Below are 72,089 nucleotides of genomic sequence, written 5' to 3'. Positions count from 1 at the left end.
CCTTCTCCCCGTGACCTTTGATGCCCTGACTGCTCAAGAACCAATCAACCTCCACTGTAAATACAGCCAATGACCTGTACCTGCCCTAACCTCCATATTGGCATCTCATTCCATATCCTCGCTACTCACTGCATGAAGAAATGGACCCTCAAGTCCATTTAAAGTCTTTCCCTTTTTGCATTAAACCTATGCCATCGAATTTTTGGTTCTCTTTCGCTGAGAAAAAGACTCTGCACATTCAGCATATCTATCCCCCTCATGACTTTATACAGCTCTATAGGGTCACCCCTCACTTCCGTAAGCTTTAAGAGATAAAGTCGTAGTCTGCCCACCTTCTCCCCATATCTCAGGCCCTGGAGTCCTGACAACATCCTTCTAAATCTTTTTAGCACCGGGTTTCATTCAAGGGGATCCATAAAAGGCTTAAAATTTAAACATTAACCATGCTGAGAAAGTCCAGATTTTTCTCTCAACTCTTGTGACCTGCATAACTTTAGCCTGAGCGTTTTGTTTAAAAATGCTCTTAATGGCCACTTGATTAGCCACACCTATATGTTCACCTGTGTGTTAATGCAGAAGTCTAATCAGTCAATCATGTGGCAGCAACTCAGTGTATAAAAGCATGCAGACATGGTCAAGAGGTTCAGTTGTTATTCAGGACAAATATCAGAATGGGGAAGAAACGTGATCTAAGTGACTTTGACTGAGAAGTGATTGTTGGTGCTAGGCGGGCTGGTTTGAGCATTTCAGAAATTAATGATCTCCCGTGAATTTCGCTCACAATAGTCTCTAGAGTTTACAGAGATTGGTGCAAAAAAAAATCCCCTAAAGAAACATCCAGCGTGCTGCGGTCTGGGCAAAGACACCTTGTTAACGAGAGATGTCAGAGGAGAACGGCCAGATTGGTTCAAGTTGACAGGAACTCAAATGCTCATGTGTTACAACAGCAGAAGAGCATCTCTGAAAGCACATCACGTCGAACCTTGAAGTGGACGGGCTACAGCAGCAGAAGACCACAAATATACTCTCAGTAGCCAATTTATTAGGTACTGGATGTCCAGGAGGTACCGAATACAATGTATTTATTCTTTCATTGCAATTAAGAAGCAGAATTTCGAGTACATGCTTGCTTGTCGCAGTTTGGCATCAATTTGACTTTTAAACAAAAGAATGTGAAAACGTTCTTTAGCAGGGCTTTGCCACTGGGTGGTGCAGTCTGTCCACTGGTTATTTCCTGCGGTTAAGGCAGAGACTTGCTTCAGAGATTGCTTGCTGGCCCCTGGCCGTTAATTGGCAGCGAAAGCAAAATTAAGGGGAAACAGAGGACTGACACCCATTTCGGTGAGATAAAGCTCCTTCATCCACTAACTTCACCCAGCTCGAAGCAGTTCACATGCTGAAGGTTTCTAAATATGGGAACACTGCGTAATTGGACTCTTTGTTATGGGAGATGGTTTACTCAGATTAAATTAATTAAATTAAATGTGAAACTTGCCCGTTTAATCATGGAGTAGTACAGCATGGTAAACGCTCTTTAGCCTACCTCATCTGTACTGACCAGAATGCCATGCCCATCTAAACTCAAACCATTTCTCCACATTTGACCCATAACCCTCTAAACTTTTCCTATCCGTGTACCTGTCTAAATTTGTTATTGTAGCTGCGTTAGCCATTTCCTTCAGCTGGTCATTTCACATTTCTAAATTCCATGCAAGAATGGTGCTGGAATGTGTGGCACACACTTGCAGGCTGCCCCAAGGATACCATCGGGTATGTTGGTTATTAAAGCAAGCAAAGCATTTTACTGTAAGTTTGATGCATGCTTGAATCTTGAATCTTCGTTTGGAATGTGGAGTTGCTGGAGGAATTTAGTGTCGATATAGGGAAATCGGCTTGACATTTTCCAGTCAAACGAGAAAGGGAAGACAGCCAGTATAAAGAGGTGAGGGGGATGGGTCGAGCAAGAGCTGGCAAGTGATACAAGCGTCCCAAATTGCCTCATACTCAATAAAATACTCTCCGAGAATCAAGCCGCACATGCAGGAAATCTGAAGTAATAATAAGCACTCAGCAGGTCAGGCGGCATCTGTGGAGAGAGCGTGAGAGAAATAGACGTTTCAGGTCATGAAACCTTTGTTTATTCCTAACCTTTATTTAGAAATACAGCATGATAACAGGTTCTTCTGACCCAATGAGCCCAAGCCACCCAATTACACACATACGACCGATTAACCTACTAACTTGGACATCTTTGGAATGTGGGTGGAAACTCAAGAACTCGGAGAATACCCGTGCAAACTCCTTACAGACAGTGGCGTGAATTGAAACTGGCTCACTGGCTTTGCAATAGCTTTATGTTAACTGCTGTGCTACCATGCCACCTTTTATATAAGTGAGATTAGCTGAAGTAACTTCTCTGTCCAGTATAGACTAAATGGGTTCTGTGTTGTCCTTTGGTTCCATGTTTCTGAAATTATTGCCATTTGGAATTATTGGAGGCTGGTGTATTGGTGTATTGTGGTCATTTGTATCAATGGCACAGTTGACATGGCAGTCACAAGTGCCTGACAAATCCAGGGGCCAGGACTCTGTTCTAAACTCTGGTGCTGTCTGTGTGGAGTTTGCATGTTCTCTCTTGTTGGTTTCGTTCGAATGCTCAAGTTTTCTCCCACATTGCAAAGGTAAATGGGTTACTGCGTTATCTGGCTGTTGAGAGAATCAACTGGTGTGGGAATTGGATATTTTAAGGGGTACATGGGGAGGATTAGGGAATGGCACAGTAGTAGGGCTCAATTCCTCTGTTGTCTGTAAGGAGTTTGTACAATTTCACATGACCCAATGGGTTTCCTTTGAGTGCTCCAGTTTCCTCCCATGTTCCAAAGGTATGGGTTATGGTTAGTAAGTTGTGGGCATGTTAGGTTGGGACTGGTGGCAGGGGCTGCCCCCAGCACATCCTCATTCTATCTTGGTCGCATACCACGCAGTTCATTGTACGCTTCAATATTTTTATGTACATTTGACAAATAAAACTAAGCTTTATCTTCATCTTCCTATAGGGAGTATTTGCTGTGGCTTTTCAGGGGTTCTTTAGGTAGCCTATCTTCCAAAGCTGTACATAGATAGAAGGATTATTCCATTACCCTCTGCTTTGAGGTCTGGGGTGATGTTGCTCCCATTCTGGGGTTGGAAAGGGGTGATAAGGTCCATGAAGTTCCCTCTCTTCCACAGACACTCATTAACAGGGCACAAGAGATTCTGCAGATGCTGGAACTCTTGAGCAACACGCACAAAATGCTGGAGGAACTCAGTCGGTCAGGCAGCATTTATCGAGAGGAATAAATAGTTGACATTTTTGCTAATTTCCATCCATAGATGTTGCTTGACCTTCAGCCTTTTGTGTGCATTGCTCTGGAGTTTCAGCAGCTGTGCATTTTCTTGTGTTTGTTCTCACATTTAGTGATAGTTTCTTGAATTCTCCAGATGCTTGCACTCATTACCAAGCTTTCAATTCCCCAGAAATCTGGTGAAGTGGGATTCACCTGTTTTGCTGTCTTGTCTCATGGGAGGTATGAAAGACCCGAGGTAGTGTCTGAAAGATTTTAAATTCGTGGGATTGCCTTGCCGTAGATATAATTTAAAAAAGCAAAATGACTTCTGTAAAAAATGGGAATAAAAGTATAATTTCATGTGATCAGTCATATTTTGTGAATGCTCTTTTTATGTCTGAAATTGTGATAAATTTCTCTAGCATTACATCTTTGCACACTCAATCAAATTGAGTGAATGGTGGTGATAAATCCTGACTGTTTTATTTTTCAATGTGTCTACAAATGTCTTAAATGGAGGGGTTAAACCACTCGTGCGGCCTAACAAAAGAGAGAGGAGGAGAAATTTCTTTAGCCAGAGGACGGTTAATCTGTGGAATTCTTAGCCACAGACAGCGGTGGAGGCTAAGCCATTGGGCATATTTAAAGTGGAAGTTGATACGTTCTTATCTAGCAAGGGCATCAAAAATTACAGAGAGGAGGCAAGAGCATGGGGTTGAGAGGGAAAATAAATCAGCCATGATGGAATGGTAGAACAGACAATGTGCCAAATGGCCTAATTCTGCTCTTATTTCTTATGGTTTTATGGCCTTAACAAGGGCAAAAATACATTCAATAAAGGGAACACAAGCAGTAGGAACAGTGACAGACCATTCAGACTTTGAGTCTGCTCTTACATTCCACAAGATCTTGCCTCAGTTCTACCCTCCTGCCAGTTTCCCCAAACCCTTCATTTTTTAAAGTCTATCTTCCTCCCCAGGCTCGATGGCAGAGTATAGGGTTAGCGCCACTGTGGAGGAACAGAGGGATCTTGAAGTCCACATCCACAGAACTCTCAAAGCTGCCACACGAGTTGACTGGGTGGTTAGGAAACCACCAGGAAGGGAACCAGGTTGGCCTTCATTTATTGGTGAATTGAGTTCAAGAGCCACAAGATGATGTTCCGGTTCTGAAGGACTTTTGATTCCCTGTCCCTGGGTGGTTAGTATAAGAAATGAACTGCCAGAGAATTGATTGAAACTGGTCCAATAAGAACACTTGAAAGACACAAGGGATTCTGTCCATCTTGGACACATTGAGCAACACATAAACACACACATACAATGTTGGAGGAACTTAGCAGGTCAGGCAGCATCTATGGAGGGAACTGAATGGTTGACATTTTGGGCCAAGGCCCTTCATCAGGATGCCTGAAATATCAGCTTTTTACTTATCTTCTTGATGCTATCTGACCTGCTAATTTCTTCCAGAATTTTGCGTGTGTTGCTCAACGCTTAAATGACATTCGGATATATACCGTACATGGTTCAGAAGGGTATGGACCAAAGTTGGTAAATGGGATAAGCTTAGATGACCATTTTGGACAATTTCTATGTTGTATAGTTCCAATGAGCTGCAACCCTTTAGGAGATGTTTTATTTTCTCTCCTTTATTCTGGATGACCCATTTATTCTAAAAATCTACCCTTAGTTACAGACTATCCTTCAAAGGGAAACATCATTCAAGCTCTATCCATCTAGTCACTTGGAATGTTTTGTTGCAATAATTTTATCTCTCATTCCGCTCAAGCAGAAGAACCAATGACATTTGACACCTAGCTAAATACTGACAATTGCTACGATTGACACAGACTTGAAATGGAAGGACTTCCCCAGAACAGAGATGAGGTGGAATTTCTTGAACTGGAGGGTGGTGAATTTATGGAATTCATTGTCACAGATAACCGTGGAGGCCAAGTCATTGGGTATATTTAAAGCGGAGGTTGATAGGTTCTCGATTATTAAGGGCGTCAAGGGTTAGGAGAAGTAAGGAGAATGGGGTTGAGAGGGAAGTTCAAAGTTCGAAGTAAGTTTATCATCAAAGTACATATATATCACCATATACAACCTTGAGATTCATTTTCTTGTGGGCATACTCAATAAATTTAAAGAAAAATAACCATAACTGAAAAATGAAAGACCTCCCAACTTGAGCATTCAATCAGAGTGCAGAAGACAACAAGCTGAAAATACAAAAAGAAAGAAATAATAATAATAAATAAATAAGCAATATATATTGAGAATATGAGATAAGGAGTCCTTGAAAATGAATCTGTTGATTGTGGGAACATTTCAATGATTGGGCAAGTGAAAAGGAGTGAAGTTAACCCCTTTAATTCAAGAGCTTGATGGTTCAGGGGTAGTGACTGCTGCTGAACCTGGTGGTGCGAGTCCTGAGGCTCGTTTACCTTTTTCCTGATGGTGACAATGAGAAGTCATGTCCTGGGTTGTGGGGGTTCCTTATGACAATGCTGCTTTCCTGCACAGCATTTCATGTACATGTGCTCATTGGTTGGGAGGGCTTTAACCATAATGGGCTAGGCCTTATCCACTACTTTTTGTATGATTTACCGTTCAAGGACGTTGGTGTTTCTATACTAGACTGTGATGCAGCCAGTCAATATACACTGCACTACAGATCTAAAGAAGTTTCTCAAAGTTTTAGATATCATTCCAAATTTCCATAACCTCCTAAGGAAATAAAGGCACTGCCGTGCTTTCTTCGTAATTGCACTTAAGTCCTTATATTCCAGGACATGTCCTCCAAGGAATTTAAAGTCGCTAACCCAGTCCACCTCTGATCCTGTCATGAATTCAGTCATGAAAAATACCAAATATTGAAAGGCTTAAACAGAGGACACATGGAGGGGATGTTTCCATTCGTGGGGGAGCCTTGGACCAGATGGCACAGCCTCAGAATACAAGGATGACTTTTCAGAATAGAGATGAGGAGGAATTTATTCAGCCAGAGGGTGGTGAATCGATGGAATTCATTGCCACAGACAGCTGTAGAGAACTTGTTTTTGGGTATATTTCACAAGGAGGTTGATAGGATTTTGATTAATAGGTGTGTCAAAGGTTATGGGGGAAATAAGTAGAATGAGGCTGAGAGGGAAATTAAATCAATCATGAAAAGAACCAAGTATTGAGATGGCTAGATAGAGTGGATGTTTCCGATAGTTGGAGAGTCTAGATTCAAAGACACAGGCTCAGAGTTGAAGAATATCCAGTTAGAACAAAGACAAAGAGTAATTTCTTTAGCTAGAGAGTGGTGAATCTGTGGAATTCATTGCTGCCGACAGCTGTGGAGGCCAAGTCACTGGGTATATTTGAAGCAGGGGTGGATAGGTGCTTGATTAGTAAGGACAGCAAAGGATATGGAGAGAAGGGAAGAGAATGGGGTTGAGAGGAAAATAAATCAGCCATGATTAAAAAGCAGAGCAGACTTGATGGGCTGAATGGCCTGATTCTTCTCCTATGTCTTATGTTCTTATGGTCTTATAAATGTAATTAACAGCGCATAAAGTATACTGTTAACTATCAAAACTACAACAAACTGATGGACCATTGTATTTAAATCCCTCAACAAATGGGATCGCCTCTGAAATAAAAATCTTTTGTCCGAACTTTTTATTTTCTACCTCGATCACATTCAACAGCCGCTCAGGCATTGTTGGACAAGGCATCAAAGGCAATTTCATTATGGCAAGGCTGTTTCATCATGATGTGCTCTTACATTAATAAATCTCTGCAGCTTAAGACATGGGCAGGAAGTGAAACAAAGCCTTTCATTACTTAGCAATGTTTTGTCATGTTAAATGATATTTTCCCTGAGCTCTCCAGATGGTCAAATATCGAAATATTTTGTTTCAACATATGGCTATACCATTCAACAGTATTATGGTTAAACCTGTACCCAGCTCAGGACCCGCCTGTTCCCTGAACCCTTGGGATACTCTGAAAATCTCTCACTCTCTGTCAGACCCATGGATCATAAGAGCATAAGACATTAGGCCATTTGGCCCCTTGAGTCTGCGCCACTATTCCATCATGACTGATTTATCATCCCTCTCAACCTCGTTTTCCTGTCTTCTCCCTGTAACCTTTGTCACCCAGATGAATCAAGAACCTATCGACCTCTGCTTTAAATATACCCAATGACTTGACCTCCACGGCAGTCTGTGGCAATGAATTCCACAGATCCACCACCCTCTGGCTATAGAAATTGCTCCTTGTCTCTGTTCAAAAGGGATGTCCTTGTAGTCTGAGGCTGTGCTCTTTGGTCCTAGGCTCCTCGCTGCACTCACTCTCTCTAGACCAATACTCAGCAGGTTTCAATGAGATTCCCCCTCATTCTTCTAAACTACAGTGAGTACATCCAGAGCCATCAAGTGCTCCTCATACATTAACCCTTTCATTCCTGGACAATTCTTGTGAACCTCCTCTGGACCTTCTCCAATGCCAGAACATCCTTTCTTATTTAACGGGCCCAAATCTGCTCACCATACTCCAAGTGCAGTCTGACCAATGTCTTATAAAGCCTCAGCATTACATGACATTCTCCAGCTTTGAACATATTCAATGGCTCTCCACCCACTGCTCACTGGGATAGAGAGGTGAAACACTTTGCAACTTCCCGAGAGAAGAATATCGTCCCCTTCTTCATCAACCATTCCGTGAGTTGGTGGGTCACCATTTGGAATATTGTGTTCAAAATCGGTCACCCTACCGTAGGAAAAATGCCATTTAAAATGAAAACAATGAAAAGGAGATTTATGAGGATATTGCCAGGACCCGAGTGATTGAGTTATGGCTATAGGATGAGCAGGGTGGGACGTCTTTATTTGGAGTGTATGAGAATGAGAGGTGTATATAAAATCATGGGTGGCATTGGTGGATGCACACAGCCAGGGCTGAGGGCATGGGCATGAGGTAAGGGGAGATTTATTAGGAACCTGAGGGGCACCTTGTGTTTCTTTCTCTTGAAAGTGACAAGATGGTAATTCTGAAGCCACTCGGAATCAGAATCAGATTTGTTATCGCTGACGTACGATGCAAAATTATTACTATTTTTGCATCTGCACTACAGTGCAAAGGCAATTACCGAAAATAAACCGTGCAAAAAAGAAGAGGCAGCGAGGTAGTATTCAAGGGTTCATGAACCTTCCAGAAATCTGACGGTGGAGGGGAAGATCAGCTTCTGAATCATTGAGTGTGGGACTGCAGGCTCCTGTACCTCCCCGCTGATGCTGGTAAAGCAAAAAGGGCATATCCCGGATGGTGAGAGCCCTTCCAGAGGCACCGCCTTTTGAAGGTGCCCTCTGTGTTGGGGAGGGTGTGCCCGTGATGAGGAAAACCCGAAATAAAAGCTTGTCCAATACGCTCAGAGGCCACCTTTTTAGGAGCACCTGTACACCTGCTCATTAATGCAAATATATAATCAGCCAGTTATGTGGCAACAACTCAATGCAGACATGGTCAAGAAGTTCCGTTGCGGTTCAGACAAAACTTCAGAATGGGGAGGAAGTGTGTTCTAAGTGACTTTGACTGTGGAATGATTGTTAGCACCAGATGAGGTGGATTGAAGGCTTCAGAAACTGCCGTTCTCCTGGGATTTTCATGCACAACAGTTTCAAGAGTTTATGGAGCAGGGTGCGAGAAGCAAAAGACATCTAGTGAGTGGCATTTCTGTGGGTGAAAAGTGAGAGGAGGTGACAGGAAAGTGACAGTAACTGAAATAACCATGCATTAAAACAGCGGTGCACAGAAGAGTATCTCTGAACATTTTGCATTCAGAGACGCTCTTCTGCATATCACTCTTCCACGTTCATGGTCTTCTACAGCAGCAGAAGATCATGAACATTTACTCTGTGGCCACTTTACAGGAGCTACCTACTAAAGGGTCCACAGAATGTATGTTCATGCATTTTATCCCTGTTCCCTATCCACTGGATTACATTTCTCTTCAGTAAGGGCTCTTGTTTTGACGCACATCTTTCTATCTGCTGTGCACTCCAGTGAAAATTAAACATGGTCATTAATATACACTCTAAATGGACCCTCTTCACTCCACGCTTTAACTCCACTTATATCCTCTCACTGCCTTATCTCTAAATCAACCGTTATTCTCATTCTAATCCTAATAGCCTTGTGTTTAAATTGATTTACACTGTGTGTTTGAATTGATTTCCACTGCATTACTAAATTAGCTTGCACTAGGTGTTTGTAGCTAGCAAATGCTGATGCACCAAGAATCTGCAAAATCTCCTCACTGTATATTTGTTGGAAGCCTAAACTGCATCTCATGAACATAAGAATAGACTGAAGGATTTGATAAAATGGCTTGCCGTGCTGACACCACTCCCTGGAGGGAGGCTATTTATGGGATTGGTTTGTCTGATGTGTTTTCCCAGTTCTTCACTCTACCCCCTCTGCTGAAGAGCAGGCTCATTCATTATGCATGCAGGAGCAGAAAACATCGGAAGTCTGATCACTGGAAGAGTGTGATCTTTGTATGAACCAAGAAACACCACATGATCTCTGGAAACCAGTCTGGCTCCATATCCCGCTGTATGTCAGCGTTTAAGATATTGGAGGATGTTGTACCTGTCCTCGAGTCTTCATCACCATTTTTCTAGTCTTTCCAAATTTAATCCTGGGTGCCAACATCCTGGGCCTAACACATTGATGCCATCATGAGGAAGATACACCAGCGGCTATACTTCATTAGGAGTTTGCGGAGATTTGGATTGTTACCAAAGACCTTTGCAAATTTCTATAGATGGATCATGCCAACTAGCTCTTGAGTCTTCAGCCTCAGCCTCTCACCATCTACCCAGTTCATCCCTCACGTAATCTGTGAGGTCACCTCTCATCCTGCCTTCGGTAAGGTGTCGCTTTTCTCAATCTCGCGAGATCAACCTCCCCATCCCAGGAACCTGTGTGGCGAATCTTTTCTACACTACACCCAAGGCTTCCAAACAACAAATTCTAAATCTGCTGACCTCGAGGTGTGCCCCTGCAAATCTCTGTGCTGTTGCTCGCTGTTATAACTGTAATTGGTTTATTATTGTCACATGTACTGAGATACAGTGAAAAATTACATTTGCCTACAATTCTATCACGTCAACCTCCTTCGCTCCAAATAGAAAAGCCCTAGCTCATCCAACATATCCTCATAAGACATGTTATCTAATCTAGGCACCACTCTGATAAACCTCCTCTGCATCCTCTCTAAAGGTTCCACATCCTTCCTATCATGAGGCAACCAAAATGAACAGAGATATTCTGAGTGTAGTCTAGTCAGACTTTCAAAGAGCTGCGATATTAACTCGTGTGTTGTGAAATCAAAGCCCCAACTAATAAAAGCCAACACACCATACTTCTTCTTAAACACCTTACAGACTTGGATAGCAATGTGGAGGATCTATGGATGTGGACGCAGCTCAGTGCATGATGCAAACTAGTCTCTCTTCCGTGGACTCTGTCTACACTTCCTGCTGCCTCCAGATCGTAAGTCCTCGCAGACGTGTGATGTCCTGTTACTACCTTAGAAACGTCAGATAGTTCCCTGTTAATGACATTGTCTATCTCCCTTTCAAAAACACTGTGTACTATTGTGAGTGTGTCCAGCAATCTTTAAGATATAGAAGACACAGTATGTTGGAATCTATTTTACTGGTCTTTAATATGAGAATGTAATCACTAGGAAAGGAGATAAAATCATCTGGATTTATAGAGTTCAGTCTTCTGCAGTGTACCTCCATGTTCCTGATGCATGGATTCTACAGAGGTATATAAAATACTATTTTACAAAAAAGATTTAAAGTTGATTCATGTCTTTTTATTAATGCAATGAATGGATATAACACTATTTTGTTTTTAATTTTGTAAAATGAGTGACAAATGTAGGCTTAAAGCAGCTTTCCTCTGGCCTTGTAGATTATCATTTTCAAAATTCAAAGTTCAACATTTAAGGTAAATTTATTATCAAAGTCAGTATATACCATATACTACCCTGAGATTCGTTTTGTTGTGGGCATTCACAGGAGATACAAAGAAAAACAACAGAATCAATGAAAAACTACACACAGTCAAACAACCAGTGTGCAAGTACAAAAAAAATAACATTGATAACATAAGTTCTAGAATCATTAAAAATGAGATTATTGGTTGTGGAAACAGTTCAGTGTTAAGGTGAGTGAAGTTATCCATGTTTGTTCAGGAGCTGACAGTTGAGGGGTTATCATTGCACTAGAGCAAAGTCTTTTCCATCCAAAATAAAAGAATTACAATCCAAATATTTAGCAGGATATCGCTCTTTCTTGTACCAGCTGTTTAAAGGGGGCAATAGACAATACCTGAATTACTATGTTAGATTCTAAATGTCTTTTTATTAATGGGAGGCACTAGAGAAGAATCAAAATAGATTTCCAGGAATGATAGAAGGAAAACCTACTGCGGTGGGGTGGCATAGTCATATATGGTTAGTGTAATGTTATTACATCATCAGCAACTCAGGTTCAGTTCTGTTGTTGCCTGTGAGGAGTCTGTGCATTCTCCCCACGACCACGTGGAGATCTATCATGTCTCTTTTCTCCCCTGAGAGGTGCACCTTCTTCATGATTGTATCAATCTGTTGGGTTTAGGATAGGTCTTCTCAGGTGTTGATGCCCAGGAACTCGAACCTGCTCACCCATTCGACTGCTGACCCAGAATGAGGACTGGTCTAGTCTCTCCCAACTTCTCCTTTCTGAAAACCACTTTCAGTTCCTTAGTCTTGCTGACATTGAGTGCAAGGTTGCTGCTGTGGCGCCACTCAGCCAGCAGATCAATCTCTCTCCTGTGTGCCTCCTCTTCACCTTCTGAGATTCTGCCAAAACACTGGCAAATTTATTGATGCCTTCTGAGCTGTAACTAGCTACATAGTCAGGAATCTAGAGGGAGCAGAGCAGGGGGTTAAGCATGCATCCTTGAGATGTACCTGTGCTGATTTTCAGTGGTTGTGTGGTGGCTTCAGTGTCTTTATAACATCATCAATCATAGACAACGGAATGAATTTCTGATGCAGAGAGCACTACATAATACATTTGGAGCTACGGGCTGGGTTGAGATCTTGGCAGTATGCAAGATGATGAGCTAAGTATTAAATATTTCTCAGCTATGATAAAAGTTCAGAGATAAAATATGAAAGGAATGACTGAGTTAAATAATGTGAGCTACCAAAAATAATTGGCGTGACAGAGCAGAGGAGAAATCTGCAAAATAATATACATAGGTGCAGAAGGAGTTATTTTATTTCTTGCTAGGCTGCGGTTTCTCCAATTGCTTTGTGAACAGTGCCTATAACTGGTTTCTGGCTCTCTGGAGAACCTGTGTTATTGCAGGAAAACCAGAAGATTGCGTGGTTAGTATTGAAGAGGCCGGTTTTAATCTTACACTCTTTGCTTCATGTTGAAACTCTTCAAACAAACAGATTTACACTTCTTGACAAAGCGGGCTGACATTAAATAGACGGTATGTTCCTGGCGAGGCAACATCTTTGAGCCGGGCTCATTTGATGATATTTCTCAAGCCACAGAAGTATAGATTGAACTGGATTATTCTTCATAGCCACTTCCTTTCTGAAAGTCACGGTGTTCTATTTTCACGTTAAACATAGCTTGTCAGTGTTATTTGTTTTTCTTCCATTTAAGTCGGTTTATTGATTTATTATTGTTCTATGTACACAGGTACAGAGAGAAAAAGTGCTTTAAAACAAGAGATTCTGCAGGTGCTGGAAATCCAGAGTGTGGAGGGTCTCAGCAGGTCAGACAGCAACTATTTGAACTGAATAAAAAGTTGACATTTCAGGGTGAGACACTTCAACAGGACTCAAAATAAAAACTTTGTTTTGCATATTATCCATACAGGTCATTTCTTTACATCTGTACATTGAGGAAGTACAAAGCAAATTAACGACAGAGTGCAGAATAAAGTTTTGCACTTTCAGAGAGAGTGCATTGCAGAAAGGCAGTAAGGTGCAAGGCCATAATGAAGTAGACTGTGAGGTCTAAAGTCTATCTTACAGAAGAAGGGGACTATTTAGTAGTCTTATAACAGCAGTATAGAAGCTATTCTTGAGCCTGGTGGTATGTGCTTTCAGGCTTTTGTATCTTCTGCCCAGTGGGAGAGGAGAGATGAGTGAATGTCTGGGGTGGGTGGGGTCTCTGACACCGAGTTCTTATCTGTGACCCCAAGTAGCCACTTGCATATGCAGCAGTCACACCCCAGTACATCCATTTTCAGACAGGCCAAACCAGGTGAAGTTTGTTGGTGGCCTCACACCGCGGTGAGATAGGGCCATGCCTGTCCTAACATGTGAAGTCAGCTCTGGCAGATTGGGTGGATGAGATCTGCTGTGAGATCCAACGGCCAGGAAGGTGGCACTGTAACACTCCAGGCAGAGTGAAGGGCACGACAAGGCACAGGAGGCGTCACAGCCATCCACTGCAACCAAGGGAGACCCCAGTTTGTGACACGTGTTCGTACCACTGGACCTGGACTTCTGAGGTTGGGAGAATGGAACTGCCCCAGTGCAATGGCTTTTCCTCTTTAAGAAATTCTCCCACACAGGCCTCCTGTCACCATCGGACATAATGGACAACCACCACAACAGTGGTGAACAGAAAAGCATCTCTGAACGCACAATATGTCGAACCTTGAAGTGGATAGGCTACAGCAGCAGAAGACCATGAACGTACACTCAGTGGCCACTTCGTTAGGTGCAGGAGTTACCTACTAAGTGTCCACTGGGTGTATTTCACCATATACGGCCTTGAGATTCATTTTCTTGCAGGCATTTAAAAGAAAATTTTAAAAATACAATAGATTTTATGAAAACTGTACATAAACACAAACTGTAAACCAATGTGCAAAAGAAGAGAGATTGTGCAAAATAAATAAAAAAAATATTGTGAACATGAGTTGTAGAATCCTTGAACGTGAGTCTGTAGGTTGTGGAATCAGTTCTGAGTTAAGATGAGTGAAGTTATCCATGCCAGTTCAGGAGAAGGGCAATAACTGTTCCTGAAACTGTGGGTGTGGGACCTAAGGCTCCTGTAGCTCCTGCCCAATGGTAATAGACTCCTGACTAATAATACTGTACAGACAACATTCTTCCTTAATTGCAGAAGATAATTTTCCCACAGAGATGAAGCAAGAGGAAACCAGACTCCTGGCTAGTGATAAATATCAGCCTCCATCTTCAGCAAGTGTAATGTTTCTCCCAAAAACTGTTTTTCTAAGAAAATATGAGTTAAGAACAGAGAGTTGATAACTAAAGGACATTCATATAAGCCATCAACAAAAGAACAGGCGGATTTAGGTATTGCTTCATGCAATGGATTGATAGATTGAAAAGTTTAACCGTGGAAAGTCCAGTAGGTATAAAGGTGGAAGTAGAATCCATAATATCATTCAGAAAGGAAGTGGGGTGCCTTGACACACACGTAGACACTTTCCACTGATCTCAGGGGTAAACCGCCTTTTGTTTTACTTGGTGTTCCTGTGGTATTGTGCTGTTCGACAAAAGGCAGGTTTGATTGGGTAATTACTACATGGCCCCCGACCATCCTTCTGCATCTATGACTTCCATCAAGTGCAATGCAAAGTAACAAACTAAACAGCCCTTTATCACCCTGATAAAAGAGCAAAAATAGCCAGGAATTATTCCCTGGAAGTTACGAGCTCATGGTTTACTAACTAAACAAATGCAGGGAAGCAGATGGTTGTGGAAAAGTATGTTGATTATGTGTTTTCTACTGATGAGATGCAAATTGCTCAATGGAAATTTTAAAGCACTTCCTTGATCAGATTGTTCTTTAAAGTGAATACTCAGACCACGTGAAGCTCAGAAATTAGGTTTATATCCTGTTCTGTTACATTGCATGACAGATAGTATTTAACCCAAGTTTTTTGATGGTGCAAAAAGAAATCTGAATACACTATCTATTTATTTATATATCTATCTATCTATTTAACTGCCTGTAGTGCCTTGTAGAAGTATTTAGCCCCCAACCCTTTTTTCACATAAATGAGCATTACAAGAGGGATTTTGATCAATGTAACTGAGAATTCTTACTTGTGATTCCCATGCTCCTTTTTGCACAGTAGGGCTCCACAGAAAGCACGAAAAACTAAAAATTCAAAAACTGAAATGTCAGCAGTTCAAAAGTATTCATCTCCCTTTGTTCAGTACTTAGTTGAACCAACTCTCACAGCTATTACAGCCAGTAGTCTTTTTGGATAAGTCTCTATTAGCTTTGTGATGGAGCAAGATTTGTCCATTCCTCCTTGCAAAATTTCTCAAGCTGTGCCAGGTTAGTTGGGAAGTGGCGATGGACAGCAATCTTGAGGTCTTGCCAGAGATGTTTGATTGGTTAAGGTCAGGACTCCAACTGGGCCACTCAAAGACATCAATGTTCTTCATTTGAAGCCACTCCATGGTTGGTCTGGCGGCATGCTTTGGATCGATGCCCTGCTGAAAGACAAACTTGCTCTGCAGTTTAAGCTTTGTGATGGAGGCTAGCAGGTTTTCATCTAGGATCTCTGTTTTTAGCAGCATTCATCTTCCCACCAGTCTTGATTAGATTTCCAGTCCCTGTTGTTGAAAAGCAACTGATGGCATGACGCTACCTCCACTATAGCTTACAGTAGGGATGGTGTTACCTGGCTGACGTGCTGTATTAGATTTATCCCACATATTCCACGTACTGTTGAGGCCAAGAAGTTCCACTTTATTCTCATTTGACCGCAAGACGTTCTTCCACATCTTTACAGTATCTTCTAAATGATGCTTTGCAAAGTCTTTATGGGCGAGAATATACTTAATTTTTAAGCCAGGGCTTCTTCTTCGCCTGTTCTCCATAAATACCCTTTTTGTACAAGGCCTTAGAGATTGTGGAGCCATGAACTGCATCTCCAGTTGGAGCCACTGACTTCTGCAGCTGACTCAGTGACTGTTTGCATCACAGTAACCTCTTTTATTGTGTCTTTCTTGACTGACAACTGAGTTTATAGGGCCAACCTGACCTAGGCAATATGGCTACGGTTTCATATTTTTTCCGCTTTGTCATGTTGGATTGTACTGAGGTATGTTCAGTGCTTCTGAGATGGTCTTGTACCCTTCTCCTGATTATGCTTCTCTGTTATCATTATTCTGACTTCTCTTGATAAAAGAATAATACATGCCTCATTAAATGAGGGTGGCAATTTACCATAGTTAAGCGAGTCAGATAGTACTGAGAGTAACTGAGGAGAAAGGAGTGAAGAGAATGATTTATAAAATTCTACGGGGAACCCATCAGGTCCAGGAGATTTGCCTGAAGACAGTGCAGAAATTGCAAAAGATATTTCTTCTAATGATAAAGGCTCATTAAGTTTTGCTTTAAAATCAGATGAAAGCAGAGGAATATTCAGAGTATTTAAAAAAAGATCAACAGAAATATTCTCATTCAGAGATTCAGAGGAATAAAGCCGAGAGTAAAAATTTTTAAATACATCATTGATTTCTGAGTGATTCGATGTAATATCCCCGTTCTCCTTCCGGATCTTTGTGATATGTTGTTTAGCTTTAGAATGCCTCAACTGATTAACTAGAAATTTACCAGATTTGTCACCGTGAATATAAAAGCGACTCTTACTTTCAAGAAGTTGACGTTCAACAGGTTGAGTAGAGAGAAGGTCAAATTTAGTTTGAAGATTTTGACTTCTCTTGAATGCTCTTTGTCTTCATTTTGGATTGGTTTGTGGAAAATGTACCATACTGTTGGATCTTAAGGGAGAGGGGGTATTTACAGTATTCTTATGAATTCATTGAAAATAGGTGATCCTCCAGTTTTCTACATCAACAAATAGGGTGTGTTGGTAAGGTAATACAGTATATTGCGCCTGAGGAAAGTTAGTGTTGTAATTATAAAGGGGATGAATAGTTTTTCAGCCTCACAATTTTTGGTTTTCAATTTTTAGTAAATTGTTGACAGGTTTTGGAATTTTTCTTTTGATTTGACATGATGCACATTGTTTTGTAGATTAGTTCAGAAATCCCATTTCAATATATATTAAATTTAGAAAATGAGACAGTAAAATGTGAAAGTAGTTGAGGGGCTGAATACTTTTTCAAGGCACTGTATCTCTGTATCTATCCACCTATCTATCTGCCTGTCATTCATGGAAAAGTGCGAAGTGATGGTAGGAGTTTTAGAAGTTTGGAGGATCGAAGGGACCTTGGGGTCCAAGTCCTCTGACCCCTGAAAGCTACCACTCAAGTTCATAAGATCATAATACACAGGAGCAGAATGATATTATTCAGCCCATTGAGTCTTCCCAACATTCAGTCATGGCTGATTTATTTTCCATACTATCCTTTGACCTTAATAGTCCCATACTTACAGATACTGATTGCAACGTATTGAATGCAAGTATCCGCAAGTATGTGACCGTTAAGACCAAAGGATAGTATGGATAGATTTGATAACCAATCACAAAGCTTCTCTAGTCAGCGATTTATTTTCCCTCTCAACCTAGTTGACAGGGTTGTTAAGAAGGGAAATGGTGTGTTAACCTTCATTAGTTGGAGGACTGAGTTCAAGAACTGTGAGGTAATCTTGAGCTCTATAAACCTCTGGTTAGACCACATTTGGAGTATTGTGTTCGGTTCTGACCGCCTCATTGTAGGAAGAATTTGGAAACATTAGAGAGGGTATAGGGGAAATTTATCAGGGCACTGCCTGGATTAGAGGACAAGCCTTATGAGGAAAGGTTGATTGAGACAGGGTTTTTCTCTTTGGATTGCAGGAGGGTGAGAGGTGACTTTATAGAACCATATAGGACAATAAGAGGCATAGATGGAGTGGCCAGCCAGCAACTTTTTCCCAGAGCGGCAATGGCTAATACGAGAGGATGTACTGTTATTTGATTGGAGGAACGTTTAGGGGAGATGACAGGGAGAGGTTATTTCCACAGAGTGGTATGTGTCTGGAATGCACTGCTGGGCGTGGTGGTAGAGACTGATACTTTAGGGATATTTAAGAGATTCTTAGATAGGCATGTGGATGAAAGAAAAATGGAGGGTTATGGGGTATGTAGGAGGGAACAGTTAGATTGATTGTGGAGCAGTTTAAAAAGTTGGCCCTACATCGTGGGCCAAAGGATCCATACTGTGTTGTACTGTTCAATATTCTACATATCTATCTATCTACCATCATGAACGACCCTCGCCATCGGGACATGTCTTCTTTTTGTTATTACCATTGGAGAGCTGGTACAAGACGCACACTCAATATTTTAGAAACAGCTTCTGCCCCTCCACCATAAGATTTCTGAACAGTCCGTGAACCCACAAACACAGCCTTGCTATTCCTATTTCGACGATCTGTCTGCTCATGAGAATGTTATTTTTTCGTTGCTACAGTTGCCCAGAGAAGTGCAGACTGTTTGCTAGGTCAACCTCATGCAGTTTCGACCTCTGCTCACTAGGTGGCTCTATAGGACAAGCCTGACCCAATGGATGTCTTTATAAACATGGACCTTGCACTCATTGGCAGTCTGTGGGTGATGCCCTGGTTTATGTTTACTGGGGAGGCATCTCACTGCTCCACTTCTAAGTGGACTGTGTATACAGCATCATGTGACCAAACTGCATAAAGAAATGTTCGGGAGCATTAAAAAATTTTCTTTGGCTTGTTACTGTTTCCTGTTAACTTACCAAGCATATTAGAGTATCCTTCAGGGCGTCGTATGTGTGTGTCTCTTGCAGAAATGCATGTGTGATGCATCCACTGCGTCCTGTTTGTGTTCTGCAGGGTTTTCCAGACTGTTGGGTTGGTAGATCTTTGCCTTAACCTTGATCATTCCCATCTTTTATCTCAATATTCACACAACCACAGGCCAGAGTGTCCTTACATCCCGGTCTCTCCCCTTTTCATTGTTTCTCTGACTATCTCCAATCATAATCCCTAAACGCCCTCTCCTCACCTCACCATCCACCCTCCCCATACCAGGTCCATCTCCTCGTTTGACACTTTCTCCATTGCCATTGTCACCTACCCTTCTCAAGCCATGTGGACGAAGTATGGTGAGGTACAGGTACAATGATAGACTTGCTTGCAGCAGCATCACAGACACATAGGCACACACAGAATACATATATTTCACATAAAATAAAATTATAATATACTGTAAAAAAAAATACGAAAGAGAACAAGACTTGCAATGCTCTGTCAGGGGTGGTGAGAGAGGCAAGTACGAAAGAGGCAGTGGTAAGGCTTTCATAACCCAATGGCAACGAAGAAAAGGCTGCGGCTGAACCTTGAGGTGTGTGTCTTCAGGCTCCTGTACACCCTGCCTGATGGCAGCATCGAGAAAGGGGCATGACTCTGACGGCGAGGGTACCAACTTCCTGAGACACGGTCTCATGCTCACATCCTTGATGGTGGGTGGAGCTGTCCCCGTAATGGAACTGGTGTTGCATTCGATGTGCTGCCTCGCAAGGCAACACGACTAGGTTCAGAAATAATTAAAGCTTTGAAGGGGTTGGGGGTGTTGGCATGGAATTGGGGAAGAAAGGGACAGGAAATGGCTCTTGGTGGAAGTGCCTAGTGCAGATTCAATCGGCCGCACTTTCTCCACCACACGGTCATTTGAGACATCAGACCATACACACAGTGGCCACTTTATTAGGTACCCCCTGACCTAATAAAGTGGCCACTCACTAGATGTTTGTGGACTTCTGATCCTGCAGTCTGCCTAATCCAAAGTTCGATACGCTGTTGTTGTTGCAATGTATGGTTATTTGAGTTACTGGAGCCATTCTTCTCTGACCTCTTTCATTAACCAGGCTTTTCACCCACAGAAGTGGCACCTTCTGGGCAGTCGTTTTGTTTCTTGCACTATTCTCTGTAAACTCTGGAGGCTGTTGTGTGTGAAAATCCCAGGAGATCAGCAGTTTCTGAGATACTCAAACCATCCTGTCCCGCACCAACAATTGTTCCACAGTCAAAGTCACAGATCACATTTCTTCCTCAATCTGATGTTTGGTCTGAACAACAAATGAACCTCTTGACCATGCCTGCATGCTTTTATGCATTGAGTTGCTGCCACGTGATTGGCTGATTAGATATTTGCATTAACAAGCACGAGCACAGGTGTACCTAATAAAGTGGCCACCGTGTGTGGATGCAGAGGTTGACTGCTGCTTAGTATTTCAAATGAGACTAAAAGAACAAATAGATAATTTGACAGTGAACAGTTGAAGGTTAATGAATTCTAATAGCCTAATATCAGTTCAAACTCAAGTCTGTACAAGCAGTTCTGTGTAAACAAGAGGATGAACTATGAGTGACTTGTCATGAGTGGATTATGTCAGGGTCAAGATTTTATGAACTGCAAATAAAACAACCAATTAGTAAATCATTAGATCTATCTATTTTATTATTCATTCAGCAATTGAGGATAATGAAGAACTAATAGTGAAGGATAGAAATTACTGTTGGCAACATTAGTGGATGAAAGCTAATATTTTATTTATAATCTATAACAAGCCAATCTCTTATGACATTGTTTGTGGTTAATCACAGACTGTGTGCATCTAGGGTATTCTGTTGAGAAATGTTAGCGGAAAAAATAACATTAAACGTTTGAAATGGAATTTCAACAGCTTATCGAAACTGATATAGAGTCATAAAACAGTACATCCCAGTAACAGGCCCTTCAGCCCACCTAGTTTATGCTGAATTGTTATTCTGCCTACTCCATCGGCCTGCATGCGGACCGTAACCCTCCATATCTCTCCTATCCATACACCTACCCAAATTTCGCTTAAATGTTGTAATCGAACCCGCATCCACCACTCCTGCCGGTAGCTCACTCAATACACCCTGAGTGAAGTTCCCCCTCATATTCCCCTTAAGTATTTCACCTTTCACCCCTAACCTATGGCCTCCCATTCTAGTCTCTCTCAACTTCAGTGGAAAAAGCCTGCTTGCATTTATCCCACCTATACCCCTCATAATTTTGTATGGCTGTACCAAAGCTCCCCTCATTCCCCTGTACTCCAGGGAATAAAGTCCTAACCTATTCAACCTTTCCCTCTAACTCAGTTCCCCAAATCCTGGCAACATCTTTGTATATTTTCTCTGCACTTTTTCAGTCTTATTGATATCTTTCCTGTAGGTAGGTGACCAGAATGGACGCAATATTCCAAATTCGGCCAATGTCTTATACAACTTCAACGTCCCAACTCCTGTACCCAATACTCTGATTTATAAAGGCCAACATGCTAAAAACTCTCTTTACAAGCCTATCTGCTGATGTGTTAAAACTACATATTCATCTAAAATTACCAATAGTAAAAAGTAGCGTTAATATTGACTCTGAAATGATGCCAAGAGGCAGTGGATTAAATATACTTAATGCAATCATCTTAAATTCTATTTGCTATTTCAGATGAGGAATTAAACCATTCAAATAAAAACTTTCATATTAATACTGACACAGTAGGAGGTATTTGAAATTAATATCTTATTCAAAACCCACACCTTGAGATCAGAGTGCTGATGGAAAATAAATGTTTAGTTTCCCATTGCCGTTTGGAGATCCCAGTTACCGACCATTTTAATTCCCTTCCCATTCCCACATTGACATGCCTGTCCTCCCTCCTCTACTGCCAGCACTGAGCTCTCATCACTAGGTCATCCGGCTGTTTATTGTAATATCTACTGTTTATCTGTGCTGTGCACTGCGTGCATTTTGAATTGTATTTTGTTAATTTATTTATGGTAATATTTTGGTTTATGCGCTGTGTGTTGTGTGCTTTGTGGGCATACCGTGGTCCGGAAGGAAATTGTTTCGCTTCATTGTGTATATGTACAGTCAGATGGCAATACACTTGAACTTGAGCTTGCCTAGTGAGGCTAAAAGAAAACTAGTGGAACATCACCTCATATTTCACATGGGTAGTCTGCAATCCGATGGCATTAAATTCTTCAATTTCAGATTAATTGCTACCTACCTCTTCTATTAACTATTTAGCTGGCCACCATCTTTCATAATGTGGAGGTTGTGGTCATGATGGAGTTTCAGCCTCTTTTGATCCCCTGCATTGGAGCCTCCATACCAAACAGAATCAGATCGTGATGCAACCAATCCATTGTCAAAGACTCCCACTATCCAGACCATGCTCTCTTCTCGCTGCTGCCATCGGGAAGGAGGTACAAGAGCCTGAGGTCCCATAACACCAGGTTCAGGAACAGTTATTACGCTCCCGAACCAGCGTGGGCATCTTCACTTACCATAACACTGAATTGCTCATTGAATACAAACTAGATACTCAGTTTGGAACGTGGGAGGAAACCGGAGCACCCAGAGGAAACTCATGCAGTCATCGAGAGAACATGCAAACTCCTTACAGGCAGTAGCGGGATTGAACCCCGATCTTCCGATCGCAGGTGCTGTAAAGCATTACGCTAACCGCTACACCGTTGTGCCATGCCAGCTGGAGATTTGGTGGGAATATTGGGAGAATACAAAATTGCCGTACTGAGTGTAGTGTCAGCATTATGATTGGCCGCAGACTCGATGGGCTGAAGGGTCTGTTTTCATGCTGTATTACTCTAACTCTCAATCTACAGGTCCAAATGGAAATGGCATTTCAGGTCCAAATGGAAATGAGGAGTGCAATAGAACAGAGGTCTTGGAATACAGATCCATAATTCCTTGAACGTGGCATTGAAGTTGTACAAGACAGCGGTGGGGCCTAATTTGGAATAATGTGTGCAGCTTTGGTCACCTACCAATAGGAAAGTTATCAATAATATTGAAAGAGTACAGAGAAGTTTTTCTGTACAAGGATGTTGGTGGGAATTGAGGACTTGAGGTATAGGGAAAGGTTTATGGTCTTATGGTCTTTACCCAATTACCAATCATTGTTTCTTCCATATTGGTGATATCTGGTGCAGGTGCTTTTAAGCCTTTCCAGAGACTTCAAAGAATTAGCAAAGCAAAAAAACCTGAGGTAACTGTAATGTATTTAATATTTCAGTAATAGTTGAGTTGTGTTGGCACGTGGCCTAGTGGATAAGGCATCAGTCCAGTGATCTGAAGGACACTAGTTCGAGCCTCAGCTGAGGCAGTGTGTTGTGTTCTTGAGCAAGGCACTTAACAACACATTGCTCTGTGATGACACTGGTGCCAAGTATGGGTCCTAGTGCCCTTCCCTTGGACAACATCGGTGGTGTGGACAGGGGAGACTAGCAGCTTGGGCAACTGCTGGTCTCCCATACAACCCTGCCCAGGCCTGCACCCTGGAAAACCTTCCAAGGCGCAAATCCATGGTCTCTCGAGACTAACGGATGCCTATTAATAGTTGAGTAATATTGTAAACATACGCCTCACTAAAGAAAAACTGAGTAGAGAAGTTATCCCGGGTTCCTGTGTTTTTACTTCAGTTAACTTCTTGAGTTACAAACCATAACAGTGGCAACAAGGAAATTTTTAAAACAAACCCAAGATGACTACCTACTGATGAAGTGCAGCATGCTTTTCTTTGGAAAGGGGAGAGAGACGTTCGAGTTAAAAAAAAAGCCAGGAAGTGGATGAAATTCACAGATTTATAAACGGTGAGTAACGAGTGATAATAATTATAAAAAAGAAGCAGAAATTGCTGGATACCTTGGAAAGATAGATACATATTAAATTGCACAACAGAAGCTGGATGATGTATACTGAATAATACATTGAGTAGTATTTTGGAGCAAATGAAATAATCGATGAGAAACAAGTATCAGTTTTGTTGAGTGCAAGAAGGAGAACAGCATGGTTTGCTTAGATGTTTAACTGCTCCAACCAAAACCAGACAGAGTGAGCTTTGCTGATACCATTGATGTACTTCAGGAATATTTAGAACCAAAACCATTGTTGTTTGCAGAATACTTTAGGTTTCATTAGCAGAGTTCAAAGGAAGGAGAGTCCGTTCCAGCTTTTGCAGCTGAATTGAAGACATTTTCCAAGTATTGCTGATCCACTGATAAGCTTAATGCTGCATTGAGAGATTGTTTAGCTTGTGGAATCTTGCAAAAAAAAAATTAAAAATAGCTCCTAACTGAAGCACAACTCACATTCAAAAGAGCAGTTGAAATCATTGTATCAATGGAAACAATGACCAGAGATGCAATTGAATTGCAATCAGGAATGAAAGTGAGCATGAACAAAATTGTAGTGTCCAACCAGAAACTTGACTGGGTGAATGAATTGTGTTATCATGGAAGCAGGATCTCACATACACCAGACCAATGCCGGTTCAAAGGTGAAACTTGCATAAAATGCAACAAAGTAGGACATATACCAAGAGCATTTTGGGCAGACAGAAAGGAAAGAGAAAAAGATAAAAAGTCAAGTTGCAGTTTTGAAAAGAGCACTAATCTGCGTACTGTTGATGAAAAATCTGATAATGATGAAAGCGATGCAGGACTGAGTAGACTTGAGATTTACCATGTGAAAACTAACAGGAGACATGTAATATGGATTAAACGAGAAGTGAATGGCAAATTAATAAAATGTGTTTGAACGGCATTTCGAAGATACTGAACTGAAGCCTGCAGATAAGCAACTAAGAAGTTATACTGAAGGGAAGATAACTCCTGTGGGAATGATGTTTGTAACAGTGAAATGCAACAACCAACAAGCCACATTGGGCTTGTACGTGGAAAAAAACAGGAGGACCAGCATTGTGGGGATATGATTAGTTGAGACAAATACAACTTGATTGGAGATCCATTCACCATTTGCATGCCACATCCCCTGCAATAAAGTCAACTGAAAATCAAATAAGAAAGGTACCAGATGTTGCAGCAGCAGTGTTCAAGAATGGCATTGAAAAACTCAATCATATCAAGGGCTAAATAGTGTTAAATGAAAATGTCACACCCAAGCTTTACAAAGCCCATCAGGGTTGTTCTACCATCTGTGATAAAGTAGCCAGTGAGCTAGATCTCAAGGAGCCTGAAGTAATTCCTTCCAAGGTTGAGTGAAGCCCATGAACAATGTCAGTGGGCCCAGTAACCAAGAAGGGTGGGTCTGCCAGGACATCAATACCCTCTGCCCAGGATAGACAATATCTTTGCAAACATTTCTGGAGGGAGTTCATTACTACAGATAGGGAAGAGATGGCAATGGACAAAGCAGTGTGAGGTGGCTTTCCAAAAGACAAAGGAAATGTGGACATTAGGCACCATAATCACACGTTAAGATGCACATCATCTAGTGAAGCTCGCCTGTAGCACCTTGCCTTATGATACAGGTGCCATCATGTTAGATGTCATGATTGTTGGAAGTGAATTTCCCATAGCCTACTTCATCACACTCCCTTACTGCAACGAAGAAAAATTATGCATAGATTGACAGAGAGTTTGGTTTGGGTGTGAAACACTTCAACCAGTACCTTTTAAGGGAGATAATTTATTCTTATTCCTGATCACAATCCACTAGTGTCCATCTTCAATTCACAGAAGGATGTTCCACTAACAGCAGCAGCAAAGATACAGAGCTGGGCTCTATTTCTTGGAGGACACAATTACAAGATCGAATTCAAGAGGACAACTAATAATAGAAATGCTGATGGATTGTCTCGTTTACCCTTGGAAAATTTTCAAATTTATTCCTCTTGACCTATTCTCCCGTATGCAAATTGAAAATCTCCCTGAGATCTAAAGGGAAACCAGAAAAGACCCCACACTGTCTCAAGCCTACATGGAAAACCAAAATGGGTGCAATGTGCAGCAGAAATCACAGTTCCCTCATTTTTACCAGTGCTAGGACAAACTTGCCTTTGATGGGGGTTTCCTTATTTGGAGATTGAGAGTTGATGTATGATGAAACTGGTCATCTGGATGTGGTCAAAATGAAATCTGAAGTCTGGTGGGCTGGGATAGATCAGCAGATCGAGCAGCTTGCCATGGACTGTTCAAGATGCCAACGTGTCCAGAAGATGCCAAGAGCAACACTGCTCCATCCCTGAGAATAGCCTGCATTTTCCAGGTCATGGATTTATGTGGATTTTTTTCAGACCATTTATTGGCACAGATTTCTTAGTAGCAGTGAATCTAGCTACAAAGTGGCCAGAAGTGTTCCCAATAGCCTCCACTACAGCCTTGTGCTGTGTTGTTGTGTTGAGAAGCATTTTCTCAAGGACTGGTGTTCCAGAGCACTTAGTCAATGATAACGGACCACAATGGGTGCAGAGCAAGTACAGTAATTCCCGAAAGTGCATGGAATAGGTCATATAGCATCTGCACCTTACCACCCAGCTACAAATGGCCTGGCAAAAGGTTTGTAAGTGTCGAAAGAACATACTTCGATCAACGTTAGCGGAACACACCACACTAACACTGAATCAGAAGCACGCCAATTTCCACTTTGCATATGGCAATGCGATACACTCTACAACTAACAACTCACCACTATGCTGTTCCTGGGTCATCCCTGACGATCGTGCTTGGATCCCCGTCTCAGAAGGAGTATGCAGGACAAACAGCTGAGACAAATTGAGGTCTCCTCAAAAAAGAAATTTCAATGTTTCACTCCTGGACAAGCAGTCCTGGTGAGGGACTACAGAGGAGATCAAAAATGGGTACTAGTAAAGATTAAGGACAGAACTGGAGCACTCTCCGACAAAGAGGAGATTGTGGCCAAAGTCACCGGGAGACAACACATCAATCAGTTGAGGAGAGCAGAGTCAAACGTGAGAGAAGAAAGGTTTTTCAGAGCTGCTGGAACCACTTCCTGCAGTCCCAGATTCAATTCCTACAAACACCATGGAGGACGACCCAGAATTTGAGAGACTTACACAGCCACAAGTTCACCTGCTGAACAGAATGATCCATCTTGTCAGGAAAGGTGTTATACCACACGAGTAAGAAATCCTTCACCGTGATGAACTCTTTAGGCCTGAATGGGACAAATTAAAATTTACAATGCTATGGATGTCTATGTATATGTATATATATATATATATATATATAGAGAGAGAGAGAGAGAGAGAGAGAGAGAGAGAGAGAGTGTGGGGGGAGAGAGGAGAGAGAGAGTGGGGGGAGAGAGGAGAGAGAGAGAGTGGGGGGGAGAGAGGAGAGAGAGAGAGTGGGGGGAGAGGTGAGAGAGAGAGTGGGGGAGAGAGAGAGGGGGAGAGAGAGGGGAGAGAGGGAGAGTGAGGGAGAGAGACAGCGAGAGAGTGGGAGAGATAGAGAGGGAGAGAGAGAGAGCGGGGGAGAGAGAGACAGAGACAAAGAGAGTGGGGGGGAGAGAAAGAGAGAGAGTGGGTGTGGTGAACTACATATACCTGTCTGGACACGCCCCCCCGCAGACTGCTCCTGTGGCTCCTCCCACAGACCCCGGTATAAAGGCGATTGGGGCCTGAGCCCAGCCCTCAATCTCCAGGATGTAGTATGGTGGTCAACTACTGCTTGTTCTTTCTTCCAGTCAATAAAAGCCGATATCTCGCCTCACGTCTCAGAGAGTTATTGATGGTGCATCAGTGGGGGGAGAGAGAGAGAGGGGGAGAGAGAGAGGGGGAGAGAGAGGGGGAGAGAGAGAGTGCAATACATTGAATTGAGAAGCATTCTATATTGATTTGGTGTGTATAGCTAAGCAGCATGGAGTATGTGGAGTATAGTGTATTTAATATTTCAGTAATACTTGAGTAATATTGTAAATATATTGTTTGATTAAGGATTTCTTTGTTTGTTTACATAATACATTATGGGTTACATGTAAATGTACAAGAATGGCATATAGCATTATGCCACCGCATCAAATCTGAGCACCTCACTGAAGAAGAAATAAGTTGACAAGTTATCCTGGGCTTCTGTGTTTCTATCGATTAATTTCTGGGGTTGCATAACATAACGGTAGCTGTCAACTCTTCCCAGGAAAGCTCTGCCTTGGGCCAGATTTGAAATGGTTTCAGAGGCCAACATCAACACCTTCGTGTAACTTTATCAGGCAATCCCAGCCACTTGTTTAACACCAGCACATGGATCTTAAGATTATAAGTCCATAAGATACAGGAGCAGGGTAAGCCATTCAGCCCATCGAGTCTGCACCGCCATTCCATCATGGCTGATTTATTATCCCTCTCAATCCCATTCTCCTGCATCATTTGATTCCTTTACTAATCAAAAACATGTCAACCTCTGATTGAAATTCCTCTGGTTTGGGCCACAGGAAGGAGTTTTGTTCCACATACCTGAGCTGGCATTGTGAGAACCCAGAATTTGCATAACACAGGAACTGCTGGACCAGTAGGGGGATTCCAAGCGAGCAGTAATAAATAAAATATCTGGTTCCTAATTATGTTGAGATCTGCAACTCATTCGCATTGGAGCAGAATCAAAATTCATGAAGCTTCCTTTGAAAGAAGTTCCTTGGTGGGAAATGATGACAGATGGTGTAAACAGATCCATTCTTGCTGATAAGACATCAAAGAAAGAGCAATATCTCCTTCCTGAAATCTATCATGACAGAAGCCATTCTGATCAAAGGTCACTGACCTGAATACTAATATTGTTTCTCTCTCCACAGATGCTACCTGAAACATAAGACTATTAGACATAGGAGTAGAATAAGGCCATTCGGCCCATTGTATCTTCTCCACCATTCCATCATGGTTGATTCATTATCCTCTTCATCCCCATTCTCCTGCCTTCTCCCCTGACAAACCAAGAATTTATTAACTTCTGCTTTAAATAGACCCAATACATAGGCCTCCACAGCCATCTGTGGCAACGAATTCCACAGACTGACTGAGCCCAGACCCACTGAGCGTTTCTAGCATTTGGTGCTTTAATTGTGCCATTCATCATTTTTAAATAAAATTGCGTGAAGCCTTTGTTCCTTTTTGGCACAGCTTTATTGACGGAAGATGTTATGTTGCTGGGTTCACCAAGTGATAAACAAGGGAGTACTCCAAATACTGAAAATACTCCAGATGCCACAGCCAAGAAGGCTCACCAGTTCCACAGGGTACTAAACAAATTCAGCATGTTCCATTTAACCCTCACCAACCTTTTTTAGATGCACTGCAGAAATCCATATTCATCAGCAAATGTTCTACACGTTTCACACCCCGAGGAATGCATCCAATGTAATCAAAGACCTCACCCACCCCGTATATTCTCTCGTCTCCCCACTCCCATTGGGCACAAGATCCAAAAGCATGTACAATCAGGCTCACAGACATCTTCTACCCCCTGTTATCAGACTGTTGAAAAGTACCCATGTACGATAAGACTCTACTCTTGACCTCACAGTCTACCTTGTTAAGGCCTTGCACCTTTATGTCTGTCTGCACTCTACTTTGTCTGTGACTGTGAGACTTCATTCTCAATTATTCTATTGTTTCCTTTGTGCTGCCTCAATGCACAAATGTGAAGAAATGATCTTTATGGATGCCATGCAAAACAATTATTTTCACTGTACCTCAGTACATATGACAGTAATAAACCAACTTAACAATTTACTCAATGCAAGCATTACACTTTAACACTGGCTCATGGTCCTAATGTTAACAGAAATATCCAGTTAAAGTTCAAAGTAAATTTATAATCAAAGTACATACCATATACTATCCTGGGATTCATTTTCTTGCAGGCATTTATAGAGACACAAATACATAGAAACATAGAAAACCTACAGCACAATACAGGCCCTTCGGCCCACAAGGTTGTGCCGAACATGTCCCTACCTTAGAGATTACTAGGCTTACCCATAGCCCTCTATTTTCCTAAGCTCCATGTACCTATCCAAATGTCTCTTAAAAGACCCTATCGTATCCGCCTCCACCACCATTGCCGGCAGCCCATTCCACGCACTCACCACTCTCTGAGTAAAAAACTTACCCATGACATCTCCTCTGTACCTACTCCCCAGCACCTTAAACCTGTGTTCCCTTGTGGCAACCATTTCAGCCCTGGGGAAAAAGCCTCCGACTATCCACACGATCAACTCCTCTCAACATCTTATACAATAGAATTTCTGAAAAACTATACCCGAACAGACAGAGACTGACAAACTAATGTGCACAAGTAGATAACCTGTGCAAAGAAAAAATAATATCGAGAACATGAGTGGTTAAGTGTCCTTGAAAGTGAGTCTGCAAATCGTAGAATCAGTTCAGAGTAGTGGTGAATGAGGTTAAAGGGTTAATGAGAGTATTGGGGGGTAAGCTTTTTAATTGAGTATTTGATATCTGGAAATTGCTGCCAGAGGAGGTAGTGTAGCTAATACAATCACTTTGTTTCAGAGACATTTAGACAGGCACTTCAATAAGCAATAGGTAGCACAGACTGGTTGGGCCAAAAGGCCTGTGTCCATGCTGTATTAAGGATACAGACCTATTACAGAGAAATAGGAGTGATGCAGATGGGCAAATAAGCCTTAAAATTTTTTTTGACAATATTCCAAGAGGATATATTAGGGGATAGGAGAGGTTGTTCAGCCCGCTGGTCCGTGCTGGCTCCCAGTTAACTCAATCCCCTTTTCCCCTGTAGAAGCATAATAGCAACCTGGTTAGACTGGACATTGTGGGCTGAAGGGCCTGTTTCAATACTGTACTAGAATGGAACATAGTATGGTACAGTACAGGATCAGGCCTTTTAGACCACAGTGTCGAGCCAAACAAATTGAACTAGTAATTCAATGCCAAACTAAGCTAATACCTTCTGCCTGCACAATGTCCCAATCCCTCCATTTTCTGCATTTCATGTGTCTATCGAAGATACTCCTGAACACCTCTATTGCATCTGCCCCTTCCCCCTGTCTGTTTCAGACACCTACAGCTCTAAAAAAAATCCTGCCCCACACATCTCCTTTGAACGTACCAGCTCTCACCGTAAATGCATGCTCTCTATTTTAGACGTTTCAACCCCGGGACAATCAGATACCAGCTGTCTACCATAACTATGCCTCGCATAATCTATAAAACTTCATCAGGACTCCCCTCAGCCTCTGCCACCTCAAAGTAAACACCCCAAGTGTGTCCAATCTCTCCTAGCAAATCCAGGCAGTATCCAGATAAACTTCTTCTGCACCCTCTCCAAAGCCTCAACTTCAGAGTCAAAGTAAATTAGTTATCAAAATACACACAGTATTTCTTATCATAGGCTACCCTGAGATTCCTTTTCTTGCAGGCATTTATAGAAAAATAAAGAAATACATTTGAATTTATTGTAAAAACATGCATAAACAAAACTGACAAACAACCACTGTGCAATGGAAGACAAATTGTGCAAATTATATAAATAATACTGATAACATGAGTTGTAGAGACCCTGGCAGTGAGTGTAGGTGTAGAATCATTTTAGAGTTGTGGTGAGTGATGTTATCCATGCTGGTTCAGGAACCTGATGGTTGTAAGGTAATAACTGTTCCTGAACTTCTTGATGTGGGACCTAAGGCTTCTGTACCTGCTGCCTGATGGTAGTAGCAAGACGAGAGAATGGCCTGGATGGTGGGGGTCCTTGACAAAGGAGGCCGCTTTCTTGTGGCAGTGTTCCATGTAAATGTACTCAACGATAGGGAGGGCTTTGTCCGCGATGGACTGGGTTGTATCCATCAATTTCTGTAGACTTTTCCATTCCTGGGAATTGTTGTTTCTAAAGCAGATGCTTTGTGCATCTATAGAAGTTTGTCAACGTTTTTGGTGACATGCTGAATCTAAGTAAACTTCTCAGAAAGTGGAAGTGCTGTCATGATTCCTTTGTGGTGGCACTTAAGTGCTGGTTCCAACTGTGATATCTTTCCAATAAGAGAGGGACCAGACTCTTATACTTATGTCCCAATGTTCCAAACTCACTGGAGTTAAGAAGGCTATTGATATTGATAGGTCTAGATAGATGGATGTGGATGTTTCCTGTAGCCTAGGCCGGAGGCTACAGTCTCAGAATACTGTACTAGATGCTGTTACCACGTTCCTTTAGAACAGAGATGAGGAGGAATTTCTTTCACCTGAGTGTGGTGAATTTATGGAATTTATTGCCACAGATGGTTGCAGAGGCCAAGTCATTGGGTATGTTTAAAGCAGAAGATAACAGGTTCTTGATTAGTAATTGCGTCAAAGTTTATGGGGAGAAAGCAGGAGAATGGGGTTGAGAGAGATAACAAATCAGCCATGATGGAATGGCAGAGCTGACTCAATGGGCTGAATGGCCTAACTCCGCTCCTATATGGTCTCAATGAGCATACCAGGGTTATCTGGGCATGACTAAAATGCAACGTGCGGGAGCTGGCTGTGCACAGACCATCTGCACCCCAACTATACTGGTTGTGAAACGTTTTGGGGCATCGTTTGGAAATGGAGGCGAGTCAATTACAGCATCTCCGGCTTGTCTGTAATCTCCCGAGACATTCGCCTGCCCTTCACTCACTTTGTCTGCACACGGCACCGTATCCGAAACCTCCAGGTTACTTTGAGCAGCAGCGTATATCATACTCTTCCATGGCGTTGACAAACGTAAATCTGAAAGACCTCTCTGGTTGGGGCTTGCCTGCAGCTCTGACATTCATTCCAGCGATGATTTTCTGTTCTCTTTTGGATCACGTGAAAAATATTACAAAAATCTTCTCTCTAGGAGAAATGTATTTATGAAATGGCCCTTGATTGCTTGAAGCTTGATGCACACTCACCTGTGCCCTTCATTCTGCCTATATTTGTCCCCAGGCTCTTATTAACTGCCCAGCTGACTAAGTGTTGCCGTGGTAACAGCATCTAAAAAACCCTTTCGAAAACTGAGCTCTGTCAGAACTCAGGAAACTAACAGAGCTGCATTTTTCTCAAGTACATCTTATCTTCCGTAGAAGATGGTTTGTAGCCCACCAGTGCATATTCAACGGTCTACGATTTTGCTTATGTAAAGATACAACATGGTAACAGGCCCTATCAGGCCCATAAGTCTGTGTTGCCCAATTAACCATCTGACCAATTAACCTACCAACCTGCAAGTCTTTGAATTGTGGGAGGAAACCGGAACACCCCGAGGAAACTCACTCAGTCACGGGAAGAACGTACAAACTCCTTACGGCAGTGATAGGAATTGAACCTGAGTCGCTGCATTATAATAGCATTATGACAACTGGCTATGCTACTGTGCTGCCCCTTCTATTGCCAGAAGCTTCCTCCATGTCACCTTCAATCTGCTTCTATCTGGTTTCTCTACCTTGACCATCCATAGAATCTATTTTAACCAAAATTCCATTGGCACCCCACTAAGCGCCATCTTCTCAAGTTCTTAGAACAGTTGCCTGTGCCCAAGCAAGTTCCTTTCATGCTCTCCCCATTCACAAAGCCTTTTTGCTCCATGCAAGCTTTCCAGAGCGCACACGTCCTGCGCCCTTGCTCGCTTACTTCTTCTCGCTCAAACATTGGCCGTCATGTTTGGACATGGCATCACCAGTTTCACTTATTCATTCCTGATCACTTTGGACCTGACTCAGAGCTATTGGTATTGGTTTATTATTGTCACATGCACCAAAATACAGTGAAAACCTTTTCTTGCATACTGTCCAGAACAAGATAAAACAATGGCAATGCTGAATAAAGTGTAACAGCTACAGAGAAAGTGCAGTGCAGGCTGACAATAAGGTGGAAGATCATAATGAGGTCTTGTGAGATCAAGAGTTCATCTTATTGTGCAAGAGGTCCATTCAAGAGTCTAGAGGATTCAGGATTCTTATATCAGGTGAATAAAAGCTGACTTTGAGTCTGGCTCATGCTTTCAGACTTTTCTATCTCATTTCCTAAGGGGGAGGAGAGAAGAAAGAATACCCAGGGTAGGTGGAGTTTTAAATTATTTAAATTATTCTGGCTGCTTTACTGAGGCACGATCAGAATCAGGTTTAATATCACCAGCATATGTCATGAAATTTGTCATATATATAAAATTAAGTAAGTATTGAAAAAGAGAACAAAAAAAAGTGTTCACGGGTTCACTGTCCATTTAGCGGAGGGAAAGAAGCTGTTCCTGGAACAGCGAGTGTGCCTCTTTAGGCTTTTATTCCTCCTCCTTGATGGTAGCAATGAGAAGAAGGCATGGCCTGGGTACAGTGATGAAGTATGGACAGAGTCCATAGAGGAACACTGGTTTCAATGATATGCTGAACTGTTGCACAGCTCTGCAGTTTCTTCCAATTACATGCAGAGCAGTTGCCAAAACAAGCCATCAGGCATCCAAATAGAATGGTTTCCATGAGGTTTTGATAAAAATGAGCTTTCTGCAGCAGCAGCATTCAAGGACAAACATAAGACAACATAAACATAACTTACGCTAGCAACACACACAAAATGCTGGAGGAATTCAGTAGGCCAGGCAGCATCTATGGAAAAAAGTACAGCTGACGTTTTGGGCTCAGATTGCCAGCGTCTGCAGATTTTCTCTTGTTTATAAACTTAACTTAGATAGATTATACATCATTTACACATGTGCGATCTATTCTCAGCATCTTTCCGGTCAAGATGGTGCCAGTGAGCAACAATTCCTCAGGCGACATCTTCCAGACAGAAAATCTTTCCAGTTATTTCACTATTTCTACAACTTCTGCTTGTTCTTTTTGTCTTAGATAGATAGATAGATACTTTATTCATCCCCATGGGGAAATTCAACTTTTTTACAATGTCCCATACACTTGTTGTAGCAAAACTAATTACATACAATACTTAACTCAGTAAAAAAATATGATATGCATCTAAATCACTATCTCAAAAAGCATTAATAATAGCTTTTAAAAAGTTCTTAAGTCCTGGCGGTTGAATTGTAGCAGCTGGAAAAGGCTGCCGCTCAGGTCGGCGCCGGAAGTAAAACTCTTGTCTGAGTTACAGAAGCTGTTGGTGCCTGTGACGCACAATCTGAATCTTGATGGAAGGATCCAGCACTGCGCTGTGTCTGGGGAGTTGCCTCTTGGAGATCAGAGACGGGTGGGGTCCGAAAAGGTCCCAGAGCACAAGATGACTCATGGAAAAGACCAGAGACAAGGTGCAGGATCATGAACGGCTCCATCTCGAAGTGGTGAGGAAGATTGAACCGTCGAGGTGAATGTGGTGGGGTCAGTGTTGACACCCAACAAAGATGGTCGGCGGTCGATCAACGTGTTTGGCCCTGGATCTGTGGTGTTCGAGCCTGGGTTAGCGGTCACTCTTTACAGAAGGACTGAGTTTGTGCGGCTGCTCTCCTTGTATGCAGACAAAAAGACGTTTCCCATATCCTGAGATTTATGTGATTATTGGACTATGTTTTATATTGGTTTCCTTCAGATGTTTGCTGTTTTCTTTCTTGTAGACGATTGGTGGGTGTGTGATCTGTTAATTTTTATGTGTGGGGGGTGGTTGGGAGTTTGGTGCTACTGTCGCTATATTTTTACTGCAAGTAAAGGGTTGGCGATCGTTATGTGTAGGGGGTCATTGATTGTTATGGTGACTGTTTTTTGCTGGTGAGGGGGGATTTGGGGGTCTGTGAGCTTTGTTTCTATTCTTTTCGTGCCGGTTATGGGGGGGGAGGGTGGAGTTGATGTCTTTTCTTTCAGCATCACCCATGGTTTTTCGGTATCTAGTGGCTATCTGGAGAAGACAAATATCAGAGTTGTATTGTACATGCATACTGCGCCATAAAAAATTGAACCTTTGAACCTTTGTCCGTAGATGCTCAATCTAGAACAAAGAACAAATTGTTGGGAGAACTCATCACCTCGAGCAGCAGCTGCTATGGGGGAGGGGGGTGGGGGTGGTGAGGGCTTAGGAAGTGTTAACATTTTGGTTTGAGACCTTGCCTCAGGACTGAGAGTGGAGAGGGGTGATAGCCAGTATAAAGGTTCAAAGGTCCAATTTGATGTCAGAGAAATGTATACAATATACATCCTGAAGTGCTTTTTCTTCACAAACATCCACAAAAACAGAGAAGTGCCCCAGAGAATGAACGACAGTTAAACGTGAGAACCCCAAAGTCCCCCCAGCTCCCCCCTCCCGTGCATAAGCGTCAGCGAGCAATGATCCCCCACTCCCCAAACTGGCAAAAAAAAAGCAAACATCACACTCAAGTGTGAGCAAGGCAATAGCAAAGACACAGGCTTGCAGTTACCCCAAAGTCTGCGCGTTTCACACCGGCATTCGACATACCACAGGTTCCCTCTCTCCCTAACAAGGGAGAGGGAGGTGTCTCCGTTTTCCCAGCGAGCGGGGAGAGATAACAAACAACTCACTGGTTTACGATGTTAAAAGTCCGTTTCGTCGCTTTTTCCGAGCTCTGCGCCTGAAGATTGGAAGCTTTTCCGACTCCGACGACACAAGGGTCTCCTGCCGTGACACCAACCCTCAATCTGCCCGTCTCCACAGTCCCGAGATCTTAGGCTTCCAAATACAAGCCAGACTCTCAGGCCGAGCCCTTGGCGTGCCGAACAACGGCCAGTCCTGACACCCGAGAACGGGTCCCATTCCCGCAAAGAACCAAAGTCAGCGTGTAACTCCAGGTTAGGGTCTTCAAAAGAACCCTGAAAGGGAAAAATATTGATATTAAAGATGGAAATAGAGTTGTTTCCAAAGATGCAAGCAAAGGAGTCGCCGTTTAGCGCCATCTTAATTTCACTCCGCCTCCGCCTCTGAGCTGAGAGGCAGGGGAGGGGCTGACCTGTGGTAGCTGGAGCAACACACACAAAATACTGGAGGAACTCAGCAGGTCAAACTGCATCTATGAAGGGGAATAAACAGTTGCCATTTCAGGCTGAGACCCTTCATTAGGATTGGGCTGTGATAGACGGGGAGGAGCAGCCATGATGTGGGATGTGGGGAAAGGTTGGAGCTGGCAGACAGTGAGTGTTGGGTGATAGGTGGGGGCAAACAAGAAGAGAGGGAAACTGTCTGGGTGAGAACTGAGATGCGGAGGAATTTCTTCAGCCAGAGGGTGGTGAATCTGAGGGTATGATTGCCACAGGGAACTGTGGAGGCCAAGTCATTGCTTGCATTTAAGATGGAGATTGATAGATTCTTAAATTCCAAGGGGGTTAAGGGAGAGAGAAGGTTGTCATGATGAAATGGTGCAGAAGACTTGATGGACTGCATGGCCTAATCATGCTTCTATACCTTATGATGTTATGACACCTGCTCAGATTTGTGTCGTTCCCCATGGTTTTGCTTCTGTATGAATACTCTATGTCTGCCAAACTCCACACGTGTGTCACACGTAGCCAGCGTCCAGGCATGCCAAGCTCACGGGCTTCAGATTCAGGTTCATTATCATTGTCTCAGAAGACGTGAAATCGCCTGTTTTGTGGCAGCGGTACATTGCAAAGACGTTATAAATTACATAGCAAACACGAGGAAATCTGCAGATGCTGGAAATTCAAACAACAACACACACAAAATGCTGGTGGAACACAGCAGGCCAGGCAGCATCTATAGGGAGAAGCGCTGTCGACGTTTTGGGCCGAGACCCTTCGTCAGGACTAACCGAAAGGAAAGATAATAAGCTTTCTATCTTTCCTTTCGGTTAGTCCTGACAAAGGGTCTTGGCCTGAAACGTCGACAGCGCTTCTCCCTATAGATGCTGCCTGGCCTGCTGTGTTCCACCAGCATTTTGTGTGTGTTGTTGTTATAAATTACATTATAGGTTACAAATTAGTTATACATTACAAAAAGGAGGTAGTTCATGGACCATTCAGAAATCTGATGATAGAGCGGAAGAAGTTGTTCCTGAGTGGTTGAGTGTGGGTCTTCAAGGCTGATTTATACTTCTGCTTAGGCTCTACGCTGTAGCCTACGCAAGTGGCCTACACCGTTGTGAGCATTTACACTTCTGCGTTGGTGTGTCTGCGTCGCTCTGCAATTCACTGCCAAAACGCTAGTTGGCGGTGGGGTTTCTATGCTACTGTGTTGAGTTTCTTCATGTTCGTATGTACATATTTTTGGACTTCCTCAATTAACCTCTCCTCAGTTTGGTCCATTTTCCAACTCACGTTCTTCTTCTCTCTTCTCTCTCAATTCGAAAATGGTGGAGAAGAAGAAGCAACCGGAAATGCATAGGAGGAAACACGATGCTACCAAGTGGACCAATCACAGTTGTTACGGTCTGCGTTGCCGCGACGCGTAGTCACATTTTTGGGGAGGTGCGCGTCAGGCTACGGCGTAGGTTCGACGCAGAAGTATAAATTGGCCTTTAGGCTCCTGTAACTCCTCTCTGATGGTGGTATTGAGAAAAGAGCATGTCCCAAATGATGAGGTTCCACAGTGTTGGATCCTTCCTTCGAATGAAACCCTGATTGTGCTTTGGAGGGAACAGCATTCCAATGCGCTAATGAATGCAACTCAGTTACTAAATCAGCGCGGTAATTTTGCAGCTCTATAAAACTCTGCTTAGACTGCACTTGGAGCATTACGTTCAGTTCTTGTTGCTTCATGATAGGAAGGATGTGCGAGCTTGAGAGAGCACAGAGGAGATGTGCCAGGATGCTGCCTGGATTAGAGAGCATGTCATGTGAGGAAAGGCTGAGGGAGTGAGGGCTTTTCTCTTGAAAAGGAGCATGAGAAGTGACTTGACAGAAATGTATACAATGATAGGACGATTGGTAGGGTGGACAGCCAGCACCATTTCCCCAGGGCAGAAAACAGCTAATAGGAGAGGGAATAACTTCAATTTGATTGGAGGAAAGTATAGGGGGAAGTCAGAGGTAGTCTTTTTTTAAACTGAGACTGTTGGGTGCATGGAACGCCCTGCCTGGTGTGGTGGTAGAGGCAGATACATTAGGGACATTCAAGAGACTGTTACATAGGCACACGAATGAGACAAAAATGGAGGGCTATGTGTGTGGGAAGAGTTAGTTTGATCTTGCAGTAGGTTACAAGGTGGCACAACATTATGGGCCGAAGAGCCTGCACTGATCTATCTTCTATGTTTCATGTTCACTCAGCTTAAGACTAATTGCAGCACATGAAGGGAATGCCTAGTGTTCTGTGGAACGTCGGAAGGTAACGAGAAACCCTCTCTGAATTAGACTCTACTCTTAACAGAAAAATATCAGGGAGGCTATCAGTTCTGATAGAATCAGTTCTTAGTAGGAGTTGACTAAAGTGAGGTTCAAAGAGTTTATTTGCTTGTCAAAGGTTTCAACATAATAACAAACAGTGCAGAAGAATTACACAGACTGCCTAAATATACAGTTGTGAAAATTCTGTGCACTGTTTCTTGAAGTCCTATGGCAGCAAAAGCAGTAAAAATGATGATGTTTGCACCATTTCAGTAAATCAAGCTACTGTCTGACTCTGCAAGAGAGAGATTTTGGCTTGGCACTGCACATGAATATTAAACATGTATAGAGAGACGTGGACGCAGATCAGTACATGATAGAAACCAGGCCTCCCCTCTTGGACCCTGTCTACACTTCTCACTGCCTCAGTAAAGCAGCCAGCACAATCAAATACCCCTCCCACCCTGGTCATTCTCTCTTCTCCCCTCCCAACGGGCAGAAGATACAAAAGCAGAAATTATATACATCCAGGCTCAAGGATAGATTCCTCCCTGCTGTTATAAAAATATTAAATAGTTCCCTATTATGATAAATTGAACTCTTGACCTCACAATCTACGTCATTATGGTCTTGCATTTATTGTTCACTTGCACTGCACTTTCTCTGTAATTGTTACACTTTATTCTGCGTTGCCATTGTTCTACCTTGTTCTTCCTCAATGCACTTCGCAAATTGTCAGTTTTGCAGCAGCTCTACAGTGCAAAGACAAAAGAACCATTGTAAGTTACAAAAATAAACAGCGTGAGAGTAGGAATTGAATTGAATTGACTTTATTTCTTACATCCCTCACATAAATGCGGAATAAAAATCTTTACGTTCCATCTCCGTCTGAATGTGCAATGTGCAGTTTATAAATTTGTAATAAATAGTATGTAAATTATGATCTACAACAGAACAATCAAAATAGCTTAGAAATACAATTGTGTCAGTGTGAACTAATCAGTCTGATGGCCTGGTGGAAGAAGCTGTCCTGGGGCCTGTTGGTCCTGGCTTTAATGCTGCAGTGCTGTTTCCTGGGTGGTAGCAGCTAGAACAGTTTGTGGTTGGGGTGACTCGGGTCCCAAATGATCCTTCAGGCCCTTTTTATGCAACTGTCGCTATAAATGTCCTGAATAACGGGAAGTTCACATCCACAGATGTGCTGGGCTGTCTGCACTACTCTCTGTAGGGTCCCGCAATTGAGGGAAGTTAAGTTCCCATAGCAGGCAGTGTTACAGCCAGTCAGGATGCTCTCAATTGTGCCCCTGTAGAAGGTCCTTAGTATTTGGGGACTCATATTACACTTCTTCAACTGTCTGAGGTGAAGGAGACACTGTTGTGCTTTTACACCACACAGCCAGCATGTACAGACCAAGTGAGGTCCTCGGTGATGTGTATACTGAGGAACTTGAAGCTGCTCACTCTCTCAGCCTTCGATCCATTGATGTTAATAGGTGTTAGCCTGTCTCCATTCCTCCTGTAGTCCATAACCAGCTCCTTTGTTCTTGTGACATTGTTTTCTTGACACCAGTGTGTCAGGGTGATGACTTCCTCTCTGTAAACCGCCTTGTTATTATTTGAGATAAGGCCAATCAATGTAGTATCATCTGCAAATTTAATTAGCAGATTGGAGTTGTGGGTGGCGACACAGTCATGGGTAAACAGAGAGTAAAGGAGGGGGCTTAGGACACAGCCCTGAGGGGCTCCTGTGTTGAGTGTCAAAGGGGCAGAGGTGAGGGAGCCCACTCTTACCACTTGCTGGTGATCTGACAGGAAGTCCAGGATGCAGCTGCACAAGGTTATAACAAGATTATGTTCATAGGTTCGCAGACTGTTCAGATTTTCACTGTATTTTGGTACAGGTGACAATAATAAACCAATTCCAATTCCAATTCCAACATGTGATTAATGCGTGATTCTCTTCCCTGTGCACTCAAAAGCACTACCTCTAGAAACTAAAGCAGGGCGGACTGCTACATGTGGCAACTGAATTAGGTCAGTGCTTTGGACCCCAACGTTGAAACAAGTGGGGTGAAATATGGATGATTTATCGGCCCCATATCTAAGGAAGGATATGCTGGCATTGGAGATGGTCTAGAAGATGTCTACAGCAATTATCACAGGGATGAAAGGATCAGCATGTGAGGACTGTTTGATGCCAGTGGAATTTAGAAGAATGAGACCCATAAGACACAGGAGGAGAATTAAGCAATTTGGCCCATTGAGTCTGCTCTTCCAATCCATTATGGCTGATTTTTTATCCCTCTCAACCCCATTCTCCTCTCTTCTTTCTATAACCTTTGATGTCCTTACTAATCAATAACTTATCAACCTCCGCTTTAAATGTTCTAACTGACTTGGCCTCCACAGGCACCTGAGACAATGAATTCCACATATTCACCACCCTCTGGCTAAAGAAATTCTTCCATCTCTCTGCTCTAAAGGGATGATCCCCTATTCTGATTCCCCTCTGATCCTAGACTCCCCCCCATTGGAAACATGCTGTCCTTGTTCACCTTATCTAGGCTTTTCAATATTTGATAATTTTTAATGACATCCTCTCATTCTTCTAAACCACAGCGAGTACAGGCACAGGGACATCAAATGCTCCAGATACATCAACCATTTCATTCCCAGAATCATTATCGTGAAACTCCTCTGGGCCGTCTCCAATGACAGCACACCCTTTCTTAGATAAGGGGCCCAAAACTACTCACAATAATCCAAGTATGGTCTGACCAATGCCTTTTAACGCCGTAGCATTACATCTTTGCTTTTACATTCTAGTCACTTGAAATGAATGTTAACATTGCATTTGCCTTTCTTACCAACGACTCAGCCTTCAAGTTAACCTTCAGAGAATCCTGCAGAGTCTCATTGCACCTCTGATTTTTGAATTTTCTTCCTATTCAAAAAGTAGTCTCTGCTTTATGCCTTTTATCAAAGTGGATGACCATATACTTATGGTCTGACATGATATTCCATCTGCAACAACCGCTCCTGAACCTGAGGGTGTGCACCCCAAGACTCCTGCACCCCTCCATCGGATGGTAGTAGCGAGAAGGGTGAAATGTGGGCAGACGGGACGAGCTCAGGTGAGAGATCTTAGCTGGCACAAGGTATCAGCGCTGAACACTGATTTGTTTTCCACTCTTGGGCCTCGCCGCTTTAATCTGGTTTAATCCCCTGTCAATCCAGTCGAGCGCTCTCACTCCACAAAGTGGCTGAGGTTGGTTTTATCCACATTGTTTTTGCATAACCTTGCCCAATGGTTGATTTTTTTTTTCTGAAGAAATTTGTTTTTTCTTTCAGAATTTCACACTATATTATTGCTTTTTTTGGGAGTAATTCCTGTTTTTTTGAGAGCTCAGATAGATGTTCCACACCCCACAACCATTTCCTTTGTGCAACATAGTATTGTCTGGGTTGTACAAATACTCGTTGCTATTGCTAACTAAGTCTCTTCGAAACTTGACAATAAGGCAGGTTTCCTGCTCAATAAATAATTTAATATAGGCCATCTAAAAAGAAAGTTTTGCAAGCTAAAAGACGAGGTCATAACCTAATTTCTGCTGCCCACTATCAGCACATTGAGAAACTGTCCCAATTCTGTCAAAATCGAAAAGGATTGATGGTTTCAAAATATTCCGTTTACATCAGTCATTTTCCCAAACACTTGACACATCTGCTTTAGTTTAATTTACAGCTGCTGGAATATAAATTATGGGCACCCATAAATGATTCACTAACCGAGAAACTCTTTTGAATCAGCTTTTCCATGAGATTTTATTCTTCCTAGCTCTTCCAAGGATTGGCACCGGCATTTTTAGCTGACATCTGAAATCAATCAATCAATCAATCTCTCTCTCTCTCTCTCTCTCTCTCTCTCCCTTTTTACCCTAACCAACACACCCCACAGATATCAGCACAGACAGCTCAACACACACGTGCACACGCACAAACATGAATATACTCATACAAAGCAACACACAAAATGCTGGAGGAACTCAGCAGGTGAGGTAGCATCTATGGAGAGGAATAAACAGTCAACTTTTTGGACGAAGACTGTTCATCAGGACACACCCATACCATAAATCACACCCTCCACAAACAATCAACACCAGCACAAACAAAAATGTTTACACCCCCCCCCCCCGTGGATATATATTTTAAGATTGATTACACTTCTATTAGCACCATAATTAGTGTATTCATTTGTTTGGTTACATTTCTTTAAGTGCTAATATTTGTTTCTAACTTTAAATATTAATGAGTCAATTTTTTATTGTTTTAATATGAGAGACACCCCAGTGTTTTGGTCAGACTGGCAGCAGGAATGGGGTGGCTCAGCTGGAGGTTGAACTTGTCAGCAATTTCTTCTCCACATTTCTATAGCTATAGCTTCTATACTTACCCTGATCAGTTCACTTTCAATGTTTCATGAGAAATTTGTTCCAGAGCAGAAATAGATTCAAAATTTATGTGAAGGTTTGAGCCACTAACTTAGTGACTTTAGAATCTAAACTGATAAAATTAGTGTCTCAAATCTTCCACAGAAGTGCAAACAGTTCCTTGCGATACAGCTAGAATTTACTGTTGTAAACATTCAGGGTTTCTGCACAAAGGTAGAATGCCAGAACTTAAAAACAACTAATCAGTAATGGCTTCTCTATTGAACTGTGCAATTTCGTTGCACTGAGCCTCTCTATTTCTGTACCACTATGCCTTTTTCTCACTGCAATCTTGTTCTGTGTGCAAAAGTGGAAAATCAGCCGGGTCTCCAACATTAAAATCTCAAAACATAAACAACATACAAGCAAATAGCAACTTGACTTGGATGTATCACAGCTTGGTATGATAACTGCTTTGCCCGTGACCTCAAGAAAATGCAGAGAGTTGTGGACACAGCTCAGCACATCATGGAAACCGGTTTCCCTGCATACACTTCTCACTGCCTCAGTAAAGCAACCAGCGTCATCAAAGACCCCACCCACCCCAGACATTCTCTCTTCTTCCTCGTTCCATTGGGCATAGATATATTGCTATTGAAACAAAAACTTCATACCATCTCAAAAGTTTCTTTCTCCAGGCAGTTAATCTGATCAACCATTCTAGTTAGCTCCCTGCAATGTTCCCTCAGAGATGTGTGCATGTGTGCGTGCACACATCTTTTGCTACTAGCACACAAAGGAATTTAAACTGTGCACAAAAGGTTGTCACCCTCTACCTTGTTGGCATGTTAAGTATGCTTGACAATGGTACACAATCATTTTTCCTTTTTGGGATTCAGATGCAGGTGGTGTCGATAATGTGGAGTTTGTCTGCCGATTCCAGAACTGGCTGTTCATACTGTTTTTATTGAAGGAGTTATTCAGTGTGTACATGTTGCTGTCACTGGGCAAAGAACTGCACAGCACAAGATTTTTGTGCACACTGGTCATTACAAACTGGAGGGAACTTTGCCCCCCTCTCTACTTCTCACTTCGCTCACTGCACTGTAAACACTTCACTTTTTATGTTGCTGTTTACATTGTAAACGCATGTTGGTATTTATGTGTTTTTGCACATTTATTCCATTTCCACACTTCTTCCTTTATTTCTTATATTGGTTGAATGTTTTTTTTAATGTTGTGCCAACATACCACAGCAAATTCCTAATGAATATAAATGTATAAGGTGAATAAGGTTGATCCTTGATCTTTGATATAAAAACCTGAAAGCATATACAATTAGTCTCAAGGACAACCTCTACTCCGCTATTGTTAAACTATGAATGGTTTTCTTATCCAATAAAATGGACTCTTGAGCTCACAAGCTATGCCATTATGATCTTACACCTTACTGTCTATCTGAACCAAACAGCAGAAGAGAGTGAGAGAAATAGCCAATGTGACTGAGAGATAGGAGCTTTCGACTGCTGACACTAAGTTACAACCTCCTGTAAAATCCATTCAGAATTAGAATCAGAATCAGATTTCTTATCAGTGAGATGTTGTTTTGTGGGAACAGTATAGTGTAGTATCTAAAAAGTTGCAACAAGAAATATATAAAAATGAAGAAGTGGTGCAAAAAGAAAGTAAGAAGTGAGGTAATGTTCACGGGTTCATGGTCCATTCAAAAATCTGATTGCGGAGTGAAAGAAATTGTTCATAAAACATTGAGTGCGTGTCTTCAGTCTCCTGTACCTCCTTCCTGATTGTAGCTATGAGAAGAAGCCATGCCCTGAACGGTCAGGGTCATTCATGGTGAATGCCACTTTCTTGAGCATAATCTTTTGAAGATGTCCTCAGTGGAGGGGAGGCTAGTGCCTAACATGGAGCTGAATGACTCTAAAACCTTCTGCAGCTTTTTCCATTCCTGTGCTTTGTCAACTCCATACCAGACAGTGATATCAACCTGTCAGAATGCACTCCATAGTACAGCCACAGAAATTTGCTAGTCTATGGCGATGAACCAAATCTACTCAAACTCCTAATGAAATATAACTGGTGGTAATATTTGTAATTTCACCAATATATTGTGCCCCAGATAGATCCTCAGAGGTCTCTAGCATAAAGGGACCTCCACTATGGAGAGACTGCACTTGGAGCATTCTGTACAGTTCTGGTTGCCCAACTTTAGAAGCAATTACATTAAGCTGGAAGGGATGCTGACAATGAGAGGGTGAGAGGTGACTTAATAGAGGTGTACAATATGATAAGCAGCATTAAGAGTGGACAGAGACTTTTTTCCATGGCTGAAATAACTGATCTGAGAGGGCATGATATTAAGGTGATTGAAGAAAGCATAGGGGGGATGTCAGAGGTAGGATTTTTACACAGAGGGTGATAGTGCATAAAACATGCTGAAAGGTGGTGGAGGCAGATACATTAGGGGCACTTAAGAGACTTAGATAGGCACATGGATGAAAGAAAAATGGAGGGCTGTATAGGGGGGAAGGGTTAGATTGATCTTGGAGTAGGTTAAAAGGTCACCACATTATGTGTCAAGTCAAGTCAAGACAGGTCAAGTTTATTGTCATTTCGACCATAGGCTGCTGGTACAGTACACAGTAAAAATGAAACAAAGTTCCTTCAGGACCCTGGTGCTACATGAGACAACACAAAACTACGCTAGACTATGTGAGACAGCACAAGGCTACACTAGACTACGTAAAACAACATAAAAACTGCACTAGATTACAGATCTGCACAGGACTACATAAAGTGCACAAAACAGTGCAGGGCAGTACAATAATCAATAAACAAGACAACAGGCACCGTAGAGGACAAATTACAATATAATAATAAATGATGCATATGTCAGTCTAGACTCAAAGAGCCTGTACAGAGCTGTACTGTTCTATGTTCTGTATTCTAAAGGATTCACAAGAATATAACTAGCTCTGGAGGGACTGAATTATCAGGATAATTTGCTCAGACAGGGACTTTATAAACTCAAGATTACTGTCAATTGCAAACACATATGTATGCACAGAATCATACAAGCAGCATTCACAAGAAAATATAGGTTAGATATGGCAGTGTATTTAATATTTCAGTAATATTTGAGTAATATTGTAAATATATTGGTTGATTAAGCATTCTTGTTAATTTAAATAATTATGAGTTATATGTAAAAGTACATAAATGGCACACATTATCACGCTACCAGATCATACATGCAATGCTTCATTACAGTAAAAAGTGAACCTACACCTGTTATCTCCCTGGTTTTTCTTTTAATTAGTTTAACGTTTTGGAGTTACAAAACAGAACAGTGGTGACAAGGTATTTTAAAAACAAACCCAGACAATTACCTACCTTGAAGTGCAACAAGGTGACTAAGCTAAAAAAAAGCACAGAGAGACGTTCAAGTTTAAAAAAAAAATCATGTGTTTCTTTAGGAGGGAGAGAGAACATGGACGAGTTAAATAAAAGGCAGAAAACGGACAAATTCATGGGTTCATAAGCGGTGAGTACTGGGTGTTAATAATCATAAATTTAAAAAAAGTGGAAGTGGCTGGCTACATCAGAAAAATAGATGTATTCAATTGCATGAAAGATAACTGGCTGCTGTATATGGAATATATTGAACATTATTTTGAAGCAAATGAAATAGCCAATGAGAAGTGAGTACCAGTTTTGCTGAACGCATTGGGTTTAAAGATATACAGTTTGCTTAGAGGTTTAACTGCTCCGAACAAACTAGCCAAAATGAGCCTTGTTGATATTGTGAGAGTAATACAGGCACATTTAGAACCAAAATCATTGTTGATTGCAGAACACTTTAAGTTTCATAAATGGAATCCAAAACAATGGGAGCCAATTTCAGCTGACGTGGCTGAATTGAAGAGATTGTCTGAACATTATCAGTTTGCTAATGAGCTTAATTATGCACTGAGAGACCATTTAGTCTGCGGAATCTTACAAGAAAGCATTCAAAAATGGCTCTTAACTGAAGCACAACAAACATTTAAAAGAGAAGTTGAAATCATTGTGTCAATGGAAACAGCTGACAGAATGCAAATGAAAGTGAGGTGTGAACAAAATTTCAACACCTAAGCAGAACTTGGCCTGGCCAGACAAATTGTGTTGCCATTGTGGCAGGGGCTGACATACATCAGACCGATGTAGGTTTAAAGATGAAACCTGCAGAAAATGCAACGAAGAAAGATGGAAACAAAGAGCTTGTCAGGCAGACAAAAATAAGTAGACTGCACGGAGAGGAGAAAAAGATAAAAAGTCAAGTTGCCCTTTCAAAAAGAGCAGTAATTTGCATGCTGCGGATGATAAATCCGATAACGGTGAGAGTGACGCAGGACTGATAGCCTTGGGATTTACAATGTGAAAACAAACATGATACAAACAATGTGGCTTACGCCAGAAGTGAACACAAATTAATTAAAATGGAATTGAATACTGGCTCGGCTGTTTCAGCGTTCCACAAAGCCAGTTTGAATGGCATTTCAAAGATACTGGACTGAAGCCTGCAGGTATCCAGTTAAGGACTGATACTGGAGAAAATATAACTCCTGTGGGAATGACATTGGTAACACTGAGATGCAACAATCAACAAGCCAGACTGGACTTGCAGGTGGTAAAAACAGAAGGGCCAGCATCCTGAAGACCTGAGTGGCTGAGACAACTGCAATTTGATTGGAGACCTATCCACCATTTTCTTGCCACATTTTCTGCAATAAAGTCAATTGAAGGTGAATTAAGAACGTTCAAGCTCAAGTTTAATTATCATTCAACCATACATAAACACCCATGAAAATAGACAAACAAAACAGTGTTACTCTGACGCTAAGGTGCAAAACACAGGACCAACAGTCACACACAACACAAGGCACATATAGCACATATAAGATAGCAAGCAGATATAAGTTATCAGTAAAATGCAGTCACACAAAAAATACGTGTAGTCCAAGAGTCTTATCTTCCTCCGAGCGAACACTTGGTTGCAGCACTGACTCCGAAGCCTCTCCCAGGGCGACTGTGAACAGGTGACACCGCGGCGTGAAGCCGAGTCCTTGCTACGATTGTGGCCATGCAGCTCTCCTGCTGTCTGTCCCTGACACCCAGCAATAAAGTTTGAATGGGACTTGCAGCATTCTACATTAACAATGTCCAACAAGGTCTTGCGATGCCAAAAGAAGCGACAAAGGTAATCCCTCGCTGTTAGTCTGCACACCATCTTCGCGCACCAGCTCCTCCGATTCCTCTCTAATGCACACCAAATCCAGCTCCTCTGCCAACGAGAAACTCACCGATGGGGGTAGACCTGCAGTACTTCAAGTTCATAGAAACATAGAAACATAGAAAATAGGTGCAGGAGTAGGCCATTCGGCCCTTCGAGTCTGCACCGCCATTCAGTATGATCATGGCTGATCATCCAACTCAGAACCCTGTACCTGCTTTCTCTCCATACCCCCTGATCCCGTTAGCCACAAGGGCCATATCTAACTTCCTCTTAAATATAGCCAATGAACCGGCCTCAACTGTTTCCTGTGGCAGAGAATTCCACAGATTCACCACTCTCTGTGTGAAGAAGTTTTTCCTCATCTCGGTCTTAATAGGCTTCCCCTTTATCCTTAAACTGTTTTTAATGTCCAGAAGAGTCTGGTGATCATAAAAATTATGTTTATAAAAGACAATAACACCTCTACTTGACCCTGTAGAAGACGCTGCGTTTGAGCGAACCACCATCTTACTGGTAGAAGATACTGGATGATACCACAGCTGTGTTCAAGGATGACATTGGAAAACTAAAACGTACCAAAGGTAAAATAGTGTTAAATGAAACTGCCACACCCAAGTTTTGCAAAGTCTGTCCAATTCCTTATTCCATCGTTGATAAAGTAGCCAGTGAGCTAGATTACATGGAGGCTGAAGAGATTCTTTCCAAGATTGAGTAGAGCTCTTGAGCAATTCCAGTGCTCCCAGTAGCCAAGAAGAAGAGGTCTGATGGGATTTCTGGGGATTTTAAGGTCACCATCAACCCAGTACTGAAAGTAGATCAATAGCCTCTGCCCAGGATAGTGGATATCTTTGTAAACCTTTCTGGAGAGAAACACTTCAGCAAAGTGGATTTAGCTGAGGCCCACCTACAATGGAGATAGAAGAAGAGTCCAAAGTGGTTCTTACCATAAACACCCACAAAAGACTTTATCGCTATAATAGGCTCATTGTTGGAGTTGCGTCTCCACCCACACTCCGGCAAAAAGCTATGGACCAGGTGCTGCAAGGCTGCCCAGGCACTGAATGTTACTTGGATGAAATCATTGTTACCAGTAAGGATGAGAAGGAACATTTTCAAAATGTCAAGACAGCGTGACAAAAGAGTGGAAGATTATGGGCTCAGAACACAACACAGCAAGTGTGAGTTATTTAAACCAAGCATCACTTACTGTGGTCACATGATCGATGCACAAGAATTACAGGAGTGTGCTGAGAAAATTCAAGAAGAGGTGGATGCTCCAAGGTCAAAGAACGTATGATAGTTGTGACCCTTTTTCGGGTTTATCAGTTACTGAAACAGGTATCTGCCAAACCTGGCTGCTGTGTGTTCCACCACTTGAATTCAGTACCACAGATTGGGAAGAAATTGACACAGCAGTGTGAGGTGACCTTCCAAATGGTAAAGGAAATGGTGGCATCAGACACTGTGCTCACATGTTATGATCCACATGTTCAGAACAAAGGTATTCAGAGCTGTCAGAACCACTTCCTGCGGTCCCAGAGTCAACTCCTTCAACCACCATGGAAGAGGCCCCAGAACCTGAGATTGTTTCCCAGCCACAAGTCTCACCTGCCAAGCAGAGTGACTCCCCTTGTCAGGAAAGACGTTATCCCACGTGTAAAAAAAGCCTCCACAGTGATTACCGGTAAGTCTTTAAGCCTGAATAAGACAATTTAATATTTACTATGCTGTGTGGTCTGTATATAGTAGCTGTATTATATAGCATACTATATGTATATATGATTATATATGTATATACATTGAGATGCATTCTGTATTGAGTTGGTGGCTATAGCTAAGCAGAGAGGAGCATTGTGTACTTAACATTTCAGAAATATTGTAAATCGATTGTTTGATTAAGCGGTCTGTTAAGTAATTAATTACAGGTTCTTCAGAAGGGAGAGAGTCAGAAGGAGGGAAATTAGAGGCTAGTTAGTCCGACCTCAATGGTTGGGAAGATGTTGGAGTCGATTGTTAAGGATGTGGTTTCACGGTACTTGGAGACACATGATAAAATAGTTTGAAGTCGGCATGGTTTCCTCAAGAGAAAATCTTACCTGACAAATCTGTTGGAATTCTTTGAAGAAATAATAAGCAGAATAGAAAAAGGAGAATAGGTTGATGTGTACTTGGAATTTCAGAAGGCCTTTGACAAGGCACCACACAGGAGGCTGCTTAACAAGCTACAAGCCCATGGTATTACAGGAAAGATTCCAGCATGGATAAAGCAGTGGCTGATTGGCTGGAGGCAAAGACTGGGAATAAACAGAGCTTTCTCTGGTTGGCTACCAGTGACTAGTGGTGTTCCACAGAAGTCCAGGTTGGGATTGATTCTATTTATGTTATATATCAATGATCTGCATGATGGAATTGATAGCTTTGTTGCAAAGTTGGTAGACAATATGAAGATAGGTGGAGGGTCAAATAGTTTTCAGGAAGTATAGAAGCTACAGAAGGATTTAGACAGATTAGGAGAATGGGCAAAGAAATGGCAGATGGAATACAGTGTTGGGAATTGTATGTTCATTCACTTTGGTAGAAAAAATGAAAGTGTTGACTATATTCTAAATGAAGAAAAAATACGAAAATCTGAGGTGCAATGGGACTTGCGAGTCCTTGCTCAGGATTCCCTAAAGGTTGAGTCAGTGGTGAGGAAGGCAAATGTGATGTTAGCATTCATTTCAAGAGGACTAGAATACAAAAGTAAGGGCGTAATGCTGAGACTTTTTAAAGCACTGGCGAGGCCTCGCTTGGAGTGTTTTGAGCAGTTTTGGGCCCCTAAAGATGTGTTGAAATGGGAGATGGTCCAACAGAGGTTCACAAGATTGATTCCATATGAAGAGTGTCTGATGGCTCTGGGCCTGTATTCACTAGAATTCAGAAGAATGAGAGGTAACCTCATTGAGACCTACTGAATGGTGATAGATCTTGACAGAGTGGATGTAGAGAGGGTGTTTGCTATGGTGGGAGAGTCTAAGACTGCAGGACACAGCCTCAGAATAGAGGGATGTCCTTTTAGAATAGAAATGAGGAGGAATTTCTTTGCCAGAGAGTAACGAATCTGTGGAATTCTTTGCCACAGGAAGCTTTGGAGACCAAGTCTTTATATATATTTAATGCAGAGGTTGATAGATTCTTGATTGGTCAGGGCATGAAGAGGCACGGGGGAAGGTAGGAAATCAGGACTTGACGGAAAATTGTATCAGCCATGATGAAAGGGTAGAGCAGACTCGATGGGCTAAATGGCCTTATTCTGCTCCTATGTCATATGCTCTTATAGTTATATGCGAAAGTACATAAGTGCCACACGTCATACGTGTGCGCCTTGCTAAAGTGAAAAAATAAAGGTACATGAGTTATCTCCCAGCTCTGGGCTTTTCTTTTAATTAGATTAATTTTGTTGGCATAACAAATCATAAAAGATATAAAGTATACACAATTTTTATAAGAAAGAACACAATTAGCACAAAAATATTCTATTTTACTGCCAAGGTGTGTATATAACATCAGGAGGTGCATAGATAAAGGTAGATCATCACAGTGTATTTTCAGGATAGGTGAGTCTAAACTGAGAGGGTATGGATTTAAGGTGAGATGGGAAAGATTTAAAGGGTTCCTAAGGGGAAAATTTTTCAGATAGATATTGGAGTGAGCTGCCAGAGGTAACAGTAGAGGATGTTTAAATTACAATGTTTGAAGACATTTGGACAGGTACATGAATGGGAAAAGTTTAAAGAGATACTGTATAGGCAAAATGCAGGTAAATAGGACTACCTCAGATAGAAATCTCGGGTGGTATGACTGAATGGAGCCTATGGGCTTGTTTCTGTACTGATCATCCCTCACTTTGAGTTAGAGTGGCTGAGAGTCAGCTTCGATTACAAGTGCAAATTCTCTGGAAGACGTATGGTCTCTTGTCTCACAGAGACACACACACGCACACACACACACACACACACACACACACGCATGCACGCCCGCACGCACACACACACACACACACACACACTCACTCAATTGCTCACATGGACCTTCTCATATACTGATTAAGAGAAGTTTGGATAGGTACAAGGATGAGAGGGATATAATGGTCCAGGTGTGCATAGGACCTAAGCAGAAAAACAAGTCAGCACAGACTAGATGGGCTGAAGGTCCTGTTTCTGTGCTGTAATGCTTTATGACCATGACTTATGCAGACACACACACACACACACACACACACACACACACACACACACACACACACACACACACACACACACACACACACAATTATTGCAGGAACCACAGAACCGTCTACAGAAGAATAAAGATCCTCTCCGTTGTGTATGAAAATATTCCCATGCTATCCTGAGGCTGTACCATTAAATCAAGTACCTGCTTTTCTCATACTTAAATTATTGCCTATTTATTCTGTAGCCCATTTTCTTATTGTTAAACAAAATGGGGGGAAAATCATTTCCTTTCATAATGCACTATTTTACAAAACCTCTTTTGATTCCATCACTGCTGTTCTGTTCTGTTCAATTACATTTTACCAATCAGCTACTGGACTTTGAATTATCAAAATTGCCCTTCTCAAATTATTTAATGAATTGAGCACAGTGGAACTCCAGATCAAATTAAATGAACAATCATTCAGCTGTCATTTTACATTTCAGGAATAGATTTTATTTAAATGTATATGCCCTGGAGGTAAAGGTTATTATTCCTGTGTATTTGTGATTCGGAATAGAGAGAAGACGTAATTGTGAGTGCATTTTCTGCACTGTGTTTTTTATTTATGGAGAGATACAGCACTGTAACAGGTCCAATGAGCCTGTGCTGCCCAATTATACCCATGTGACCAATTAACCTACTAACCCATACGTCTTTGGAATGTGGGAGGAAACCAGAGCAGCTGGAGGAAACCCACGCGCCCATGTGGGGAACGTACAAGCTCCTTACAGCCAGCGGCAGGAATTGAACCCAGGTCACTGGCACTGTAATAGCGTTACACTGACCATTACGGTACTGTGTTCACTTCCCCGTTCATCTATTTTCTGCCACTATTTTAGTAACTTAAATCAGCAACAGTATAAAGTGAGGGTGAAACAAGAAAAATTGCAAATTTAGTTACATTAATTTTTTTTTGTTCTTTGCTGGCTTAATTAATTTGTCCATCCCATTTGATTTCTCTCTCTGTCAATTGCATATGTTAACAGTCCACATGTTAATCACTTTAGGAAATATTTTTAGTAGTACATATTAAATTTGCTATATTCTCTTTCTCAGACAAGTGCAAAAATAAATCACCATTTGCAATCGTTAAGCAACATATTCCTTTTAAATTTCCTGAGAAAAGGCTTTGTCTTATTTTCAGCTGCTGTGATTAATTAGTTGAAGATATGTTATCCAATTATCCAAGCACACAGTGGCTAATTAGGGCAAAATGAAAACACATTAATTATAAGGCGACATTTTCCCCTCCGAATTAACAATTTAAAAAAGAAATTACAAAAGTCAACTGATATTTGGAAGCATTTCAGTGATGGCAATGGAAGTAGGATTGCATTGATCAATCTATTTGCCATCCTGAAGTTTAAACATTTGCAGAATGATACCAAAACTTGTTTACGTCACTCTAGAGCATCTCTAGCTTATGAGAGACACTGCAAAGCTTGTAAAGGTATATATTTTTTGCCTTTTCTTTTAAATGCCAATTCTTTGACCACAATCACTGCGTTGATCGGCATAAATGGGCAGAGCCTTCATCCATGAATCAGAGGTGCAAAGGATCTTGGGAGTCCTTGGCGGGTTGAGCCAGTGGTAAGGAAGGCAAATGCAAAATTGGCATTCATTTCAAAAATAAATGCAAGGATGTAATGCTGAGGCATTATAAGGCATTGGTCAGACCACACTTGGAGTATTGTGACGAATTTTTAAACCCCATTTCTAAGAGGGCATTAGTGCTGGTATTGGAGAAGGTCCAGAGGACAGACATGAGAATGATAGTGCTAATGTACTATATGAGGAGTGTTTCATGGCTCTGGGCCTGTACTTGCTGGAGTTTAGAAAAATAAGGGAGTCTCTTTGAAACTTACCAAATATTGAAAGGCCTAGGTAAAGTGTGGGTGTGTAGAGAATGTTTCCATAGTAAAAGAATATAGGACCAGACGGCACGGATTCCAAAAAGATGAACATCACTTTATAACAGAGATGAAGAGAAATTTCTTTAGCCAGAGGATGGTGAATCTGTGGAATTCACTGCCACATATGGCTGTGGAAGACAAAATATTGGGTATACTTTATTTTAAGCAGAGGTTGATAGGTTCTTGAATGTTAAGGGTGTCAAAGGTTATGGGGCAAGATAGTGGAATTGAGGGAGAAAACAAAATGGCAGAACAGAGAGAATGGGCTGAATGGCCTAAATCTGCTCCTGTATCATACGGTCAGATCTCTGCTGGGAGCTCAGGGTTTTGATCATCTCCACAATCATGCAGTGGTCTTTGAGACTAATTGTTCCAACTAATAATAAATCACATTAGCAAGAAATGGCAACCAGAGGCTGGAGCAAAGATTTTGATCACTTGATGGTAAACAAATTACTTCAGATATACCAGTTATTTATAACTTCAGATATAAAGTTCTCCAAGACAAACACGCAGCCGTTCACAATGAGGAACATTTTTGTTTCGGCTTAGACCACAGGGGGACAGGCTGTGCATTGCGACTGCAGCCCTTGCATGTTCTTTCAGAGAGAGCGGTGGACTTTAGCAGGAACAACAGAGGAAACCTGAATTAAACCACACTTGATAAAGCGGTAGATATAACCAGTTGCATAACGCTGAGCAGAATGGAAACCAACATATTTGCAAAGGCCAGGCACACCTCTCAGATCTCCCAGTGCCCATCTCAGCCTTTTCAGTAAATCACCCATTTAAAAATAGCTCTGCAGACGTTCAGTTGAAATATTTATTTTTAGGAGAAGGAATAAGGTTTAAGCGCTGCATCTGGGTTTAAAGACCACTCTAATAAATGGTGCAATAAGGCAGAATCATAGCTTTAATCTAGGTGCTGCTTCAGAGGCAGTATTTCACTGCCTTCCTCTCTGTTTTGTGCTCACATCAATTTTTGACTTGGACTCACATTCCCGCAACTTTCTCCGACTGCATAATTTAATGACCTTTGCTGTAAGAGAGCAAGCGGCTGGACTTTAGAAATCTGTTGTGCAGACTGCCAGTGCATTTATTAGCTGTGCTGACATGAATATTACACGTGACACGTCGAATTCAGGGCACATCTGCGCTCATGTGTACAACCCGTGCGAACTTGGGTGCTTGCAAATTTATTTTTCAGGTGCTTTCTTTGATGCTCCTTGGCTGGAGAGATGCATCAATTATGTCCTTGGGAATTTATTAACGATTATCATTTCATGCATCTATTTGCAATAATGTTGCTTAGCATGTCATGTTCTGTCAAGATACTCTGGCTGCTTCCTGTCATAGAGGGAAAGAAAGGATCACGAGCTGGCAGAAGGAGTTTAGTTTAATTTGGCATTTAGTTTAACAATCTTGCTGACACTTCTTAAAGGGCCAGTCCCATTGACAGGGTAATCAGGACAGGCTCAACACTGAAACTGTTCAGATAAAGTCTAATCTGCAAGAGGCACAGTTGTTAATGAAATCATTTTACAGTGCCAGTGATCACTGATTGGGCTTCAATTCTTCCCACTGTCAGTAAGGACCTTATACATTGCATTCCTCTGCGTGCTCCTGTTTCCTTCCAAATTCCAAAGACGCACGGGCTAGTGTCAGTAAATTCTGGGCGTGCTACGTTGGTGCCGGAAGCATGGTGGACATTTGTGGGATTCCCTCAGCACATCCTCGAACGGTGCTGGTCTTCAAGGCAAAGGACACATTTCAGTGTCTATTTTGATGTTTTGATGTGCGCATGACAAATAAAGCTAATCCTTTAATCCAGGAGGAGTCCTCCAAAAGGGTCTCTGTGTCATCAATCTGGGGACCCAGAATATAAAAAGCTGTGCAAATGTTCATAATCCGATCTTATTTTCAGTTCAGTTGAGCAGCTGTGAAGAACCAACTTACTGCATTCGAGCCGAAACAAAATGTTATATATTTACCAGCTCCATCATGAGCATCACCTCACCACTACGAGGACCTCTTCAAAAGGTGGTGCCTCATGAAAGCGAGATCCACTATTAAGGAGCCCATCACCCAGAACTCTTCTCATTACTGCCATCAGGTAGGAGGTACAGGAGCCTGAAGACCCACAGTCAACAGTACAGGAACAGCTTCAATCCTTCCACCATCAAGTTTTTGAATGGTCCATCAAATCATTGACACTATTCCACTATTTTGTGTAACACACAGAAACTGCTGGATGAATTCAGCAGGTCACGCAGTATCTGAGTCCTGATTCAGGGTCTTGGATCGAAACATTGACTTTCCTTTCCGTAGACGCTGCCTGACCTGCTGAGTTCTTCCAGCATTTTGTGCATGGTACTCTGGATATCCAATATCTGCAGAATCCCTTGTGTTGTCTATTTGCTCTCTTTTTGCAGCATTTATCTATTAATCTATTTATTATTTTTTCTTTGTTGTAACTTAAAGAAAATTTGAATGTATTGTACTGTACTACTGTTGTAAAGCAACAACTTTCATGACACGGGCTTTCTCAGGTGTTCCAGTTCCCTCCCATATCCCAAATATGATCAATTGTCAGGTTAATCTCCCACTGTAAATTACCTCTGGTATGGGAACATTTGTAGAATCTAGGGGGTGTTGGTAGGAGTTTAGGGAGAATTAAAAAAAACATTGGTTTAATGTTGGATTAGTGTAAATGAGCGGTGGATGGTTAGCATGGACTCAATGGGCTGAAGAACCTGCTACTTCTCTATATCTCTACGGGATGGGCCACTCTGAGTAAAAATACTCGAATTTCTCCCCTTAGGACAGCAATAAACCAGCCGAGCTTTAACAATATTTCAGTAATTTTGTGGTTCTGTTCCTGATACTGGCTTTCACATTCAAAATTTATCCAATTACTTGAATTTAAATCTCCCAACCACTCTGCAGGGATTTGAATTCCTGCCTCTGGATCAATAGAGCAGTCCCCAAGGTCACTAGTCCAGTAATTTAGCTGCCTACGCTAGTGCATCTTATTTATTAAGGACAGATTTGAATGTTCTTTATCTGAATGCACATAATATTTGTAACAGAGCAGATGAAGTCAAAGCACAGATACCGGCGCCATGGTAACATAGCGATTAGCGTGGCGCTATTACAGCTCGGGGCGCCGGAGATCGGAATTTGATCCTGGCGTCCTCTGTGAGGACTTTGTATGTTCTTCCCGTGGAATGTGTGTCTTTCCTCCACGTACTCCGGTTTCCTCCCACGGTCCAAAGACATACCTGTTAGTAAGTTGGTTGGTCTATGTAAATTGTCCCATGGTTAGGCTAGGGTTAAACCGGGGGTTGCTCGGTGGGATGGGCCTGTTCCATGCTGTATTTTAATAAATAAATATCAGATAAATCCATGAGAAGATGCTAACGGCTGTTAGAGAGACACAGTTAGAGTGCGGGCAGGATCGAGAATTAAATACTCCAGAACACTTAACCTTTTGATAAGGGGCATGAAAAGGGAACCAGAGTTGTCCAGCTGTAAAGCATAGGGATAAAGGAGGGAGATAGGACCTACAACATTGCTGATTCTCTCCAGACAATGATAGTAACCAATGGAACAGCATACGGATTAGACTTACATGTCACGTGTACATCGAAGCATCGAACCATACAGTGAAATGTGTTGTTTGCATCAACGACCAGCACACTCCAAGGATATGCACGGGGGTAAGTGTTGCCAAGCTTCTGGTGCCAACAAAGCGTGCCCTTAACTTAGTAACACTAACCCGTACAATTTTGGAATGTGGGAGTAAACCAGACCACCCATAGGAAACCCACCCGGTCAGAGAGGGAACGTACTGTACAAGCTCCTTGCAGACATCGGCGGGAATTGAACCTGCATCGCTGACACTGTAACCTCTATGCCACTGTGACACCCACAAACATTTTGCCTTCGTACTGTACCTCTGTTGCAAATTTCACACAATATACACTCAGTGGTTACATTATTAACTACCTCCTGTACTAATAAAGCAGTCTCTGATTGTATGACTGTGGTCTTCCGCTGTTGTAACCCATTTACATCGAGGTTTGAAGTGTTGTGCATTCAGATATGCTCTACCGCATGCCACTGTTCTAACACATAGTTATTTGAGTTACCATCGCCTTCCTGTCAGCTTGAACCAGTCTGGCCATTCTCCTCTGACCTCTCTCATTAACCAGGCATTGCCCACACAGCTAGTGCTCACGGGATTTTTTTTTCACTATTCTCTGTAAACTCTAGAGACTTTCACAACACATGCAGGCGATAATAAACCTGATTCAGATTCTGAACTCTGATTCTGTTGCGCGTGAAAATCCCAAGAGATCAGCAGTGTCAGAGTTGCTGAAACCACCCCGTCTGGCACCAACAATCACCTGGATTACATTTCTTCCCCATTCTGATGTTTGGTCTGAACAACACTGGAACCTCCTGACCACGTCTGCGTGCTTTTATGCATTGAGTTGCAGCCACACGATTGGCTAATTAGATATTTGGATTTACCAGCAGTTGTATCTTGTAAAGCGGCCAGTGAGTGTAGTTAGTGATCATAAATCTGGTTCTGATTCTTCTAGCAGATTGTCTGTTGCTCCAGATTGTATCATCCTTAGTCTCCTCTGCCTCCAAGCTATTGCATACTGACACACGCTCTGATTTCTCTTTCGTTAGTTGGATCTCTGAATTCAATTCATATTTCTCCCACAGATGACCCAGGAAACCATTCCCTCATTTCTCCCTGCATGCACCGACTCCCATTACGATACCATGGTGAACGAAACACAGCAAAATAAAACACACAAAAAAACGGCAAGTGCTAAAAACATTAGATAAAGGCAGAAAAGTGCAAGTTGATGAATGTTGGCCCATGACTAATGCACTTATTATGTTATGTGATAATGTTGAATTACATTTGCAAAGTATAATCCTGTTGAAGCCTACATTTAGCATGGATGATCAATGGAGAATTTCAAATCCAAGATTCCTTAGACCAAGCAAATGAAGTTTGTGGAAGAGTTTCCTAACCTAAGCAGGGAGTTTGCAGAAGGACTTGGACAGATTTGGAGAATGGGCAGAGAAGTGGCAGATGGAATACAGTGTAGGGATGTGTACAGTATTTGGTAGAAGAATAAAGCCATCGACTATTATCTGAATGGGGAAGGGAATGAATTCAGTAATTTTAAGTGCAAAGGGGGTTGGAGTTCTAGTGCAGGATTCCCTAAATGTTAACTTGCAGGTTGAGTTGGTGGTAAGGACAATAAGTCATTTGTTAAAAATCATTTTGAGAGGACTAGAACTAAAAACAGGATGTAATGTTAAGGCTTTATAAGGCATTTGTGAGACTGCTGTTGGAGTGTTGTGAGCAGTTTACGTCGGAGATAATAAACTTCTGACTCTGACCACGGTGCCCATCTAGTTAGACCCAATTTTCTGCATTCAGCTCCCATCCCTCCAAGCCCCACCCCTACATGTACTGTATCTATCCAAGTGCTTCTTAAAATTATACTTTTGTACCTGCCTCAACCACTTCCTCTAGCAGCTCGTTCTATATACTCTCCACGCTCTGTAAGAATAAGTTGCCTCTCCAGTCCCTTTTAAATCTTTTCCCTCTTAGCTTCAACATATTATGCACCTGGTTTTGAACTCCCCTGCTCTGGGGAAAAGATTGTTACCATCCACCTTACCTGTGCCCCTCATAATTTTAAACACTTCCATAAGGTCGCCCCTCATTTTCCGACATTCCAAGGAATAAAACCTTTCCCTATGATTCATGCCTTCTTGTCCTAGCAACATCCGTGTAAACCTTTTCTGCACCCTTTCCAGTTTAACCTGTAAGAGGGTGACTAAGAGTGTACACAGTGCTCCAAGTGAGCTCCATGAAACATGGGACTCAAGATGCAATGACCATCAGCACACTTAGCAAAACCAAAAGTTAAGAAATTCCACCTGAATTATTTGATTTGTTCTCTCCAGCTATAACATAAGTCAGCATGATTCCACTCTTAATGTTCGATCCCCTCATTACTTTAATTTATTGTAAAATTATGTTTGTTTTTTGTACATTTGGGCCTTAAGAGTTCCCCTTCTGAGTTTATTCCTTGTTTCTTTCTGGAGTGTAAACCCTGTGAAATGTGTGGCACAGAATGCTGAGCAGCCGGGAAGGGAAAAGTGAGTCAAAGATCTTATCCTCTAAAAGAATTGCCTGGATGCAGGTATATATATTATTGAGTGCAATTCCAGTGGCTTTATTACAGGAAGAATAGAGAGAGGTACTACTTGGTTCAGAGGGGACCAGCTTTAAGGACAGGCTGGTTTGTTTTTTTCTGGAGTGTCAGAGAATAATATTAATAGAAGTTTATAAAATTCTGAGATGTTTACATAAACTGTGAAGTCAGATGCTGTTCTGTATTTCCAGGGTAGAAATGTGTTTAAAGTGAAAGGGGGAAGTCCTGCTGCTATTGATGGTGAGGACGTGGATGTGGTGAGGACCTACAAGTACCTGGGGGTACAACTGGATGACAGACTTGAGTGGAGCACCAACACAGAGGCTGTGTACAAGAAGGGCCAGAGTTGCCTCTACTTCCTGAGGAGATTGAGGTCCTTTGGAGTATGCAGGCCTCTCCTTCACATGTTCTACCAGTCTGTCGTCGCCAGTACAATCTTCTATGTGGTGGTGTGATGAGGCAACAGCATCAACACAGGTGATGTCAACAATTTCAATAAACTGATTAGAAAGGCTGGCTTTGTTATCGGAATCAAACTGGGCACACTGGAGGCTGTGGTGGAACAAAGAACTCTACAGAAAATCCTAACAATTCTGGACAATGTTTCTCACCCTTTGCACGCCACCTTGGCTGAACAGAGGAACACTCTTAGTAATAGACTAAGACAACAGTGCTGTTCCAAAGAGTGCTTTATGAGGTCATTCTTACCCTCGGTCATTAGACTCTATAATGAATCAACCGAAAGGCAGGAAAGTGATGACCCCCTCCTGTTAGACTGGTTGAAGTAACTTTTTTTTATTCTTTCTTACTTCTCCTCTGATATTTGTATATTTGTATACCTGTGCACTTGTAATGCTACTGTAGCACTAATTTCTTTTGGGATCAATAAAGTAACTATCTATCTAAATAAGGTGCGAGGGACAACTTTTCCACAGGGAGTGGTGGATGTCTGGGGTGAGATGCCAGGAATAGTGGTGTTAAAAAGGTTTTTAGACAGAAGTATAAGGCAGACATTTGTTTAGACTGATAGTTAGACAGGCAGCAAGAAATGGAGGGATATGGACAATGTGCATCCAGAAAAGATTTAGTTTATGTTCAGTACAGATGTTCTGGGCTGAAGGGTCATGTCCTGTCCTTCCTGTACCGTTCTGTGTCCCACTTTCTGTCTCACTATGCTGGATTGAAACTAAACCTCTGATTAGTACTTCTTTGATGAAAATTTCATGTAACACAGTACAGGCCTCAACTTGTCCAGTCTGGGATGGCTAGACTCTAATTTGTTTGAGTTCTCAGACTGCTTCAGGGCATTGGGAATAAAAAGAGTTGGATTAGCCTCTATCTTGCATCTGTAAATTATACTGTCCATGCAGTTCTTCATGCCATCTGCTCCCTTACTGTCCACATTCTGCCGAACTTCAGGCCTCGAACCTGCAGCACGATAGGATTTCTCACAAGTCATGATACAGAACTGATCGGCCAAGTGAAGTCAAATTTTCAAAACTCTAATACTTGACCACAACAAAGACATTTATTATTCTGTTTCTAGATGTTATTATACTGCTAAATAGAGAGCAACACAGTAGTGTAGTGGCTAGCATAACACGTTAAAGCACCAGCGACCCTTGTTCAATTCTGCTGCTGTCTGTAAGAAGTTTATAGTTCTCACTGTGACTGCATGTGTTTCCTCTGGGTGTTTGATGCACCATCAATAACTCTCTCTGAGACGTAAAGGCGAGATATCGGCTTTTATTGACTGGAAGAAAGAACAAGCAGTGGTTGACCACCATACTACATCCTGGAGACAGAGAGGCCGGGCTCAGGCCCCAATCGCCTTTATATAGGGGTCTGTGGGAGGAGCCACAGGAGCAGTCAGCAGGGGGCGTGTCCAGACAGGTACATGTAGTTCACCACAGTGTTCTGGTTTCCTCTCACATTCTAAAGGTGTTTGGGTTCGGGTTAGTGAATTGTGGGCATGCTATGTTAGCGCTGGAAACATGGCGGCCCTTGCAGGCTGCCCCCAGTGCTTTCCTGAGACTCTGTAGGTTTTTGATGCAGAACGACACATTTCACTTTATGTTTCGATGCTTTGCTGTACATGTCACAAATATCTAACTTTTTGGAATTGCTAGATTGGGAGGACATTTTGTTTATTTGGGATTTTTAGGGTATGGAATATAAGATTAAAAGGAGGCTCAGGAGAAGATTTTAAAAATGAAGTACACAAAATAATTGAAGATTTGGGGAAAAGTAGACCTTGCCTCCAGGTAGATCTTCCAGGAAGCTAGTAATGAAGAAAGTGATGGGCCAAATGATCTTCAATCTATAACTATCTTTGAACCATCCAGCACTAAAACAGACCCGTCAGCCCATAGAGTCCATGTTGATCATCGAGCTCCCATTTACATGAACCTCACCTGTTTATTCTCCCCTCCTTCTCATCAACTCCTTCCAGCTTCTACCTCTCATACAAGCAATAATTCAGAGCAGTCAGTTAACCTACCATTCCGTGCCTTTGGCGTGTGGGAGGAAATTGAAGCACCTGGGCGAAACCCACGCAGTCACAGGGAGAAGGAGAAAACTGCACACAGACGACGTCAGAGGCTGGGATTGAACCTAGGTCTCTGGCACTGTGAAGCAGCTAATTCACTGTACTGCCCAGTCGAACTTGCAAGATGCCCAGCATATTAACCGAAGATTTGTGGAGAAGCCTGTCTAATGGTGTAAGAAGTGTACAAACAAGAGGATTCCCTGTTAATTTAACATCATTACACCATACAGCAGGGGTGTATGGGGCGTCCAGTGAGGGTTAGCCCCTCTAGTGCAGGGGCTTATTTTGCCCATTCTGGGACAGCAGACTCACCTTGGGGCCCCACTGGACAATCAGCTCGTACCTGTGGCTTCGAGGAGCTGTTTTCATGCGACAGCACCCACACCCCATGACATCTCTTCAACAAGCAGGCTAAACGTGGCGCGGGTCACCGGCAGACTTCATACCCTGGAGAGATAGGGACATACCTGGCTTAGCGTGCGTGCAGACTGCGAGAATGAGACAAGCAGTGAGATCCAATGACCACGAAGGTGGTTCTGCAATGCTTCGTGGAGGTCAAAAGGCATGACAAGGCACAGAAGAAGTCATCGTCAACCGGAGAAGACCCTGTTTGTGATGGATACTTATATCACTAGACCTGGACTTCCAAAGCTGAGGGAGTGCTCCAGCTTTATCACTCTAATAACTGTCCGCAAAGGTCTCCTATCATGGTTGGATATGATGGACAACCAACATACACAATGTACGGTAAGTTCAATTATAAATGTGGTGAACAGAATTACATAAACTTTCCTTCGTATGCATAATCACAAGAGTTTTTACAGATGCCGGAAAATTGGACCAACACACACAAGATGCTGGAATAGTCGGGTAGCATCTATGGAGGGAAATAAACAGATGACATTTTGGGCCAACGAAGGGCCTTGACCCCAAATGTCGACTGTTTATTCCCCTCCATAGATGCTGATTGACTTGCTGAGTTGCTCTGGCGTTTTATGTGTGTTCCATTATAGGCTTGCATTGTAAGTACTGCATGTCTGTATTTTAAAGTGCAAACAATGTGGGTGGGGGCAGGATTATAGGCTGTGTAAGAGGGATAGGGTTAAATTGATCACTGAGTAGGTTTATATAGGTAGGTCAGCATCACAGCGTGGGCTTGAGCCCATACTGTGCTGCAGTGTTCCACATTCTATATTCTAAACTACTACTAGTGCATATCAACTTTGGAACTACTAGAGGATGGTGGATGGTCAAAGGTAGGATATACACTCAGTGGCCACTTTATTAACACTTGCCTGTTAATGCAAATTTCTAATCAGCTTATCATGTGGCAGCAACTCAATGCATAAAAGCAGGCAGATATGGTCAAGAGGTTAAGTTGTTGTTTGGTTCAAACTTCAGAATGGGGAAGAAATGTGAGTTAAGTGGTCTTGACCAGGGAATGATTGTTGGTGCCAAATGGGGTGATTTAAGTATCTCAGAAATTGGTAATCTCCTGGGGATTTTCATGCACAGCAGTCTCTTGATTTTACGGAGAATGGTTCGCGAACCAAAAGAAAATATCCAGTGAGCGGCAGATCTGCGGGCAAAAATGCCTTGTTGATGAGATCAACCAACAAGCAAGTGGCTTCAATAAAAATAAACCAGCTGGGAAAAACAGAGTTAAAATAACCCACTCGTCAGATGTCTGAAGCTTGTCTTTTTATTATTAACTTCTTATTCCTGCTATCTTTGAGTATAACCCAAAGTGTCTTGTTACACACACAAATTATCTGGAATTACAAAAACATTTGAGTACATCATTAGTACTGGTATTTTGAGATTAACTTCTAAATATTGCTCCAAGGGTAATGCTTGAATCCTACCTCTCCATGCTAGACATTACTCGCGATAGAAACATCACATATTTAATAGATTATAGATTCATCAAGGTCAACACATCTCTTCAAGTGATAATGGAAAGATGTGCATTTTAGCTTACCTAAATAAAGAAAATAAAGTGCTTTACAGTAAATCAGGTTATCCAGCAATTTTTCTGGAGAAATCAACAGTCTGCTATCTTGATTGCTGAGAGTAACATTAAAATAATGCTAGAATGTATAATAGTAAGGCTTTTGACAAGGTCCCTTATGGTAGGTTCGTTGAGAAGATTAAGGAGCATGGGAATCTATGGTGACTTGGCCGTTAGGATTCAGAACTGGCCTGCCCATGGGAGACAGAGGGGTGGTTGTAGGGACTTATTCCAGCCGGAGGTCTGTGATAGGTGGTATTCCACAGAGATCTGTACTGGGACCTCTGTTGTTTGCGATGTGTATAAATGACCTGGATGAAAATGTAGATTGGTGGGTTATTAAATTTGCAGGTGATATGAAGATTGCTGGTGTTGTGGATAGACTGGAAGACTGGCAAACAATGCAGGGCAATTACAGATCAGTTGCAGATATAGGTGGAGAAGTGGCAGATGGAGTTTAACCCAGGGAAATGTGAAGGGTTGCAACTCAGTAGGTCAAATGTAAAGAGGCACATACACTGTTAAGAGCAACATGCTTTACAGCATTGATGAGCAGAGGGATCTTGGACTCCAAGTTCTCGGCTCCCTGAAAGAGACTACACAGGTTGGTTGGGTGGATAAAAAGGCAGATAGTATATTTGCCTTTAATAGTTAAGGGACTGAATTCAAAAGTCAGGAAGTTATGTTGCAGCTTTATAAAACTCTAGTTTGGCTGTATTGCATGCAGTTCTAATCGCCCTGTTATAGGAAGGGAGCCGAAGCTTTGGAGAGGATGCAGAAGAGGTTTACGAGGATGTTGCCTAGATTAGAGAGCATGTGCTATAACGAGAGGTTGGACAAACTTGAGTTGTTATCTCTGAAGCAGCGGAGACTGAGGGCAGATTTGATAGATATTATAAGATTATGAAAGGCATAGATAGGGTAGATGGTATCTTTTTCCCAGGGGTTGAAATGTCTAATACCAGAGGACATGCATTTAAGGTGGGAGAGGATAATTTCAAAGGAGATGTGAGGGACACAGGAGTGGAGGTGGCTAGAATGTTATGATGGTAGAGGCAGGAGCATTAGGGACATTTAAGAGACATGGATGTATAGAAAAAAGGATATGGATATTGTGTAGGTCAACGGGATTAGTTAGGCTGCCCATTTGATTACTAATTTAATTGGATCAGCACAACATTGTGGGCCGAAGGGCCTGTTTCTGTTCTGTACTGTTCTATGATGTATGTTCCAGGATCTCCATACCAATGTAGTTACAGAATTGGAGGAACAAAGAATTGGGTTTATTATCAATGGAAAAGAATAATAAACATTAAACATAAATTATACACAATTTTTACAGAATGAATACAATTAGAATAAAAAAAGACCGCTTTAGTTGAGAGGTTATAGTGCTGCTAAGTTATGGTAATTATAGTTTTACTGGTTAGCTCAAGAACCAAATGGTTGAAGGGGGTAGTAGCTGTTCTTGAATCTGGAGGTGTGGGACTTCACACTTCTGTACCTCCTGCCCGATGGTAGCTTTGAGAAGATAGCTTGGCCCATATGGTGGAGATCCACAATGATGGATATACCCTTCTGTAGTGGGCAGGGATGTGCCCATTATGCACTGCCCGAGTCCACTACCCTCTGCAGCTTCTTACGCTACAGCGCATTCACATTGCTGTACCAGATCACGATGCAATGAGTCGGGATAATTTCAACAAGTTCAAGTTGAAGTTTAATTGTTATTCGACCATACACGAACACGGCCAAATGAAACAGCGTTACTCCAGGGCCAAGGCGCAAAACGTAATACCAACAGTCAAACACAGCACAAGGCACATACAATATAGCAGTAAATATACAGTCATCAAAAACAAACCTGAAGACCCCGAGTGCCTTACCCTATATATTGAAGGTGCCTGTATGTTGTCAGCAAGCAATTCTGCAGAGGAACGCAATCTAGTTTGTCTTCCACCGCTCAAATACTGGAGGGCAGCGTTGATGGGAGAGGCCAGCTCCCGGCTAGCATGGGCTCCAGCACACTTACTACGCCTCTGCTCCCTCCCACACCCCATTCAGCATCTCGCCCTTGGGTGGCTGTAAAAGGTGACTCAGCGGCCTCGAGGCCGAGTCCGTGCTACAACCAAGGCCATGTTGGTCTCGCCAATGAGCCAGCGAACTGGACTTGCAGTATTCCAGGTTACCGGTGTCCAACAGGGTCCTGCAATCACAAGAAAAGCATCCAAATATCTGTTTGGTGAAGTGCACGTTGTCTTCACACACTAACTCCGATGCCTCCCTGTAGCAGGCAGCAACGTGGTCCACACCAAGTCCAGCTCCATCACTATCAAGCAATTCACCGATGAGATAGACCTGCAGTGCTTGATGTTCTTGATAGCCAGCAGTGTCTCATCATCATAAAAAAAACCAGAAAGGACCAAACTATGCACCACTGGTTGGACGTGGAGTGGCTACTGTAAACAGTACATTTGTAGAAATTAACCTCAAGGACAGGTCTACAATCTGGTAATGAATACAAATTGTTGAATCTGGCAGAGTTTGTTTGAGTGCTGTAAGAAAGTTAAAATTCTCCACCACCTCAAGGCTGCATGCTTAATCCCTGCTCTACTCACTTTACACTTATGACTGTGAGGCTAAGCACAGCTCCAATGCCATATTTAAGTTTACTGGTGACACCACTGTCATTGGCCGAGTCAAAGGTGGTGACGGATCAGCATATGGGAGGGAGATTGAAAATCTGGTTGAGTAACAACCTCTCACTCACCATCAACAAGACTAAGGAGCTTGACTTGAGGAGGAAACTGGAAGTCCATGAGCCAGTCCTCATCAGGAGATCAGAGGTGGAGAGTGTCAGCAACTTTAAACTCCTTGGCATTATCATTTCAGAGGACCTGTCCCGAGCCCAGCATGTAAATGCCATTACGAAGAAAGCATGGCAGCACCATTACTTTTGTAGAAGTTTGCAAAAATTCAGCATGACATCTAAAACTTTGATGCATTTCTATAGACGTGCCGTGGACAGTATATTGACTGGTTGCATCATGGCCTGGTATGGAAACGCAAATGGAAAAGCTTACAAAAAAATAATGGCTACAGCCCAGTTCATTGCAGGTGAAGTCATCCCCACCATTGAGCACATCTGTACGGAGCACTGTCGCAGGACAGCAGCATCCATCATCAAGGACCCCCACCATCTGGGTCATACTCTCTTCTAGCTTCTGCCATCAGAAAGAAGGTACAGGAGCCTCAGGACCCACACCACCATGATCAGAAACAATTATTACTCCTCAACCATCAGGCATTTGAACCAGAGGGGACAACTTCACTCACTGCAACACTGAACTTTTCCCATAACCTGTGGACTCACTTTCAAGACTCTACAACTCATTACTCAATATTTATTGCATATTTATTTATTATTATTTTGTTTTATTTTCTCACTTTCTATTTACACAGTTTGTTGTCTTTTGCACATTGGTTATCGGGGGCAGTCTTTCACTGATTCTATTGTTTTTCTTGTACCTACTGTAAATGCCCACAAGAAAATGAATCTTAGGGTTGTATGTGATGACATATACATACTTTGATAATAATTTTACTTTGAACTTTGATCTTTGAAGATGGGGCAATAAAGTTGCTTCCATTGGTAAGAGAGGGTACAACTAAGGTACATTGCCTCAAGATTGGGTGAAATAGATTTAGGATGGAGTTGAGGAGAAAATGGTTTTCCCAGAGAGCAGTGAACCAGTAGAATTTTCTGCCCAGGGAACCAGTGGAGGCTGCCTAATTAAATATATTTAAGACACAGCGAGATATATTTTTGCATAGCAGGGGAATTAAGGATTATGGGGAAAAGGCAAGCAGATAGAACTGAGTTTATGGCCAAATCAGTCATGATCTTATTGAATGGTGGAGCAGGCTCGATGAGCCAGATGGCCGACTCCTGCTCCAATTTCTTATGTTCTTATGTTTTAATGATTACAGATGGATGCATCTACAAGGCTCCCTTGATTTTCCAGTGGAAATGACCATTTTGAAGATCACCTGGGATCAGAATAATGGACTGATCTTGGGAATAAGCTTTTGCCCACGAGCCTTGTCCTGATCCAGACATGATATGCGATAAATCCGCAAGAGATGGAGAGATTGGGGAACTATGTACCCAAACCACTCCTTCTGCAAGACAAGCTTCGTTTCCCACGTGGAATACCTCAAAATTCCCAAACCATCTCGAAATATTATATCCTGAAATAGCTATATTAATTTTCATTTGACTAATAATGTTAAAATTTTTTATTGTTTACCTCAAGATCCTTTTTCAAAGACGCTTCAAAGGTTCAAAGGTCCAATTTAATGTCGGAGAAATGTATACAATATGCATCCTGAAATGCTTTTTTCTTTGCAAGCATCCACAGAAGCAGAAGTGCGCCAAAGAATGAACGACAGATGAACGCAAGAGCCCTAAAGTACCCCCCCACCCCAGCTCCCCACCCCGGCGCAGACGCGGCAGTGAGTAACAATCCCCCCTCCCCCCACCAGCAAAACAAAGCAAGCATCGGCACCATCACCAAGCACTCAAACATGAGCAAAGCAACAGCAAAGAAACAGATTTGCAGTTACCCCAAAGACTTCGTGTTACACCTGGCATTCAACATACCGAGAAAAAGATGTCTCTATTTTCCCAGTGAGTGGGGAAACATAACAAACAACTCTCTGGCTTATGATGTTAAAAGGTTCGTTGCATCGCTTTTTTCGAGCTCTGTGCCCAAAGGCTGCAAAGATCCCGGGTCTTCAGGCCCTCAGCAGATATCCTGACTCCCCTGAAAACACACGGGTCTCCTGTTGTGACACCGACCCTCAATCTGCCCATCTTCAGAGCCTTGAGATTTAGGCTTCTGAATTCGAGCTGGGCTCTTAGGCCGAACCCCTGGTGTGCCGAACATTGGCCAATCCTGAAACCCTGAGAACGGGTCCCATTCCTGCAAAGAACCAAAGTCTTCAAAAGAACCCTGAAAGGGAAAAATAAGGATATTAAAGATGGAAATAGAGCTGTTTCCAAAGATGCAATCAAAGGAGTCACTGTTTAGTGCTATCTTAACTCCTCCTGTCTCCTTTATAGAACAAAGAATATTACAGCACAGTAGTGGCCCTTAGGTCTACTTTGCCTTCACAAACTAAATCTCCACTCAGTGATAACTTTATTAGGTAACTCATGGTCTTCTGCTACTATAGCTTATCTCTTCAAGTTTGATGTCCCGTACATTTTGAGATGTTCTTCTGCACACCACTGGTGTAATGGATGGTTACTTGAGTTACTATCGCGTTCCTGTCAGCTTGAACCATTTTCCTTGGACCTTTCTCAATAACATGGAATGCTTACCCATAGAACTGCGGCTCACTGGATGTTATTTTGTTTTTTGTACTATTCTCTGTAAACTCTAGAGACTGTTGTGAGTGGAAATCCCAGAAGATCAGCCCTTTCTGGCACCAGCAGTCATTCCACAGTCAAAGTCACTCAGATCACATTTCTTCCCCGTTCTGAAGTTTGGTCTGAAAAGCAACTGAACCTTTTGACCATGTCTTTTATGCATTGAGTTGCTGCCACATGATTGGCTGATTTGTATTGATAATCTGGTTTACAGGTGTACCTAATAAAGTGGCCACTCAGTGTATGTGCCCCAATCAACATTTATTGCCTGTTGAAAATCAGAATTAGAATTAGAACCAGAGTCTGGTTTTGTTTTACAATCTTAGATCATCCATAATTTGTTGTTTTGTGGCAGCAGTACAGTGCAAAAGCATAAAATTACTGTAAATTGCAAAAATAAATAAATAATGGGAAAATGAATGACGGGGTAGTGATCATGGACCATACATAGATGTGATAGTAGGGGAAGAAGCTGTTCCTGAATGGGTCTTCATGCACTTGTATCTCTTCTCCAATGGCAATGCTGAGAAGACGGCACTTCATGGAAGGTGAGGGTCC

Source organism: Hemitrygon akajei, chromosome 14, assembly GCF_048418815.1.
Source record: "Hemitrygon akajei chromosome 14, sHemAka1.3, whole genome shotgun sequence".
Classification (NCBI taxonomy): Eukaryota; Metazoa; Chordata; class Chondrichthyes; order Myliobatiformes; family Dasyatidae; genus Hemitrygon; species Hemitrygon akajei.
This window is presented reverse-complemented; position numbering follows the sequence as displayed.